Source organism: Cucurbita pepo, chromosome LG17 (assembly GCF_002806865.2).
Source record: "Cucurbita pepo subsp. pepo cultivar mu-cu-16 chromosome LG17, ASM280686v2, whole genome shotgun sequence".
Classification (NCBI taxonomy): domain Eukaryota; kingdom Viridiplantae; phylum Streptophyta; class Magnoliopsida; order Cucurbitales; family Cucurbitaceae; genus Cucurbita; species Cucurbita pepo.
Genome location: NC_036654.1, coordinates 5,605,391 through 5,661,562, shown reverse-complemented (window position 1 = coordinate 5,661,562; position 56,172 = coordinate 5,605,391). Strand labels below are relative to the sequence as shown.

Genomic DNA, 56,172 nt, shown 5'->3' with positions numbered 1-56,172 from the left:
AAAAAAAAAAAAAAAAAAAAAAAAAAAAAAAAAAAAAAAAAAAAAAAAAAAAAAAAAACATCCTCGATTTAATGTTTGGGTTGTCTGAAAGCATCAAGCAATCGGCTTCTTCCGTCGAGAACCTCCGAGAATCTTCCATCCACCTCCTTCACCAATCTCTCCACCGCCTTCTCCAATCTCTCTAATCTCCTCCTCATCTCCTCCGCCGCCTCTCCATCGCCGCCACCGCTGCCAACGACCTCCTTCGCCGCACAGTTCACCTCCTTCACCTCCTCCGGCACACTCCCCATCTTGGAAACTACCGAATCCAACTCTTTAAACGCCGGAACCACCACGCCGGCGGCTAATCTTCTCATCTCCAAATACGCTGTCGAGTCTCCCTCGCAACCAGAAATCACAACCCCACAGACCCAATACCCAATTCCCATCATTGTCGCCAAAGCTCTCTCAATCGCCCATTCCTCGCCGGAGTAACCCTTCTTCCGATCAACCACAATTCCTCTGTTTTCCAATCCCATAAAATTCCTCTTCATAACAATGGGGTTCAGACGGGCAACCGCCATTAACGGCGAGCTCCGAACCAAACTCAGAGCATAAGCAAGGGAAAGCCGCGAATTCCCCAATTGGGATAAAGAAAAACTGACGGAATTAAGAAGATCAAGCAAATTTAAACTATAATTCAAATACCCATCAACCAAATCGGCGCCCCATTTCGCAACAGGGCAGTCTAAATCGACAACCAATTTGGCAAACGCCCGATGGAGAACAGGCAGAGCTTGAAGAAGCTGAAGAAGCCAATGAAAAGACAACGTTGTCGAATCAGAGCTCGACAACAGGAGTTGATTCAGACAAGACGATACCTCAGCATCGAAGGCCTGAAGACAAGAAACAGAGAACGAAGCTCTGTTTCCATGGCGGCTATGGTGATGATTGTAGAACTTGGAACAGTGCTTGTTGAAGGATTGAAGCAAAAGCAGCATTACAAAGGGAGCTGAAAGTTGCAGAAATCAAAAGGGTTTTGTTTTGTTGTGTTGATTCGAGTGTTTAACAATGGCGGGCGGTGGCGTTCTGAGAATTTATAGAAGGTGGGGTGGAGGAAGAAGGAAGCTGCCAGAGAGGAAATCCGCGTGCGCCGTGGCTTTGACTGCTTTGTTTAATTGAATCGTTTTTCTTGTGATTTAAAATATGAATTTAATGCTTACTTTTCAAGTTCGCGTCAGGTTTACGATTTCATTGTGTTTTGGCATTTTCTCTAACGGGTTTTTTCAATGAATGGTTAGGAATCACGACTCTCTACCATGTTATGATATTGTTCACTTCATAAGCTCGGCTAACTTTGTTTTTAGTTTTCTCAAAACGTCTCGTAGTAATATAGATACTGTTCCTTACTTGTAAATTCATGATCTTGTTAGTTAACGTGAGATTATTTCTTTTAATAAAACTCAACATCGATCAATCGAAGCAAAATGATAGTAGTGATACCGAAATGAGATTTGAAAAGGCAATGGAAAGTTTTTCTCGATCCCCATTCCATATAAGACACGTCGAGAAGAATTTCAAACATGGTTTCATTTGGTTGGATTTTCACAGAGGAACGAAAAAATTTCCAGTCATGTGTCGTGGTTGACTAAGTGTTTCGATGCATTGTTAAATATCGTAACGTATTGTTTCCAGAGAAACTATTATCTCACATGGTCGTGCCTTCAAATAGGACAAAACAGAGAACGACCAAAGTCGGAAGAGATTTCTACCAATTAGATATGTTAGACGAACACGACTCTCCACAATGGTATGATATTGTCCACTTTGAGCACAATGGCTTTGCTTTGAACTTTCCAAAAGATCTTAATAGAGAAAGTATTCTTTGTTTATAAACTCATGATCATTTCCTAAATTAACGGATGTGGGACTTTCATCATCCAACTTTCATCATCCAACAGAGAATAGAAAATTTAGCTGTTTTGGGATCTAGAAGGTCGACGAGAAAAAAAAAAAAAAAAAAAAAAACCNAGCTGTGGGATGTTGATTAAGCAACACGTGGAATACCGCAGCTTTTCTTTAATTATCCACTCCAATTTATTATATTTAATTATTTCATAAAACCGCTGACCTTTCTTTAATTGGTCAAATTTGACTTTTAAACGCGGTCAAGGCAACGAACAATTTGGAGGCTGTCCAAGTATTTATTGCTGCGAGGGAAGTTGGAATATAAATTGATAGGAAAAATAAAGTGTTAATATTATAGCTTAAAATATAATTTAATTTTATATTTACAGTATTTAATAAAATTATAATTTTAAAAAATATCCCATAATTAATAAAGATATTATACATAAAATTTAAATTTGTATCTATTTATTTATTTTTGTAAAAATACTTTTTATTATATGAAAAAAATAAAAAATAAATTTTAATGTAATTTTTTTTTATTTATAAAATTTTGGAGTATTTAATTATAACCCACCGACTGAAGAAAAGCTGTGAGCTGAGCCGTTGTATACAACGCGTGTGGACAACGAAAAACAGCTTTCCGTTTGTATTTATCCACTCCTTATTTATTTATTTATTTATTTATTATTATTATTTTTTAATATCTCGTTTGTTTTATTTTAAAAATAAATTTAAAATACTATTTAACATTTTTTATTATTTTATTTTAGTTGGGTTAAATTAATAAAAATATCTCTTAAATTTTTAAAAATTTAAATAATATTAAAAAAAAAGGTCTACAAAATATTCTTAGTATTTCCAGAAACAATTAATATTTTATTTAAAAAATATCTTTAAAATTAAAAAAAATTTAGTTATCGTCTTCCCATTAAAATAATAATAATAAAATTACTCTTAATATTATATCTAGAAAATACCTTTTGATATATTTTATTCTTTTATAAATTTGTGGATGATAAATGTATTTTTAGATTTTATAAAATAAAATTAAAAATATTTTTGAAGTTTTTAAAAGAGTTTAAATATAATAAAATTATGAAAACTTTTTTTTGAAATAGTTACTGAAGAGAGTTTTTAAAATAATTTTCAAAATTTTAAAGGTATCTTAAAAATAAAATATTAATGATTTTCTTTTTTTAAAAAATTAAAATTAACTCATTAATATTTGGATAATATATTATAATAATTAGTTATGAAATATATATTAATATGTAATCAATTAATATTTTTTCTTTATTTGTAGGAGTTGGTTAATAATATATTTTATCTCTAATATATTTTATTTTATTTACAAGATTTAGTTAGTTAATATTTTTCTTTATTTTTAGATATTAGCAGATAATTTGTATCCTAATAAATATTAATGAAGATACCAATTTGATCCCATTTCTATTTCTCATTTTGAACGTAACTTTAAAATAATATTTTAATCTCTCAATTCGATTAGGTCCGTATAAGTACTTCTTCGTCCACAACGTAATCGACAAAATTCGTTCGGGTTTTGTTAGGTCAATTTCTATATATTATTGGAACATACTTCCACTCGACTAGGCCATACCAAATGTCTGCCTTGTTTTAATTTGCAAGTTTTTCAATCAATTATTTTGTACATAATTTATCATAAAAAAATAATAATAATAATAATTAAAGGTAAATAGATTATAGAAGAAAAAGCTTTTTTTTTTTAAAATTCAAAGTGTTTTAATCCTTTGATTTTTAAATATTTTAATTATAATCCATAAATAATAATAAAATATTAAGTTATTAGTTGACATTGAAACAGCACACATACTTTCCACGTGGCATTAAATATAAATATATTTATTTAAATATTTTAAATATTTATATAGGAATTTTGACGTGGACACACTATTGGCCTATCATTGGTTCCCATGATCCTTCCACTTTAATATTCCTTAGAAAATGATAAATTAATCAAATTAATTTATTTTAATTTTATAAAAGTAATTTATTTTCTTTTTTTTTTTCTTAAAAAAATTTGAAAAACAAAATAAAAAAAATTAATTTGAAAATGGATTTTTGATAGACATAAATAATTTCTAATTAATTTATCATTCAATATATTTAAAATATATATTCATTATATTTTACGAGATACCCAACTCACTAATTTACCTTTCGTTTTAATAATAATAATACTACGTAATATTGTAAATTTTTTTGAACCAACCTAAATTTTCACGTTGGTTGGATTCTTGGTACAAGCAATTTAAACCGAGTTCACAACTTAACTTAACCCAACCCAACCAACTCATCCCTTTATTTTCGGGTTTAGTTGGGTTAGATTATTCGGTTGCTTTTTTAATAATGATAGTCACAAATAACAATTTATAACTGACTGTCCTTATTTTTTCATAATAATCTTAAAAGTAGGATGAGTTAGATTCTATTTTCAAAAAATTGAACGGAACCCTTATAATTTAAACTGAATATTCTAAATTGATCGGATTATTGGATCATATGAACTCGTTTAGAATCGGATTATCTAGTCATACTATAATTTAAATTTTTAGAATGAAAGTCATCAAATCATACGGTTCTCATTCTGTCACCATGTTCCAATAATTCCGTGGATTGATCTTGGCAATTTAATATCCATGAAATTGAATCGACCTCACATGGCGCAACATGATTGGCGGTGAGACAACATTTCATCTCATCATCAGTCAACTAATTCATTAATTAATTAATTTCCGGTTCTTCGACTATTTCTATCAAACCCGATGTTCATGGCAGATTTTTCAATCTCTTGATCGATAATCGTCATTTTTAAATCTCAAAAGACCGAGAGATAATCCAGATACTCAACAGTCTGGATCCAGAATCGAAATCTCCGAATCTCCGTCTATTTAACTCCTCTGCAATTCCTGTTTCAACAGATCAGAGTACCAAAAAATCCGCAATGGCATTGAGAAATTCAGAATTCGGCAGTTCAAATCTCCTCTGTTTCTGCTTCTTCTTCTTCGTTTTCTCCTCGTTTTCGATTCAAATCGATGCCAAGAACCAGAAGCAAGCCCTAGACGCGCTCTACAAATCGAAGTTCTTCAAGAACTCAAACGCCGCTGCTTCATCTGAACTTTTCGATCCTAATGCAGTTCTTGATCAAAACGCTGATGATCTGCAAACGGTTGAGATTTACGATCAGACTGGACTGAAGCGGCGAGACAAAATCCAACGCTTACCAGGACAACCGCCGAGAGTTAAGTTATCGCAGTACGGCGGTTACGTGACTGTGGATCAATCCGCCGGCCGTGCTTTCTATTACTACTTCGTTGAATCTCCTCATCACAAGAACGCATTGCCGCTTCTTCTCTGGCTCAATGGAGGTACGTCGGAAAATTCGATTTATGCTTTTTCACTGATCGGAAAATCGTTGAATCCAGATCGATTCATCGATGGCTTCTTGATCGGATTAGTTTTCGTTTGTCGTCTCTGTTTCGATTTCTCTCTCCATCTTATCTCCGATTTTCTCTCTCCAAATAATTGAGAACAGATCGGAAACGATCTCGTTCCGTAAAACAGATTCAAGAACAACTCATTATCATGATTTTGCTTCTTCTTCTCCGCACTAATTAATGTCAGAATTTCGCTTGTTTTTTAATTTTTCTTTTATTATTATTCTTTTTGCATCAACTTTTTAAATAATTTAAAAATAAAAATTCTACAATTAATTGTAACTGTCTCTTATTATATTATCAAATTAAAAAAAATAAAATATTTAAATTAATAAATAAATATCTTATTATTTGTAAAAAATATTGAATGTCACATGTAAGATGAAGTTAAAAAAAAAAAAAAAAAACAGCATGCAACGTGTCATCATATGATTGGTCGTGTAGGTCCTGGATGTTCGTCTCTTGCCTATGGAGCCATGGCTGAATTGGGCCCGTTCCGCGTTCGTAGCGATGGGAAAACCCTCTTCGAAAATAAATTCTCGTGGAATCACGGTATGTATTAATTTTGTGTATATTCTCACAATTTTATTTTATTTTATTTTATTTTTTTATTTTTTTAAATTTAGTTTAACTGACTAATATTGAATGAATTAATGGATTTAGTTGCGAATGTGTTGTTCTTGGAGTCGCCCACGGGAGTGGGATTCTCGTATTCAAATACGACGTCGGATTACAGGACCAATGGAGATAATAACACGGCAAAAGATAATTACGCGTTTCTTGTAAACTGGTTGGAGAGGTTTCCAGAGTACAAGCAACGGAGTTTCTACATTGCTGGTGAGAGTTACGCTGGCCATTACGTCCCTCAGCTGGCTCACACTATTCTTTCACATAATAAGAAAGCGGGCAAGACGATTATCAACCTCAAAGGCATTATCGTAAGTCTCGTTCTAAACTAATTTATATTAATAAGTTTAGGGTTTAATGATTAGATTAATGAAGATTAGTTATAGATTATGCAATTAATTAAAAGAATTGGCGTTGGGTACACGCCCAATCATAAGAAACACACAGAGCGCCAACGAGCACAGTGTCTCATGTCAGTCGTTAGCTACAAAAAGTCCCTCACGAGTGATGGGAGGGCGGGTGGGGGCTGCCCCACGCCGCCCAACTTGCCCACCTTCCATGGCTCCATCCTATCATACTCTTACCTGCTTTCCCTCCTTATCTTAAACTAAATACTTTCCCAAAAAATGAAATTTATATGTCGGGGGTAGAATGGGAAGAATTTATGGACGAACACGATAATTTATCGTTGATTATGATTCCCTTTTGTTTTATTTCAGATTGGAAATGCAGTGATCAATGACTTAACCGATCAAATTGGAATGTACGACTTCTTTGCATCTCACGCATTAATCCACGATAGAACCGCCAACGACATCAAAAACTTCTGTGACTTCTCTCCTGACGCAACAGTACAGAGCAAAAAATGCATTGATGCAATGAACATAGTGGATCTAAACACTGGTGTTGTCGACATCTACAATATCTACTATCCTATATGTCGAAACACCAACTTGACAGATCGACCGAAAAAAGCCACGGTGATGAACTACGACCCTTGTACTGATTACTACACTTTTGCGTACTTGAACCGAGCCGAGGTTCAAGAAGCCATGCACGCCAACGTGACGAAGCTTTCCTACGATTGGGAGCCTTGTAGCGATGTCATAACTGGCTGGTCCGATAGTGCTTCTACCGTCGTTCCACTACTACGAGAGTTCATAAAAAGTGGATTACGAGTGTGGGTTTTCAGGTAATTTCGAAAACATATCTATAATAATTAGTATGAAGAAATAAAACAAAAAACATGATCATTACGATTATGTCTTTGGTAGGGTTTGTTTGGTGGAAAAATGGTAGTAACTAACTATTTACAATATGGCGTGTAGCGGTGACGTAGATGGAAGAGTACCCATTACTTCAACCAAATATTCCATCGACTCCATGAATCTCCACGTCAACCTATCTTGGTATCCATGGTTTACTGCTAACGAGGTACTTTCACACTCTATTTCCCTTCTAAATTTTACCTAAATTTTTATAATTTACGACGAGTATTAAATGAAACCCATCTAAGTTGTCATGAAAACGTTAATTTTTACCGAACAAAAAAGAGGTTAATTAAGAATTGAAACGAGTGAAATGTATAGGTCGGAGGGTATGCAGAAGTGTACGAACGGGAGTTGACATTGGCAACCGTGAGAGGGGCGGGGCATGAAGTGCCAAGCTACCAGCCAAGAAGAGCCCTTGCCCTCATCAAACACTTCCTTCAAGGGACACCTCTCCCTCCTTATCATCCGCCTTCTTCTTAAACAAAATTCCCTTTTTTTTTATTTATTTATTTTTCATCTTAGATTCTTCATTTTATGTGTCACCATTAATTAAATTGGAGTGAACTTTGTAATCTTTCCTTAATTTATTAGTATATTGTTTTTGTTTTAGCTTCGAGAACTCGTAACTATATGTGAATGCAATAAAGTAATGGTCGAAAATCTCTGAATGAACTGGCTCGGTAGAAAGAGCTGGTTGTTGAAGATTGTTTGAGTCCCATGTTAGCTAATTGAATGAAAGATCACGAGTATATAACTATGTGACACTGTTTCTATTGGTTTGAGGTCGGTTTGGAAAACCAAAAGTAGTGGAGAATACCATAATAATGTGAAGGTCTTGTTCCAATTAGTGGTATCAAAGTCGTGTCCTTATCATAATTTAGTTATGTCAATAGAATCTATTAGGAGCGTTCAACAAAAAAATTGTGAGCCTGTAGTCATAGTGAAGATTCGTGGTAGAGCTCTATTGGACTAGTAATGTGCTTTAGAGAAGATAGTACGACACACTATCTCTATTGGGAAGTAACGAAGATTTATGCTCAAATTGGACAAGATCATACCAATTTGGAGGTCACTGTTCCCATCACTGGCTTGATTAGAGGTTGAAGCTCGGGCTTGGCGGAGGAGGTTGATAGGAATGCTTGACGGAGGAGGAAGTAGCCGAAGCTCTGGCAACGATGAGCACAGCAGTTGCTGGAATTAACGACTAGTTCTATTACGTTCGTGTATTACAATTTTATTATCTCAACTTTTAAAATTTGAGATTTAATTAGTTAAATTATTTTTTAATTAACATTCATTTTAGTTATTTTAAATTGATGTGAAAATTGATATTTAATAATTGATTACGTAATTAATTTTAGTGATAAATATTCCATAAAAAAACAAGAATATAGAATAGAAGAATCAAAATGAATTTCATAATTAATTTGATTTATTTTCACTTTTTTAAATAAATCTAAAATTCGTAGATGGGCTATGGGCCTCGTATCCATCAGCAAGATCCAAAGCCCACACAGGTTCTTCAGCATGTAGCCACCGGGCTTCTTCTCCAGACGTTGGCATTTTGCTTCACCAATCCTTTCCCCGTCCGTGAATCAGCTGCCGAACAACACCGGCGATGGCTCCTCCAACGGTCGCCGACCGATCCTCGGCGAGAAGGCGGAGTAATATTGATGCAAAACCAGTTTACTCCCTAAGTCACGACATCTTGTGCATAATCTTTTCGTTCCTCGACCTTTTCGACTTGGTTCGATGCTCAGTTGTTTGTAAATCCTGGTACTCATTTTATCTGTTACCTATGAAGAAAGAAGGGAGTAGAAAGCGTGGTTAATTTGTTTGATTTAGTTGCAGTTTATTTTTCCCGTTAATTTGATATCTCTAACGAAATTTTGAATGTTCTTGAAGGAATAATGCTATTTTTAATTCCGAACTATTGCGAACATTTTGCATGAAGCATCAGAAGCAGGAGATGGAGTCTTCTAGCTCTTTCGAAGTATCAGCTTCTTCGGAGAAACCATTGTTGGAATGTTTAGAGGAAATAGCGATGGAACGACACAAGTTGGCGTTGGAAGAAGGTCGTATAAGAGTTTCTCAATGGATAGGCCATTCAGTGAGGTAACTTTGGCAAGATGGACAGTCATTTCTAGATATTATTTATGAATTATATACTGCCTCTGTTCATTAATCATACTTGTTATGGAGCATCTGAAGTTAGGAGTTTGATTGCTGCATTATCAGTTTAAATCGCTTCCTTACTTTACTGTTTTGTGTTTCCCTGTCTGGATTTATCTATAGCTGATAATTCTTTATCCTCGGACCTGTTACTGTATACAAATCTTTCTAATCAACATACTCTTTGTATTTCCTTTCGGTAAACAATCAAAACACTCTGACAAAGTGTTTGTCGGTTGTTTTGTTGCGTTGTTCTTAATGGAAAAATATTTTGAAATTCTCATTAGCATTTCGTATTACTGTGCAGATTATCGTTTCTTTTGTTTTTGGTTTGCATAATAACTCACGTAACATGGATTTCTATATAGGGCTGAACAATGCCGAATGAAGATGGGTTTGATTCTTACAGGAGTGGGTGATAAAGTATAGCCTCTTACTCTATTATTTGGTAGATTATTTATTTGTCCAGTCCTCCAAAAGAGAGAATAAAAAAGAAGATGAATGAATCATAAACAAAAGTTCGAGTGTGGACGGGTAGAGATAGCCATGTACTTTATATGGAGTACTTCCTACATTACATTCAAGCGTGCATGAGAGATTGGGATGTAATTACTTTGCAATTCTGATATTGGCTTGTTTATGCTCTCATGTTTTGCAATTCCAGGTTATGAGACTTTGGTCGTCGGAGAACTTCAGATGTCTGGAAGAATATTCCATTCCGGAGAAACTGCCTCTAATTGACTTTGATTTTGATGAGAGCAAGGTAATATCAATATATCTCTTATAAGTATGCTGATGTTTTTGCTACTCGTCTAGAAAACTTTTGACAAAGCATGCTATTACTATATGAAAAGGTGAGTAGATGCATTCCTTCCTTTTCATCAGTTACTAAGCACTTTTCTGGGTGGAATTCTGAACCTTATTCTTTCCCAATAGAGAACTGATATTTGCCAAATGAAATCTAATTTCTCAAGCCATTGTCTTGTCCTAGATTGTTGGTTTGGTTGGTAGAAACTTGTGCATATGGAGTCGGAGTGGGAAACGAAGTATATTTCCTTCGCGTGAATGTACGTTTGTGGAGGGTTCATGTATGCGGTAAGTGGCTTTAACTTAACCATGTTAAACTCATTGAAGAAGTTTCACCGAAGTACTGTTAGGCGTTTGCTTCAATTATGAATCTGCATTACATTTTATGAGACAAGTTGAGATCTTTCATTATTATTTTTTCTTTCCTGAAATGCATTTAATTAATCTACTAGTGAACAACGTAATTAAAAAGAGTAGAAGGGAATGTAATCTTCTCTGGAAAACAAAACAAAGGCAGTTGATTTTTTTTTTTTTTTTTGGGTGCCATCTAAGAGGAGAGGCATAAGAAATACCACCATAAATTTCTATTTGTTTTCAAAACTAACTTGTTTAACATCAATTTATTTTAATTACGTTTTAAACATTTTAATTTATCCATATATTTTCGTACTTATATTGATTTTGTCCTGTAATTTAACTTATCAATCCAATAGTCTCTGGTACACCAGTTTGTGTTTATAATATGAAAGAATGATTGTCACTGCAGCCTTGGTCAACAGTCATTTGTAGACTTGAAGCGATTCTTCTCAATTGGTTTTCAATTAATTTGTATAATGAATCTTCCAATCCTGCTTACAGTTACTTTGATCCGGAGGCTGTTGTCGGTTGTGGAGATGGAACAGCTCATGTATTCGACATGTATAGTAGGAGATGCTCTAGAATTGTCAGGTAAACCAGAAGAAATATAAATGACATGACACTTCTCCTTCACCTGTTCTTTGGACTGAGGTTATTGACAGACTAAGTTTCGGCAATGGCCGAACAGACGAGGAACAACCATTAGAAGTTGAGTTGGTGAAAATAACGTCACACAAGTTTGATATTCATTACTTTTTCTTTCACCATGCACACAAACACTCATGCTGACATTTTCACGTTAGAATAAAAAGAGAGATCCATTTTGGTACGAACCAAAGGTTAACGGACAACTAATTTTCAGGATTCTTATTACTTGTTTAGTTATATGTAATTTCCTAAATGGTTGACATATCATGCACTTCTATCTTGACTTTTGCACCAATTTTGTTAATTTTACATTGCAGGATGCTTCCTGGGCCAGTGACATGCTTATGTGTGGGTGATGATCAGCTCATACTTGGGGGTTCCCTTCATGGAAACATTGGAGTATCGGGTCTTCGGTCTGATCAGCGGGTAGCAATGCTTAGATCAAGAAATACCATAGGTCATGCATATGGCAGTCTTACTTTTGCACCTTTCTCTTCTCCTTTTCTCCTCGTTTAAAACTTTTCTCTGTCTCGGACTTCCTGAATCAAATATCACACGTAAATCGTCCTCTGAATTCTACAAGAATAGAAGCAACTCAAGCAGTGTAGTTTAACATCTGAAGTAAACAAACAGTCTCAAGTAGTTTGCATATAGCTAATCTAACCGTCCTTCTCAAAGCACTTAAAAAAAACTCTTTTCAACTAGAGAACATTTATAGATTTCCTTGTGGTTAGTTAGTTCCCTTCGTGTACATATATCGAAAAGTAATTCTTTTCCACTCAGATTTGTGTTAGTGTATATTTTATTACAATTTCTGCTTGCAGGCATAAAGACCATGTGTTACAACGCTTCTTCACATTTAGTCTTTGCGGGATCAACTGCCGGACATGTCTATTGTTGGGACCTCAGGTGAGTAAAAAGTAATTTAGATGTAACTTCAGTAAATTGGTCTGGTCACCGATGGTATCCAACAAAAACAATAAGTTAATGGAAGATAGCTTCAGGCCAAGAAATGAAGAGCTTTAACCAACATTGAATTTCCATTGCTGTTTGAATACTGAAACAAAATGAAATTATTTACTGCTGAAGGGAAGAAAAGTTCTGATTTTACTATTCTTGCTGTCTATGATGTTCTAAATTCAGACCGTGTCATTTATTTATTTACTGCTTTAGTCCCTTTCTTCAAATTATATACTCTCATTGAGCTCTGCACATTTCTTAGGACAATGAAACCTTTATGGGAATCCCGAGTGAGCCCGAATGTCGTATATTCATTACGACACCTCCAAAATGACAGGTCAAGTTTGGCTGTTGGTGGAATAGATGGCATTCTACGTATTTTAGATCAAAATACAGGCACGGTGCGGTCGGGTTGTATTATGGATAGTAGACTGTTATCGACGTATCAGAGCGGGGTTGGAGTCGTGGAAGAAAGGATAGGAAATAGACTGTCAGATGAAACTCCCATCGATGCCATACACAGAAGGAGTAGGCCTCCGATCACAAGCTTAGCCGTTGGGATGAACAAGATAGTCACAACGCACAACGATAAGTTCATTAGATTATGGAAGTTTCGAAACTAGTTTTTCCCCAGCCTGGGATTCATGGTTCTTTGTTTTGCTCTTATTTACTGTACATATTTTCATAACTTCTTTTTTTTTGTGGATGAATTTTCTGGTCAGCAATGTGGAATTATGTAGATAGAACGTTTGATTTCCAGTGAAATTTCTAGGTTACAATCCACTGGATGGGGATAATATTTTGGGTTCTTTTTAATATTAATACTATTTTAGCTCCTAAGATTCTACTTTATATATATATGTATATATTATGTATGTATGTATATATATATGTATGTATGTATGTATATATATGTATGTATGTATATATATATATGTGTGTGTGTGTGTGTATGTATGTTTATATATATGTATGTGTGTATATATATGTATGTTTATATATATGCATGTGTGTATATATATATATATATATATATATATGTATGTTTTAATTAAGTTATTATTATTATTTTTAATTTAGTCTCTATGTATTCTATGTATCTTTTGTGACTAACATATTTTAAGAAAATCCTTTTATCGAATGTAGGATGTGAATTGTGCTTTAATGAGTTCTAATATAAAGAGTTTAATGAGTTCTAATATAATGTAAAGAGATGAGTCTGAATAAGCTTGTCTTTCTTTCATCTCTTTCCTTCCTGTTCTGGTCCAGAATTCGAATAGAAAGAGGAATTCAAAATACCTCTTGTTTTCATCCATCGGCCAATAGACTGAAGACAACCTATCTGCTCAACTCTTAGGTTACGGTTCAGTAGTTCAGGAGCGAAGACCAAGGAAGATTGAGTTCAATCTGGGATCGGTTTCTTTCTTCTTCTTTTCTTACAGCAACAGAGTCAGTGAAAGAAGACGGAGCCGTATGATGCGGAAGTCTCACGTACGGTTCCCTGAGAAGGGAGTGGCTACCTACTGGAGCTTCGACCAACTACCATCGGTCAATTCCGCTTTGGGGCCACCCCTGACTCTACCATTATTATAGGGGTATGGGGTTCGAGACAAAGAAAGATCAAGGCAGCATATCAGTTTTTCCTTTATACTTTACTGGGATCTGTTTTTATGCTATTAGCTATTCTGTTGATTCTTCTCCAAACAGGAACCACCGATTTACAAATCTCATTAACCACTGAATTTAGTGAGCGGCGCCAAATCTTTCTATGGATTGCTTCTTTCGCCTCTTTCGCCGTCAAAGTGCCTATGGTACCAGTTCATATTTGGTTACCCGAAGCTCATGTAGAGGCACCTACGGCAGGATCCGTCATCTTGGCAGGAATTCTTTTAAAATTGGGAACCCACGGGTTTTTAAGATTTTCTATACCCATGTTTCCCGAAGCCACACTTTGTGCCACTCCTTTCATTTAATATATATATATATATATATATATGTATGTTTTAATTAAGTTATTATTATTATTTTTAATTTAGTCTCTATGTATTCTATGTATCTTTTGTGACTAACATATTTTAAGAAAATCCTTTTATCGAATGTAGGATGTGAATTGTGCTTTAATGAGTTCTAATATAAAGAGTTTAATGAGTTCTAATATAATGTAAAGAGATGAGTCTGAATAAGCTTGTCTTTCTTTCATCTCTTTCCTTCCTGTTCTGGTCCAGAATTCGAATAGAAAGAGGAATTCAAAATACCTCTTGTTTTCATCCATCGGCCAATAGACTGAAGACAACCTATCTGCTCAACTCTTAGGTTACGGTTCAGTAGTTCAGGAGCGAAGACCAAGGAAGATTGAGTTCAATCTGGGATCGGTTTCTTTCTTCTTCTTTTCTTACAGCAACAGAGTCAGTGAAAGAAGACGGAGCCGTATGATGCGGAAGTCTCACGTACGGTTCCCTGAGAAGGGAGTGGCTACCTACTGGAGCTTCGACCAACTACCATCGGTCAATTCCGCTTTGGGGCCACTCCTGACTCTACCATTATTATAGGGGTATGGGATTCGAGACAAAGAAAGATCAAGACAGCATATCAGTTTTTCCTTTATACTCTAGTGGGATCTATTTTTATGCTATTAGCTAGTTCAGGATGCAATGTGTAATGTCAAGCAGTCTTGCTTTCTCGGTCTAAAAAGTGTATTGTTGGAATTGGGTTGGAACGCAATGTGTCTCAAGATTTAGGGGTTGCCGTTGTAGTCGAACAAGTGGGATTGTTGGAACTGGGTTTGAACTCCACGTGGCTCGAGATTCAAGGGTTACTGCTGTAGCCAAACATAGGAGATTGTTGGAATTGAGTTGGAATTCTATGTGGCTCGATATTCAAGGGTTGCCATTGTAGCCGAACATGAAGGAAAAATCATTTATACTGATACTAACAATATCATTTTTTTGGGCAATAGATATACTCACAGAACTCATTTAGTAGTTATGTATCAACGTTCTAGTTCATATGTCGAACTAAAAAAAATTATCATATCCCAATTATGAAAATTAACTATTTTTTTTTTTTAATTATGAAGACTAGGTTAAAATAAACGACAATTGGTTAAGTAAATCACAAACCAATGGAGGTTAAAACGGTAATTTAATTCATTTTTACAGACTAAAAGGTGTATGATAAGGCCCAAATTCTCACGACTCAAAGATCAAATACCCGAATCACCCTTCGCTGTTTCCATTTCATTCTCCCAGTTTATACCTCTCCATCGTCGATTTCAATCTCCATTATTCCTCCATCTTCAACCCTAATTCCGCCGAGATCTCCGATTACCAGTCCAGCCATGGTCTGCATACGCAAGGCGGTTGTTGACGACCTTATGGCAATGCAAGCCTGCAACCTATTTTGCCTGCCGGAGAATTACCAGATGAAATACTACTTCTACCATATTCTTTCCTGGCCTCAACTTCTTTACGTCGCCGAAGATTACAACGGCCGGATCGTCGGCTACGTTTTGGCTAAAATGGAGGAAGAAAGCAACGAGTGCCATGGACATATTACCTCACTTGCTGTGTTACGAACGCATCGGAAGCTCGGTTTAGCTACTAAACTCATGAGCGCGGCTCAGAACGCCATGGAACAAGTTTATGGAGCGGAATATGTCTCCCTCCATGTGAGGAAGAGTAATCGGGCTGCTTTTAATTTATATACGGAGACTTTGGGGTATAAGATTCATGATATTGAGGCGAAGTACTACGCGGATGGTGAGGATGCTTATGATATGAGGAAGCAGCTTAAGGGAAAGCAAATTCATGGAACCGGGCACCACCACCACCACCATCATCATCCTCACCATCACCACCATCATGGTCATGGTCATGGACACGGGCATCAGCATGGTGGGGGGTGTTGTTCTGGCGGTGATTCCGGGAGTGTTGCTGAGGTAAAAGCAGAGTCTAAGGGCAATGCATCGAAAGCGGACTCTAAGGCTAATTAGAAAGCTGGAACAGAGGTGGGTTTTTTTTTTTTTTTTTTTTTTTTTTTTTTTTTTNGATAAGTATTGTTCTTAATAAGAAATTGGTAACTCGTCTGTGATTTGATTATCAAATTCTGCGTTGAGGATTATCAGTACTTGTTTGTTTACGTACTTGTCCGATGCAGTTGTTGATTAATACCCTGGCTGAGAAATTCCAATGGCTTTAACTTCACTATTATTTGTTCGTGTCTGTATTCTGCCATTCTGGACATGTGATGTGAGATCGTAGGTAGGTTGGGGAGGAGAACCGAGGAAACCTCTTCATAACAAGCACGTTTTAAAAACTTTGAGGGAAAGCCTGGATGGGAAAGTAAAAAAAGAAAGACAATATCTCCTAGCAGAGGGTTTAGAATTGTTACAAATGGTATTAGAGCTAGACCCCGGGCGATGTGCCAGCGAAGAGGTTAAGCCTCGAAGGGGGTGGATACAAGGCGGTATGCCAGCAAAGACGCTGGATCCCAAGAGATGGATTGGGGGTTCCCACATCGATCGGAGAAGGGAACAAGTGCCAACAAGAATGCTGGCCCCGCGAGAGAGGTGAATTGTGAGATCCCATATCGCTTTAAAAACCTTGAGAGAGCCCAAAAAGGAAAGCTCAAGAAAAATAATATCTACTAACGGCGAACTTAGATGGTTATATGTGATATATTTGAATTCTTACGAGTAATAGAGTCATACTTATCTCTTCATTTGGGGGTTGCCTTCTCCTCTTTACCAGGTACGTATTCCTAATTTCGTTTGGAATTTCATTGTTAAGTGGATTTCGAAGAACAGTTGAGTTCAATCACTGTCAAATAAGATAAGTCCTCGGTTATTTTTCGAAAAAGCTGAAAGAAGATCTGGATGTTTACGTTGTTTGATTCTTAATACCGTGGTAAATGGGGTCATGTTCTATGAAGAAGTATGGAAATGTTGGTTCTGGATGTCAAGTTAATTAGGCCCAACATGGAGTTGGTGCCTGTTCATTGTCATTGAGGTTTTCCCATCAGAATCATATGTTAACAGATACCTTTGGTGCCTGGTGAGTGGCTAGATGGGGTTGGGGGATTGTTCTTTGTGGTCTCTTGTTGCACACCCCTCTAATTTTGTCACTACTTTTGGTGTCCGTGGGTGCTGTTGCTGTTGGATGATAGAAGTCCCACATCGGCTAATTTAGGGAATGATCATGGATTTATAAACAAAGAATACTCTCTCCATTGGAATGAGGCCTTTTGAGGAAGCCCAAAGCAAAGCCACGAGAGCTTATGCTCAAAGTGGACAATATCTTACCATTGTGGAGAGTCGTGTTCGTCAAACATGGTATTAGAACCATGCCCTAAACTTAGTCGTGCTAATAGATTGGTAAATTCTCAAATATCGAACAAAGAACTCCAAAAAGAAAAGGAGTCAAGCCTCCTCGAAGGCAGTCAAAAATGACTAAGACTCCAAAGGAGTCGAGCCTCGATTAAGGGGAGGCACACTTTGTTCGAGGGGAGGTGTTGGATGATGGAAGTCCCACATCGGCTAATTTAGGGAATGATCATGAATTTATAAACAAAGAATACTCTCTCCATTGAAATGAAGCCTTTTGGGGAAGCCCAAAGCAAAGCTACGAGAGCTTATGCTCAAAGTGGAAAATATCTTACCATTGTGGAGAGTCGTGTTTGTCTAACAGGTGCTTGAGGTTGCATGCTATCAGCCAAACCCTTTTATTCTCTCCTAAGAATTCTGTGTGCCATACTATATGGTTTCTGAAACCCACTTTGTTTAAACATTCTTGTATACACGTGAGAGTCATCTTTAAGTATAAGATGACTAAGAAAAGCTTAAAAGAATTGAAAGTCACTATATATAGAAACAAGGTGCACCTTTCTTTTACCGGAACTTCATAGTTAAACATGCTTTTGTTCAATGCAATTGTATGTTGGGTGCCCTCTTGAAAGTTTACTTTAAGATGCATGTGAGTGAGAAAGTATGCTGAAAGGACTTGTGTTAGTATGAGCGAGAAATAAGTAATGTGACCATGTTACATGGAAATGTTGGGGTCATCAAGTGCCGAATCCTGATTTTTTTTCTTTAACATAGGTTCTTCATTCTTTGAAGCGAGAAATAAGTAACGTGACCATGTTACAGGGAAATGTTGGGGTCATCAAGTGCCGAATCCTGATTTTTTTTCTTTAACATAGGTTCTTCATTCTTTGAAGCGAGAAAAAGTAATGTGACCATGTTACAGGGAAATGTTGGGGTCATCAAGTGCCGAATCCTGATTTTTTTCTTTGACATAGGTCGTTACACTTTTATTATTCTTCTTACTTACGTCCTTTTGAATTCTTTGAATATCTGTCTAAAACACTCGAGCAATCCTTTGATGATACAATCCTTTGCGAGTAGAGATTATAATCGTTCAAAACAACCATTTACTTTTAAGACTAAATGTTTGTTGTGGACGGAGATTACTGCAATTCTCAAATGGATAAGATGTTTATTATCTCATTTGAATGCGAAGGTTCGATCAAATTAGGTTGAATTATTGTCTAAACTTATACATTTTTTACCTGAATTAGTTGATGTCGTTACCGTATTTATTTGTCTTTAAAACTATTTTTTTATTCTATTTAAAATAAATTCATGTCTGAAAATTTGTAATTTTAAAAATAAAATTTTATTACAAATGATAAAATGTAATAAACGCTCATTTAAATTGTTTAAAAATTATTATCATTCTCAACTTTTATTTGTGCATTAAAAAAAAAAGAACATAATAATAAGAATTAATCGTATTGACCTATTAAACACACATTTTAAATTTTAAATAACAAATAAAAAAAATAATTTTAAATTTCACGGACTTCAAATTTATTATTAATGTTAATATTTTTATAAGCTCCTAAGACATTCTAATTAAATATAATAATAAATTTAAAAATATTAAAAGTTTAGAAATATCTTTTAAGAAAAATAAATAAATAATAAACCCGCAAATGAGTGCAGTAAGCATCCATTACAATACATTTCATTTCACTCCCACCATTGCCAGAAACCTCTCTTATCCCTTCCATTTCTTTTATATTCATAGCCTGCCAGAGAAACTTCTTCTTCTTCTTCTTCTTCTTCTTCTTTTTCTTCTTCGACTGAGCTTTCTCCCCCGCCATGGCAATGGCCACTTGTTGTCCCACTGTGCACTCCTCCCTTACGATGGCCCACACTTGTTCTGTTTACCCTCAAGACCTTCCTTCCCTTCTCTCCTTCCGACCCATTGCCGCCCCTTCCACCGCCAAGATTTTCCACCCCTTAATTGTCCGTAGCAGGGGAAGGAAGCCAATCAATTGGGTTGACCTTAATTTTAGGAGAGAATCTAGGGATCATTTGGTTGTGCCTGCTTTGGCTGCTTTGGCTGCGGAAATTGAGGTGCCTGAGGCTGTGGAAGAGAATGGAGAAGAGGCAAATACAGCTACTTTAATTGTGCCCAAGATTAAGAAGGGCAAGGCTGCATTGCCTCTTAAAAGGGACAGGGTAAGCTTGAGTTTAATCTCTCTTCTATTTGCCTGTTTTTAACCTTGTTGAATGGCTTTTTGGATGTGGTTTTAGCGTTTGATTAGTGGGTTTTGCTTCATTTTAGGTTTCTTTTTACTTTTGTCACTGNATTGTGAGATCCCAGGGAATGAAGCATTTCTTACAAGGGTGTGGAAACATTTCCCTAGTGGACGCGTTTTAAAACTGTGAGGCTGACGACGATATAATATCTACCAGCAGTGGACTTGGGCTGTTACAAATGGTATCAGAGCCAAACATCAGGCAGTGTGCCAACGTCCTTGCTGCCCCCAAGAGGGTGGATTGTGAGATCCCGCATCGGTCGGAGAAGGGAACGAAGCATTCCTTACAAGGGTGTGGAAACCTTTCCCATGTTCTAAAACCGTGAAGCTGACGACGATACGTAACGGGCCAAAGCAAATAATATCTACTAGCAGTAAGCTTAGACTATTACAAGTTCGTATCATATCTATTTTGATCACGCCTTCATTAGTTGATCAAGAACCATTTGAGGTCGAGTTCTATTTCTTTGTTTTTCTCCTTTGTAGCATCAGCCTTTGCAGCTAGTTATTATCCATATTTTCTTCTTTATCTTCTTTTCTTCAAACTTCTACTNTTTGTAATTTTGGAAACTGTTGCCTGTTAATGGAGCTGGAATTTGTCTTACGACTTTTTTGCTTGTTTTCCTGGCTACTTTCATTGGCTGTCTTCCACAAAATTAGACTGCTTCTCTGGTTTTTTTTTTTTTTTTTTTTTTTTTTTTTTTTTTTTTTTTTTTTTNGGTAGACTTAGGCCGTTACAAATGGTATCAAAGCCAAACACCGGGTGGTGTGCCAACGAGGATGCTGGGCCCCAAGGGGGTGGATTGTGAGATCCCAGGGAATGAAGCATTTCTTACAAGGGTGTGGAAACATTTCCCTAGTGGACGCGTTTTAAAACTGTGAGGCTGACGACGATATAATATCTACCAGCAGTGGACTTGGGCTGTTACAAATGGTATCAGAGCCAAACATCAGGCAGTGTGCCAACGTCCTTGCTGCCCCCAAGAGGGTGGATTGTGAGATCCCGCATCGGTCGGAGAAGGGAACGAAGCATTCCTTACAAGGGTGTGGAAACCTTTCCCATGTTCTAAAACCGTGAAGCTGACGACGATACGTAACGGGCCAAAGCAAATAATATCTACTAGCAGTAAGCTTAGACTATTACAAGTTCGTATCATATCTATTTTGATCACGCCTTCATTAGTTGATCAAGAACCATTTGAGGTCGAGTTCTATTTCTTTGTTTTTCTCCTTTGTAGCATCAGCCTTTGCAGCTAGTTATTATCCATATTTTCTTCTTTATCTTCTTTTCTTCAAACTTCTACTTTGAGCTAAACCATAGATTTAAAGAGAGGTCCATAAACAATATATGGATTACTCTTAGTTCATACTGTTAGCCATGTTCTTAAAATATGCATTTTTCACCTTTGTTCATCACTGCTGCATCAGCTCTTACATGAAATTGTGTTCTTTAAACCTGCAGACCAGATCAAAGAGGTTCCTTGAGATTCAAAAACTGAGGGAAAGCAAAAAAGAGTATGACCTGAAAACAGCAATATCTTTGTTGAAACAAATGTGTAGCACGAAATTTGTGGAAACCGCCGAAGCCCATTTTCGATTAAACATCGATCCGAAATATAACGATCAACAGCTGAGAGCAACAGTAAGTTTAAGTCCAACCCACTACTTGATTCTACTATATCTATGTCCTTCATCATCAATGCTCACTTTTCTTACAGGTTAATCTGCCCAAGGGAACTGGGCAGACAGTCAAGGTAGCTGTTCTTACTCAAGGTAAGTACTAAATTTAACTCGAGCGATATCTTTGTTGGTTAGGATATAACATTCGATGTTAGAAGTAACGTGAGTTTTTTATGAGCTTTGGTTCGATTTCTTTCACTTTTGAAGAACCATTATTTCGTTATCGTGAGACCACTGGGGAAAGGATATTTACATTTGATACAACTAGTTATATGAACCTTAATGGATATTATTGTCTGCATAGTGTTGTTAGGATCGCACAACGACACGCACTCGATCTAGATGAACACAAAAAATAGGAGAGGAAATATAAGGAGTGATACTGGCTAGAGGTTTATATTAATGACTTCAAGTATGTAACGCAAGAGAGACTACAGTACCTTTCTAAAGAACTGACTAAGGGTATATATATATATATATATATATAGCTTTACCCGATATAGCCATCTTAGCTATCTATAGCTAAAGTACTGACTAAGGATATATATATATATATATATATATATATATATATGGTTCAGTTCAATATATATAGCTTTATCCGGTATAACCATCTATAGCTAATACTATTGCTTAAAGGCTACAAATTCAAAAAAAAGTGAAAGATAAGTGAAGTGAAATATCAAGAAGCCCCGACCCGTAACAAATGATAAACTTAGAAACTTAACGAAGAACTAATACATCAAATTGAATCAAGAGAATTGACGTCGAATGTCCATTGAAATTGGAATGGACTTCCAAAAACTCCATCAAATATTGGTATTAAATGCGACATCCTGCATCGTTCATATGCAACTCTTGATCATTAGTTTCGGTTTTCCGTGAATCTTAAAAAATCGAGTTTTCTGACCCAACTAGGAGTTATCTCATTGTTTTTCGGGGTGTTTCTTTTCTTCTTTATGTTTCGTTTTCTTTTTATCACTTGGAATTATCTGATTGCTTTCCGAATTATATAGGCGAAAAATTCGACGAAGCGAAAAATGCAGGAGCAGATTTGGTAGGTGGTGAGGATTTGATAGAACAGATTAAAGGAGGGTTTATGGAATTTGATAAGTTAATTGCCTCACCAGATATGATGCCAAAGGTATGGTTCTTACATCTTGTTCCTATCATACACTAAGCTGGCTTTCCAACACTATACATAATTCTAACAACATTCAGTAGGATTGAAGTATCTGTTCCAGTTTAATTTGAAATTAAGTGCTCATCGGTTGGAGAGGGGAACGAAACATTTCTTATACGGGTGTGAAAATCTCTCCTTAGTAGACGCGTTTAAAAACCTTGAAGGGAAACCCGAAAAGGAAAGCCCAAAGAGGACAATATATGCTAGTGCTTGACTTAGGCGGTTAGAAATGGTATTAGAGCTAGATACCGGGCGGTGTGCCAGTGAGGATACTGGGTCCCCAAGGAGGGTGGATTGTGAGATCCCACATCAGTTGGGAGGGGTATGAACCCTTCCTTATAAGGGTGTGGAAACCTCTCTCTAGCGGACACGTTTTAAAAACCTTGAGGGGAGACCCGAAAAGGAAAGCCCAAAAAGGATAGTCTGCTAATAGTGGGTTTAGTGTTACAAATGGTATCAGAACCAGATATCGGGCGGTGTGCCAACGAGGACGCTAAGCTCCCAAAGGGGGTGGATTGTGAGATCCCACATTGGTTAGAGAGGGGAACGAAGCATTCCTTATATAAGAGTGTAGAAACCTCTCCCTAGCAAACGTCGTTTTAAAAACTTTGAGGGGAAGCCCGAAAAGGAAAGTCCAAAGAAGACAATATCTGCTAGCGGTGAACGTACATTTCTACCTTTCTCATATGCAACTAATAACTATTTAGGCTCCCAAAGGGGGTGGATTGTGAGATCCCCCATCGGTTAGAGGGGAACGAAGTATTCCTTATAAGGGTGTAGAAACCTCTCCCTAGCCGACGTCGTTTTAAAAAACTTCGAGGGGAAGCCCGAAAAGGAAAGTTCAAAGAAGACAATATCTGCTAGCGGTGAACGTACATTTCTACCTTTCTCATATGCAACTAATAACTATTTCTTCAATACCTGTATGGATAATATTCTTGGCGACCTCTTGTACTATCTATGACTTGACTTCTAAGCTAAGATACGTTGCGTTGCGTGCATTCATGTCAAAGATTTGTCAAAGATTAAAAGAAAATGAATAGAATTGATTCTCTCTTGGCCTCGTGCTGATAGCCAACTGATACGTTTACGAACGATTTTGGTGTTCACTTCAGAATTGGTGCGGATTTTGAGATATTTTAGTCAGCTCGAGCAACTTTAAATGAACCATTGATTTGATATAGTCCTATCCTTTCTGTTTGTTTTAGGTTGCTAGTCTAGGGAAGCTTCTAGGACCTCGAGGACTGATGCCAAATCCGAAAGCTGGCACGGTCACAACCAATATACCTCAGGTACGTGTTCGATCTATCTACATTAGTATACCTTACAAATCGACAATGAAATCGTACTGTGTGCGTTCATCCACGAGATATTGAATGATGTAGCCTTGTCCTGTTCCAGGCTATAGCGGAATTCAAGCAGGGAAAAGTCGAATACAGAGCGGATAAAACCGGGATTGTTCACTTACCTTTTGGAAAGGCAGACTTTTCCGAAGACGACCTCCTCGTGAACTTGCTTGCTGCAATAGTATGTTCTTTCCTCATCTCGAGTTCTCAAGAACTTCATTTATTTCTAAAACTCGATTTTCTTCGCCTTATTGATACGGTTTGCTTTAATCTATAATAGAAATCAGTAGAAGTAAACAAGCCAACAGGTGCTAAAGGAGTATACTGGAAGAGCGCACACATATGCTCGTCGATGGGGCCTTCGATTCGGTTGAACACAAGGGAAATGCTCGATTACAAGATTCCGTCATCAAATGCTTGAAGAATTTTACTCTTACACCTGTAAATGTGTTCATCAATTTGTTTAATCCCGACCCTCTCGGATGCGACTTTCGGTCGTCTTCAGTGGCTGAACATTGTTGAGATGGTAAGAAAGTTGGTATGGCGTTCTGAAGAAAGAAGAGAGGTTGTATGATTCATGTTGGGTTGAAGAGTTAACTTGGAAACTGCATACTCATTTTGTTTATGAACTGATACAAAGTAGCCCACTTTTGTTGTGATTATCAGTATCAATCTTTTCATGTCATCTGATGATTATTGTTTATTTCAAGAAAGGTCTCCTTGAACGGTGAGATTCCACCTCGGTTGGGGACGAGAATAAAACATTCTTTTTAAGGATGTGGAAACATTTTCCTAACCGACGCGTTTTAAAAACTTTGAAAGAAAGCCTGAAGGAAAATGTCCAAAAAGAACAATATTTGCTAATGGTGGGCTTGAGCCGTTACAAATGGTATTAGAGTTAGACATCGGGCGATATCCCAGCGAGGAGGCTGAGCCCTGAAGGGGGTAGACACGAGGCGGTGTGTCGGCAAGGAAGTTGAGCCTTGTAGAGGGTGGATTAGGGGATCCCACATCAATTGGAGAAAGGAACGAGTGCCAATGAGGACGCTGAGACTTAAAAGGGGAGGAGGGAGGGGGTTGGATTGTGAGATCTCACGTCGGTTGGGGAGGAGAAAGAAGCATTCCTCGTTGGGCCTCGAAGGGGAGTGGATGGTGAGATCCCACATCGGTTGGAGAGGAGAACGAAACATTATTTATAAGAGTTTGGAAACCTCTCCTTAGCAGACGCGTTTTATTTTAAAATCCTTGAGGGAACCCGTTTTATTTTAAAATCCTTGAGGGAACCCCTAAAGGGAAAGGTCAAAGAATACAATATTTGCTAGCGGTGGGTTTGGGTTGTTACATTAACTGTCTTGGGTCTGCCCATCTCATCGACCGGTTCGTGTAGAAGAAGTTAGACCCCCGAATTTTGGAATCTCCCATTATAGCTACTATGTCAGATTAACCCGAAATCCAAGTTCTACTTGAATCAACCACTTTTCAATTCAATTAGGTGATATCGTATAAGGGGAAAGATTGATTCTTATGAACTGAGCTCAAAGTATCTATTTTACTATCCTGTAAATTCTATTTGTTTAAAGTCTATTTACTGAGAAAAAGAAAAGAGAGGTGATCGAGTAAAGTCGAATTAACCCATACGTAACAACCAATGTCCAAAAAGGTTGTCGAGATCTAACTAGTAGCTATCAATTTTTTTTAAAAAGAAATTTAACCATAATTTTATATTTTAACCATGTAATAAAATAAATTAATTTGTATATATTTTACTTAAATTGAAACCAGATAAAAAATAATAAAAATAACCTTGGTGCGACCCAATGATACCTCCGTTGACCGTTTTCTGGTTATTCTTTTTAACGGTGAGCACTGAGCTGAGCTGAGCAGAGCCTTCCATGGTTTGATCCCCACTCTCTAACAACACCATCGAAGCATGTCGAAGTTCAACTCCTTGATTTTGGTTTTGATTCTCTTCGTATTTCCGCTTGCTCTATCGGAACAAGAAGCAATTAAAGCAATAATCCATCGTTTGGATTCCAAAACTTCATCTCCTTCGATTCAGGAAGCTGCGGCGAAGGGTCTTCTCCGGCGATTGCTTCCGACTCATGTGGATAGCTTCAAGTTTCAGATTGTTTCTAGGGTACCAAGATTGGGAACTTTCCGCCCCCCTTGTGTTTTCTTCAGTTCAATTTCAGTTTTTATATCCCGATCGCATTTTTAGAGAAATCTCAAGTGATAATGTGAAATGTGCCACAATCTTTGAGCCCTAATTATGCTTTTCATTCTAATTTTGTATTCTGTAATCAGCACGTTAAGCATTCTCCAAATTTCCGGGAAAAATGAACTCTAATCGTGTTTTCTGATTCTCTATTTATCATCAGGACGTTTGTGGTGGAGGAAGCTGCTTCTTGATCAGTAATTTCAAGCCCTCAAGCAGTAATGGCGCAGAGATATTGTATGTTTCCTTTCATATTGATGAAGTATAAGGAAAAGAATAAGTGTCGTTAAGAATCACTACTCTCCACAATGGCTTTGCTTTGGGCTTTCCCAAAAGGCCTCATACCAATGGAGATGTATTCCTTACTTATAAACCCATGATCATTCACTATAGACCCTCCCCCAAGGCCTATGGAGCTCTCGAACAGCCTCCCTTTAATCGAGGCTCGACTCTTTCTCTAGAGTTTTCGAACAAAGTACACCATTTGTTCGACACTTGAGTCACTTTTGACTACATCTTCGAGACTCACAACTTCTTTGTTCGACATTTGAGGATTCTATTGACATGGCTAAGTTAAAGGCATGACTCTGATACCATGTTAGGAATCACGAACCTCCACAATGGTATGATATTGTTCACTTTGAGCATAAGTTCTCATGGCTTTGCTTTTGGTTTCCCCAAAAGGCCTCATACCAATAGAGATGTATTCCTTACTTATAAACCCATGTTCATTCCCTAAATTAGCCCATGTGAGACTCCCTCCCAACAATCCTCAACAAGTGTTTCGTTGGCCTTTCCACCAACAAATGGTTAAGACGCTTTAACTTAATTTTGATCACTTTCCCTTCTATTCATTAATGTAATGCTTAGCTATGTTCGTTTATAGAATGGTTGACTCTTCCAATCACCACTCCTAGAGGGATATGTTAGTATAAGTGTCAGAGTTTCGATATAATTAAATTTACTATAACCTATCAGCTCAAGCTTTTGGGTTTAATGGTGATTTAAGAACTATATTTTACTTATTTTAGTTTTTTTTGGCAATCTTCTCAAGGATTCGAGGCACCACCGCGGTTGAAATTACGTCTGGTCTTTACTGGTACTTAAAATATTGGTGTGGTGCTCATGTTTCCTGGGACAAGACTGGTGGAGTTCAATTAGCTTCTATTCCTAAACCAGGATCTCTGCCTCTTTTAGAGGGTAACGGAGTTGTGGTTAAGCGGCCCGTGCCATGGAACTATTACCAAAATGTTGTTACTTCAAGCTGTAAGTGCTGATTTCTTATTTGTGATTTGATTCGACCTCTGCGTTAAGAGTTATGAATGTCAAGTTCTAGCATGCAAAGGGTTTTTACTTTAAATTATATAGAATATGCTAAATAAAGTTCATTTTTGGTGAATGTGAGGGGGGGAAAGTAGATTGAGGAAGATGATTACCATATCAAGAAGGGATAGAAAACTGAATCAAGGACTTTCTGGATATCAATCCATGAAATCAATATCATGCTCATCACAATTCTTTAATCTTCTTGGTTTTTCTTCTCTTTAAATGATAAGTATTTACATTTATGCTTATTGAACTAGAGATCAGTTAGATAACACATCTTTTTCTTTTCGAGTATTATCCGATATTTCAATCCACTTTTCAGATTCCTATGTGTGGTGGGATTGGGAAAGATGGGAGAAAGAGATAGACTGGATGGCCCTCCATGGAATTAACCTTCCTTTGGCATTCACTGGGCAAGAATCAATTTGGAGAAGTGTTTTCAGGGTGAGCAATTACCAAGACCTTATTTTATTTTAGGAACCAAATCTGCACCTTCTTGAGATTCAAATTTAATTTTTAGAGTTGAGATTCCAACTAGGTTGGGACTAGAGAATAGAACGACTCGAAATAGGATGAACTTTTGGAGACAGGCACTGTTGAGTAAGAGGGATTCGAACCCTCCGTTCAAAACTCGTACAACGGATTAGCAATCCGACGCTTTAGTCTACTCAGGCATCTCCTCCCAAATTGAAAAAGGATAATTACTATGATACATAGTATAAAAAATAGAAAATGATTGTTTTGAAACGTTTATTTACTCTTGTAAGGATCTGGTTCAGATGGATTGAAGAGTTCTTGTTATTTTTTTCTTGGATGTTAATGTCCTTCCATTTTGCAAAGGCATTTGTCACAAGTCTCCCCATTTTTGGTGGAGTTTTCTATTTCACCGCTCGAAATTGTGCATATTATTTGTAGGAAGAAATAAAGGTCATGTTCAAGGACTCCGTTCCAAACTAAGAGTCTGCCTCTGTGAATAATCTCGAGTTTTTCTCTCTCTCTTTTCTCTTTCTAAATGGTGTTCATAGGGTCGCTGTCAATTAGTATTATCATATTTTCACTTTCACCTGAGTGACACTACTTTTTTCTTTTTTTACTTGTAGGATTTTAACCTCACTGTCAAAGATTTGGACAATTTCTTTGGTGGACCTGCTTTCCTTGCCTGGGCTCGCATGGGAAATCTACATGGGTGGGTGAAATTAATTGTTCTTGATTTTTTTGCCTAAACTTCTTGAACTATAGAACATAAAAATTTACCCAGAAGTCATATATTCAATCTCAACATGTTATTTACAATTTATGCATGTATGCTACATAGAAATATATGAGCACTTATAGAATGCACATCCATGTATTGGTGGGTTGCTTTACTAAGTATTGGCATTCTTAAGCACTTATTAATAAGAAAAGCTCTCAACTGGTGGAAGATAAAGGTATGGGCATTAAGATTTAGTTATTTGTGCCTTCTTTGTGGCCCTCAATCACGAAATAATTGTTATAACTTATAATATTCGTTTTTACTTTTCGTATCGTTACTTGTTAATTGAAATGTTTCTTAAGACTTGAGTGTAAATCAATTACAGAAACACTTCCAACTTACATGATGCATTCTAAGATGGCTACTGAAGATAATCCGGCTTTCCTTGATGTTCTCATCTTTTCTTTGTTCCATTCATATACACTGACATCTATCTTACCAAAGGTGGGGTGGGCCTTTATCACAAAGTTGGTTGGATCAACAATTAGCTTTACAGAAACATATACTTTCCAGAATGCGAGAGTTGGGGATGACTCCAGGTTTGCTAATTCTAGTTATTAGATTAAGTTATAAAGATAACTTAATGGTTATGAAAGTGTGATATCCAACATCGGTTGGGGAGGAGAACGAAACACCCTTTATAAGGGCGTGGAAACCTCTCCCTAGCAAACACATTTTAAAAACCTTGAAGGAAAGCCCAACGAGGACAATATCTGCTAGCGGTGTGCTTGGGCATGGTATCAGAGCCAAACACCGGGCGATGTCCCAACGAGGAGGCTGTACCCCGAAGGGGCTAGACACAAGGCGGTGTGCTAGTAAGGGCGTTGGGCCTCAGAGGGGGGTGGATTTGGTGGGGTCTCACATCGATTGGAGAAAGGAATGAGTGCCAGTGAGGACGCTGGGCCCTGAAGGAGGGTGGATTCTGATATCCCACATCGGTTGGGGACGAGAACGAAACACCCTTTATAAGGGTGTGGAAACCTCTCCCTAGCAGACGCGTTTTAAAAACCTTGAGGGGAAGCCCGAAAGGGAAAGCCCAAAGAGGACAATATCTGCTAGCAGTGGGCTTGAGCTGTTACAGAAAGTGACGATAATTAATCATGTCATTTTGTTTGTAAACTTGATTATTTAACAGAGGCTTTTCTTTCTTTTCTTTTCAGTTCTACCATCATTCTCTGGAAATGTTCCAGCAGCTTTGGCAAAAAGATTTCCCTCAGCAGACATAACTAGATTAGGAAATTGGTATCCCATTTTTGTTTCCCTTTATATGGGATATGATAATTCTTAATTTTTTTTTCTTATGATAAGTTTCCCATTACTAAATATAATTTCTACGAACTAAAGCTTTCCATTTTGTTTTCCCCTGTTAGGAATTCAATTAATGCTGATCCTAGTACATGCTGTACATACCTTCTTAATCCTTCTGATCCTCTGTTTGTCAAGATTGGGGAGGCTTTTATCAGACAACAAATTAAAGGTGCACTTCCATCCGTTGGCTTTGACTTAAAAGCTCTTCTCGAATTTGCTATGACGTAAAATTAGCTTATCGGCCAAGTCGTTGCTCTTCTCATGCTTTAATATTGGTATCTCATCATGCACGCTTATCACCATGTCGAAAGAACAACAGTCTGATTTTCAGTTAACAATTAGAAAGTAAAGGATTGTTTTTCAAAATCGTTGTTGAAAATTGAGATCGAATGAATGGTAAAAGTTAATAGTATTGTGTTCATCAAAGCTGCTATTCACAAAGTCATGCTTTTTTAAGTGATAACGATTCCCTTTTATAATAGGTTATTTGCGTTTACACATCAAAAGAAAACACAATAAAATTACAAAAAAGATTCTAAATGCAGTTAGCAAGGACATTATTTTTAGAACTATTGTTCAAAATAATAGAATCTACCCCATATCAACATACTTTACATCGGGAGCCTGTCTGCGTTGCATAAACGGATGCATTCTTTTAAGACGGGTATAATTTGTTGTGTATGATCATATGATGCATGTCAACTAGCTACCTATCAATTTCAGCTTTAAGTATGTTAAAATATTTTTATAGATTAATAGTATGCTGTTGTCATGCTATTGGAAATATAGATTGTTCACAAAAGATATCTCTTCAAGTTACACATTACTTTTGACATTGAACTATTATGCTTTTGTTTTTCACATTTTCTGTATTTTCTGCAGAGTATGGGGATGTAACAGACATTTACAACTGGTAACAATTATTTGTAGTACTGAATATTATCTTTATCACGTTTTTTCTTGATGTATATTGTTTTCCTGTTGATGGATAAGCACTTTCCCTGTGCATTAAGTCACTGTATATTATATGGATCGATGTGTTGGAACATCACTTTTTGTAAGGTTTTCTTAGTCAGTATTAACCTTTCTCAATGCTTAGTTTTCATTTGTGTCTTATAGGAAAATATTCCAATTCCCAAAGGAACACAGTTTAAATGGATCAGAATGCCCTTTATGAGTTATTGCACCAACTCATGGGGAATTTGGAAGCATATGAAATTGCATCCAGGTAGTTGTGAGATCCCACATCGGTTGGAGAGGGGAACGAAACAATTCTTATAAGGGTGTGGAAACCTCTCCCTAGTAGACGCATTTTAAAACCTTGAGGGGAAGCCTAGAAGGGAAAGCCCAAAGAAGTCAATATCTGCTAATGGTGGGCTTGGGCTATTGCAGTAGTAGAGAGAGAAAAAAAAATTTGAATCTAAAACAGAATTCACACAATGGCTGTCCATAGTTCATTTTGCATTATTATTCATTCCAGCAAAGAACTAAATGTGTCCCTTGTTTCCAAATGAGGACCCTTAGGCTTGTTGTTTTGGAACATGTTAAAAAACACTAGAATTTAAGTGCATGAAACAAGTTTAATCTCTAACAGATCATTGCAATAACTAGATTTAGAGAAATTCCTTCACTTCCCTTATTTATCATATCTTGCTGCCATGGAGAACTGAATGATATATATCCTGTTCATTGTAGTGATACATTCAATGAAAATACTCCACCTACCAATGACACTTCATATATTTCATCACTTGGAGCTTCTGTCTATAAAGCCATGGTGAAAGCTGATAAGGATGCTGTGTGGCTTATGCAAGTATGCTCCTCATGTTACAATAGATAGTTTTGTGTCCTTAATTAATTGACTAGTCATAGCCGCAATTCACTATCTAAACAAGTTTTTTTACAACAGTTTTGTTTTTGGTTTCATGTTAAACTTTTTTGTTTATAGAGTAAAATTTTATTTCTTATAATCCTTTGGTTTCTCGAACTTCATTTTGGAATTTCGCTCGAACTTGAAAGGCTATTTTAAAAAGTTAGAAATGTAGGAAAATAAATGTCTAGTGAGTAAGTTTGATTCTGAACAACATAGAGCTAAAAACAAGATCATCATCAAACTAGGCATAAATGTTTGTTTTTCTTCAACTATAACGAAACCATATCGAAGGTTAACTTGGTAACCACACTGTTTATGGAGTTCAGCAGATTCAAAATTGTAGAATAGAAAGACGGGTTCATTCAAGTTTCGGGGGTGTTTATGCAAATCAAATGTTTTACAAATTTTAGTTTGATGAGTGTTTTTTCTTTCTATATTTGTATTAAATTGATTGTTCTATCTGTGTGCAGGGATGGCTCTTCTATTCAGACTCTACTTTTTGGAAACCTGAACAAATGAAAGTATGTACGCACACAAGCCACATAGAATTTCTTAACAGTCATTGTTACTGGTAAAGGATGTATTTGATCTAAAGAGTCCCACCCAATGTCCTCATCTCTTGTTTAAAGTTGTACTGGTTTGTAGTTATGTGGGATAGTTGGAGGTTGTTAGAGGGAATTGTTTAGGGTAGGGGAACAGGAATGAGGCTGGGAAATATATGGGTGTATCGAAAGAGATACAGTTCTTGCTTTGGAATGTACATTGGTACCTCTCGAATTGTCCTAAGAGTAACTGTTCTTGAGCATGGATCTAGACTTCGGAAGTCTAATGGAAATGAAGGGTGTTTCGGTATCCGTGAATTGGAAGAGAACGTTGGCCAGAAAACGAACTTATAGAAGTTCTAAAAGTAGGCTGAATCAAAGAAAAGAAATCAGAACCCATCTGCTTGCAATATGGGTTGATGGGGGTGGATGATGTCAAATCCAAGTGGGTCTAACAAAAAATCATTTATCTATGGTCTATTTGTGAGATCCACATCAGTTGGGGAGGAGAACGAAACATTCTTTATAAGGGTGTAGAAACCTCTCCCTAGCAGACGCATTTTAAAAACTTTGAGGGGAAGCTCGAAAGGGAAAGCCCGAATAGGACAATATCTGCTAGCTGTGGACTTGAGCTGTTACAAATGGTATTAGAGCCAGACACTGGGTGGTGTGCTAGTGAGGACGCTAAGCTCCGAAAGGGGTGGACACTGGGCGGTGTACCAGCGAGGATGCTTGGCCCCGAAAGGGGGTGGATTGTGAGATCCCACATTGATTGGGGAGAGGAACAAGTACCAGCGAGGATGCTGGACTTCGAAGAGGGGTGGATTGTGAGAACCCACATCGGTTGGGGAGGAGAACGAAACATTCTTGATAAGGGTGTGGAAACCTCCCCTAGCAGACACGTTTTAAAAACCTTGAGGGGAAGCCCAAAAGAAAAATCCAAAGAGGACAATATCTGCTAATAGTGGACTTAGGCTTGGGATGTTACACCATTACTGGTTTCACCATTGTCTTTTTTCTATGACTGTTGTGTAATCAACGGTCAAACTATCAAATGCTAGCAACATATGCTGAATGTAAATATTTAATTAATGTAAAAGTGGCTCTTTTTCTAGCCTTTTGGTTGTCTCATAATACCATTTATTAGCCATCTTTTATGGGATCTGCAGGCACTACTTCATTCAGTCCCATTTGGGAAAATGATTGTTCTTGATCTTTTTGCGGACGTCAAGCCTATTTGGAAAACATCATCTCAATTTTATGGCACACCCTATGTATGGTCAGTAACCCATTTCTTACCATTTTCAAAGAAGCATCGGAACTTCTCAACAATGTCCTTTCGATGTTTTTATTTCACAAGTTTATTAAAACCTAGTTTGATTTCAGGTGTATGTTGCATAACTTTGGTGGAAATATAGAAATGTATGGTGTATTGGATGCAATCTCTTCCGGTCCGGTCGATGCCCTTGCAAGTGAAAACTCAACAATGGTATGTTTCATTCTGTATTGTATAATTTACTAAGGTCTTATGTACGTGATGCATTTTGCACATGAACTCCTTGTTAGGAAGCACGGAGCTCTACAATTGTATGATATTGTCTACTTTGAGCATAAATTCTCGTGATTTTACTTTTGGTTTTCCCAAAAGGCCTCATACCAATAGAGATAGTATTCCTTACAAACTCATGATCATCCTCTTAATTAGCCAATGTGGAACTCCCCCTAACAATCTTCTCCTCGAACAAAATACACCATAGAGCCTCCCCTGAGGCTTATAAAGCCCTCGAACAATCTCCCTTTAATTGAGGCTCGACTCCTTTCTTGGAGCCCTCGAACAAAGTACNAGTCAATATCTGCTAATGGTGGGCTTGGGCTATTGCAGTAGTAGAGAGAGAAAAAAAAATTTGAATCTAAAACAGAATTCACACAATGGCTGTCCATAGTTCATTTTGCATTATTATTCATTCCAGCAAAGAACTAAATGTGTCCCTTGTTTCCAAATGAGGACCCTTAGGCTTGTTGTTTTGGAACATGTTAAAAAACACTAGAATTTAAGTGCATGAAACAAGTTTAATCTCTAACAGATCATTGCAATAACTAGATTTAGAGAAATTCCTTCACTTCCCTTATTTATCATATCTTGCTGCCATGGAGAACTGAATGATATATATCCTGTTCATTGTAGTGATACATTCAATGAAAATACTCCACCTACCAATGACACTTCATATATTTCATCACTTGGAGCTTCTGTCTATAAAGCCATGGTGAAAGCTGATAAGGATGCTGTGTGGCTTATGCAAGTATGCTCCTCATGTTACAATAGATAGTTTTGTGTCCTTAATTAATTGACTAGTCATAGCCGCAATTCACTATCTAAACAAGTTTTTTTACAACAGTTTTGTTTTTGGTTTCATGTTAAACTTTTTTGTTTATAGAGTAAAATTTTATTTCTTATAATCCTTTGGTTTCTCGAACTTCATTTTGGAATTTCGCTCGAACTTGAAAGGCTATTTTAAAAAGTTAGAAATGTAGGAAAATAAATGTCTAGTGAGTAAGTTTGATTCTGAACAACATAGAGCTAAAAACAAGATCATCATCAAACTAGGCATAAATGTTTGTTTTTCTTCAACTATAACGAAACCATATCGAAGGTTAACTTGGTAACCACACTGTTTATGGAGTTCAGCAGATTCAAAATTGTAGAATAGAAAGACGGGTTCATTCAAGTTTCGGGGGTGTTTATGCAAATCAAATGTTTTACAAATTTTAGTTTGATGAGTGTTTTTTCTTTCTATATTTGTATTAAATTGATTGTTCTATCTGTGTGCAGGGATGGCTCTTCTATTCAGACTCTACTTTTTGGAAACCTGAACAAATGAAAGTATGTACGCACACAAGCCACATAGAATTTCTTAACAGTCATTGTTACTGGTAAAGGATGTATTTGATCTAAAGAGTCCCACCCAATGTCCTCATCTCTTGTTTAAAGTTGTACTGGTTTGTAGTTATGTGGGATAGTTGGAGGTTGTTAGAGGGAATTGTTTAGGGTAGGGGAACAGGAATGAGGCTGGGAAATATATGGGTGTATCGAAAGAGATACAGTTCTTGCTTTGGAATGTACATTGGTACCTCTCGAATTGTCCTAAGAGTAACTGTTCTTGAGCATGGATCTAGACTTCGGAAGTCTAATGGAAATGAAGGGTGTTTCGGTATCCGTGAATTGGAAGAGAACGTTGGCCAGAAAACGAACTTATAGAAGTTCTAAAAGTAGGCTGAATCAAAGAAAAGAAATCAGAACCCATCTGCTTGCAATATGGGTTGATGGGGGTGGATGATGTCAAATCCAAGTGGGTCTAACAAAAAATCATTTATCTATGGTCTATTTGTGAGATCCACATCAGTTGGGGAGGAGAACGAAACATTCTTTATAAGGGTGTAGAAACCTCTCCCTAGCAGACGCATTTTAAAAACTTTGAGGGGAAGCTCGAAAGGGAAAGCCCGAATAGGACAATATCTGCTAGCTGTGGACTTGAGCTGTTACAAATGGTATTAGAGCCAGACACTGGGTGGTGTGCTAGTGAGGACGCTAAGCTCCGAAAGGGGTGGACACTGGGCGGTGTACCAGCGAGGATGCTTGGCCCCGAAAGGGGGTGGATTGTGAGATCCCACATTGATTGGGGAGAGGAACAAGTACCAGCGAGGATGCTGGACTTCGAAGAGGGGTGGATTGTGAGAACCCACATCGGTTGGGGAGGAGAACGAAACATTCTTGATAAGGGTGTGGAAACCTCCCCTAGCAGACACGTTTTAAAAACCTTGAGGGGAAGCCCAAAAGAAAAATCCAAAGAGGACAATATCTGCTAATAGTGGACTTAGGCTTGGGATGTTACACCATTACTGGTTTCACCATTGTCTTTTTTCTATGACTGTTGTGTAATCAACGGTCAAACTATCAAATGCTAGCAACATATGCTGAATGTAAATATTTAATTAATGTAAAAGTGGCTCTTTTTCTAGCCTTTTGGTTGTCTCATAATACCATTTATTAGCCATCTTTTATGGGATCTGCAGGCACTACTTCATTCAGTCCCATTTGGGAAAATGATTGTTCTTGATCTTTTTGCGGACGTCAAGCCTATTTGGAAAACATCATCTCAATTTTATGGCACACCCTATGTATGGTCAGTAACCCATTTCTTACCATTTTCAAAGAAGCATCGGAACTTCTCAACAATGTCCTTTCGATGTTTTTATTTCACAAGTTTATTAAAACCTAGTTTGATTTCAGGTGTATGTTGCATAACTTTGGTGGAAATATAGAAATGTATGGTGTATTGGATGCAATCTCTTCCGGTCCGGTCGATGCCCTTGCAAGTGAAAACTCAACAATGGTATGTTTCATTCTGTATTGTATAATTTACTAAGGTCTTATGTACGTGATGCATTTTGCACATGAACTCCTTGTTAGGAAGCACGGAGCTCTACAATTGTATGATATTGTCTACTTTGAGCATAAATTCTCGTGATTTTACTTTTGGTTTTCCCAAAAGGCCTCATACCAATAGAGATAGTATTCCTTACAAACTCATGATCATCCTCTTAATTAGCCAATGTGGAACTCCCCCTAACAATCTTCTCCTCGAACAAAATACACCATAGAGCCTCCCCTGAGGCTTATAAAGCCCTCGAACAATCTCCCTTTAATTGAGGCTCGACTCCTTTCTTGGAGCCCTCGAACAAAGTACACCCTTTGTTCGACACTTGAGTCACTTTTTTAGCACTTTCGAGGCTCACAACTTCTTTGCTCGACATTTGGGGATTCTATTGACATTACTAAGTTAAGGATATGACTCTGATACCATGTTAGGAATCACGGACCTCCACAATGGTATGATATTGTCCATTTTGAGCATAAATTCTCATGGTTTTACTTTTGGTTTTCTTAAAAGGCCTCATACCATTGGAGGTCGTATTCCTTACTTATAAATCCATGATCATCCTTTTAATTAGCCAATATCGGACTTCCTCCCAACAATCCTCAACACTCATATGAGCATGCAGCTAGCTAATATTTCTTAGAGAACAGAAGATATGTTTGTTCGCTGTATATTTTGTCGACCATAGTTCTATATTTCTTCGTTTCATCCCATTCATGCATGTGAAAGTAGAGTGTAAAGATTGGAACTCTTGATATTTGATCCTCTTACACATGGTGTTTCCTTCCCTATGGTAGGTTGGCGTTGGCATGTGCATGGAAGGAATAGAGCATAATTCGGTCGTTTATGAATTGATGTCTGAAATGGCATTTCGCAGCAAAAAAGTTGAAGTCCAGGTAGTTTTGATCTAAATGCCTTTTAATAGTTCATCAATGAATGGTTTTTGTTTCCTTTAAAAAAGAAATACATAGTTGAGGCAATATCGTGATTCACACCATTATGAGATCCCACGTCTATTAGAGAGGGGAGCAAAGTATTCCTTATAAGAGCGTGGAAACATCTCCCTAACAGACGTGTTTTAAAACTTTGAGGGGAAACTCGGAAAGGAAAAGCCCAAAAAAGACAATATTTGCTAGAGGTGGACTTGGACTGTTATAATGTTGCAACCTGCATAATAACTTATTAGATGTTGGCTTTTTTAGTAGTTTGTCAATCCTTCTCTCCATAGATCAGAGAATCTGAAGGAACCATAGAGATTTACACGGTTCAGAGTCGTGTATGTTTTAACCACCCGGAGATAAAAGTACGAAGAACCACAATATCTTGGTTTGAAAGAAACTTCATGCTATTTTAATGTGAAGAGGGGAACAAAGCATTTCTTATAAGGGTGTGGAAACCTCTCCCTAACAGACGCGTTTTAAAACCATGAGACTGACAGCGATATGTAACACGGACAATATCTGCTAGTGGTGGAATTGGGCTGTTACAAATGGTATCAGAGCCAGGTTCAGGGCGGTGTGCCAGCGAGGACGTTGGACCCTCTAGGGGGGTAGATTGTTAGGTCCCACATCGGTTGGAAAGGAGAACGAAGCATTCCTTATAAGGGTGTGGAAACCTCTCCCTAGCAGACCCATTTTAAAATCGTGAGACTAACGGCGATATGTAATGCAGACAATATCTGCTAGCGGTGGAATTAAGCTGTTACAAATGGTATCAGAGCCAGGTTCAGGGCGGCGTGCCAGTGAGGACGCGGAACCCCCTAGGGGGTGGATTGTTAGGTCCCACATTGGTTGGAGAGGAGAACGAAGCATTCCTTATAAGGGTGNTTTTGAGCATAAATTCTCATGGTTTTACTTTTGGTTTTCTTAAAAGGCCTCATACCATTGGAGGTCGTATTCCTTACTTATAAATCCATGATCATCCTTTTAATTAGCCAATATCGGACTTCCTCCCAACAATCCTCAACACTCATATGAGCATGCAGCTAGCTAATATTTCTTAGAGAACAGAAGATATGTTTGTTCGCTGTATATTTTGTCGACCATAGTTCTATATTTCTTCGTTTCATCCCATTCATGCATGTGAAAGTAGAGTGTAAAGATTGGAACTCTTGATATTTGATCCTCTTACACATGGTGTTTCCTTCCCTATGGTAGGTTGGCGTTGGCATGTGCATGGAAGGAATAGAGCATAATTCGGTCGTTTATGAATTGATGTCTGAAATGGCATTTCGCAGCAAAAAAGTTGAAGTCCAGGTAGTTTTGATCTAAATGCCTTTTAATAGTTCATCAATGAATGGTTTTTGTTTCCTTTAAAAAAGAAATACATAGTTGAGGCAATATCGTGATTCACACCATTATGAGATCCCACGTCTATTAGAGAGGGGAGCAAAGTATTCCTTATAAGAGCGTGGAAACATCTCCCTAACAGACGTGTTTTAAAACTTTGAGGGGAAACTCGGAAAGGAAAAGCCCAAAAAAGACAATATTTGCTAGAGGTGGACTTGGACTGTTATAATGTTGCAACCTGCATAATAACTTATTAGATGTTGGCTTTTTTAGTAGTTTGTCAATCCTTCTCTCCATAGATCAGAGAATCTGAAGGAACCATAGAGATTTACACGGTTCAGAGTCGTGTATGTTTTAACCACCCGGAGATAAAAGTACGAAGAACCACAATATCTTGGTTTGAAAGAAACTTCATGCTATTTTAATGTGAAGAGGGGAACAAAGCATTTCTTATAAGGGTGTGGAAACCTCTCCCTAACAGACGCGTTTTAAAACCATGAGACTGACAGCGATATGTAACACGGACAATATCTGCTAGTGGTGGAATTGGGCTGTTACAAATGGTATCAGAGCCAGGTTCAGGGCGGTGTGCCAGCGAGGACGTTGGACCCTCTAGGGGGGTAGATTGTTAGGTCCCACATCGGTTGGAAAGGAGAACGAAGCATTCCTTATAAGGGTGTGGAAACCTCTCCCTAGCAGACCCATTTTAAAATCGTGAGACTAACGGCGATATGTAATGCAGACAATATCTGCTAGCGGTGGAATTAAGCTGTTACAAATGGTATCAGAGCCAGGTTCAGGGCGGCGTGCCAGTGAGGACGCGGAACCCCCTAGGGGGTGGATTGTTAGGTCCCACATTGGTTGGAGAGGAGAACGAAGCATTCCTTATAAGGGTGTGGAAACCTCTCTCTAGTATACGCGTTTTAAAACCCCGAGGCAGATGGCGATACGTAACGGGCCAAAGCGGACAATATCTGTTAGCAGTGAGCTTAGGCTGTTGCATTTGAACATTGGCTATAGTGAGTCCACGTACTTTGATAGCTTTTACATATTCTCTTGGAACTGATATTATCTTCTTTGTTCTCATTCTCTCTCTGTCACAATTCTTATTCTTCTCCTGTAATATCCANAACTTTGAGGGGAAACTCGGAAAGGAAAAGCCCAAAAAAGACAATATTTGCTAGAGGTGGACTTGGACTGTTATAATGTTGCAACCTGCATAATAACTTATTAGATGTTGGCTTTTTTAGTAGTTTGTCAATCCTTCTCTCCATAGATCAGAGAATCTGAAGGAACCATAGAGATTTACACGGTTCAGAGTCGTGTATGTTTTAACCACCCGGAGATAAAAGTACGAAGAACCACAATATCTTGGTTTGAAAGAAACTTCATGCTATTTTAATGTGAAGAGGGGAACAAAGCATTTCTTATAAGGGTGTGGAAACCTCTCCCTAACAGACGCGTTTTAAAACCATGAGACTGACAGCGATATGTAACACGGACAATATCTGCTAGTGGTGGAATTGGGCTGTTACAAATGGTATCAGAGCCAGGTTCAGGGCGGTGTGCCAGCGAGGACGTTGGACCCTCTAGGGGGGTAGATTGTTAGGTCCCACATCGGTTGGAAAGGAGAACGAAGCATTCCTTATAAGGGTGTGGAAACCTCTCCCTAGCAGACCCATTTTAAAATCGTGAGACTAACGGCGATATGTAATGCAGACAATATCTGCTAGCGGTGGAATTAAGCTGTTACAAATGGTATCAGAGCCAGGTTCAGGGCGGCGTGCCAGTGAGGACGCGGAACCCCCTAGGGGGTGGATTGTTAGGTCCCACATTGGTTGGAGAGGAGAACGAAGCATTCCTTATAAGGGTGTGGAAACCTCTCTCTAGTATACGCGTTTTAAAACCCCGAGGCAGATGGCGATACGTAACGGGCCAAAGCGGACAATATCTGTTAGCAGTGAGCTTAGGCTGTTGCATTTGAACATTGGCTATAGTGAGTCCACGTACTTTGATAGCTTTTACATATTCTCTTGGAACTGATATTATCTTCTTTGTTCTCATTCTCTCTCTGTCACAATTCTTATTCTTCTCCTGTAATATCCACTGCTGACACAATTGAGTGTTCTTGCATACAATGGATTTATGTAAACTTCCATGAAATAATTCTATGATGATCATGTAAGGGCCATAATGAAATCTTGTAATCATCTGTAGGATTGGTTGAAGACCTACTCCCGTTGTCGTTATGGCAAAGCAGATCGTTACGTCGAGGCAGCTTGGAACGTTCTTTATCATACAATTTACAATTGCACTGATGGCATTGCGGTATGTAAAGTTGAGGCATAATGTTCAGAAAAGAAATTTATATTGTTTAACCATAAAAATAACCTTGAAAGTTCTAAAAAAAAGCCTTTAGAAGTGCTTCAAGTAGAAGCAGTTTTTTCTAAAGTCATCTCAAACTAGTTACGTGTAGATTCGACTATTTTTCGAAATCGTGAAAATTGGTTGTTTTGCCTAAAAAGCTCTGTTGAAATTGTGAAACTTTGGAGACTGTTCTTATTTCTAATTCAAGAGAATCATTTAGTTAACACAAGATGAAATGCACACTTCTCTTGTCTTTTTATTTTTACTGGATTTGTTGCATTTAATGTTTGTCTTGAAGACTTGATATGGGTGAGCTATGTGTCAAAGTCATGCTCGTTCAAGGCGTGTTGTTTATGGCTGCATGCCCATGTCACGCCAAACCCTTTATTTGATATCATGTTGTATGGTCTTACTATTGTATTTTTCGTTTATATGACTGTTTGGCGAAATCACGTCTAGGTCTGCTATACCTGAATCGCCTCAAAATGTATCATAGGGGGATGCGACTAGTCATTAATTCTCTCTATGACTGTTCGGCGAAATCACGTCTAGGCTTGCCTGACCTGAATCGCCTCAAAATGTATTATAGTGATGTGATGTCCCACATTGGTTGGGGAGGAGAACAAATCACCCTTTATAAGGGTGTGGAAACCTTCCCCTAGCAGACGCGTTTTAAAGCCTTGAGGGGAAGCCCAAAGAGGACAATATCTGCTAGCGGTGGATCTGGGTCGTTACAAATGGTATCAGAGCTAGACATTAGACGATGTGTCAGCCTTCTCGTTGTTCCCCAAAGGTGGGTAGACACGAGGCGGTGTGCCAGTAAGGACGCTGGCCTTAAAGGGGGGTAGATTTGGTGGCGGTTCCACATCGATTGGAGAAAGGGCCAGCGAGGACGCTGGGCCCCGAATGGGGGTGGATTGTGATGTCCCACATTGATTGGGGAGGAGAACAAATCACCCTTTATAAGGGTGTGGAAGCCTTCCCCTAGCAAACGCGTTTTTAAAGTCTCGAGGGAAAGCCTGAAAGGAAAAGCCCAAAGAGGACAATATCTGCTAGCGGTGGATCTGGGTCGTTACAAGTGGGATGCTACTAATTGTCAGTTCTCCCCACCCAGAGTTATATGCTATATAAGTCGTTGTGTTTCCTTTATCACTTATAGCCTATAACATTGCTTTCAAAACCTTCTTTCAATATTGCTTTTAAACTCTCTTTCAAAAATCCCTCCGCCCCCGTTTTCTAAAACCTTCTTCTCAAAATGGGGCCAGAGGCTTGAGCATACGTTGCCCGGCCGCAGGCAACACGAATTCGGATTGACTTAACTCACTCGATGTTGGGAGTGAGTTCTGCACAATCACAAAGTCCGCTACCAAGAAAAGTGCGACTGTAACACCATGCCCAACTGCAATATGGATTCTTTTAAACTAATATGTGTGCTTCTACCATGTTTTCTATCAAGTTAACTCCGTCTTGCCTGATTTCACTGATCCATTCCTTTGAACTTGTTGTTTTCCAGGACCATAACAATGATTTCATAGTCAAACTTCCAGATTGGGATCCATCTTCAAGCTTTGATCAGAAAATGCCACATCTATGGTATTCCACTCAGGAGGTTATCAATGCCTTGCAGCTACTCCTTAAAGCCGGTGATAATCTCCGCAACAGCGCTACATATAGGTAAAACGACACGTTTTCCATATGCATATGGTCGAGTCGTAAGGATGTCTGATAAGATCCAATGCAACATGTTCATAGAGAAGCTAACAATGAAGCTTTATTGAATATCATTGAACAGATATGACTTGGTTGACTTAACGCGGCAAGTGCTAGGGAAGCTGGCAAATGAAGAATATTTGAAAGCTATATCTTCTTTTCAGCGCAAGAATGTGGCGGCTCTGAATCATCACAGCAAGAGATTTGTTCAATTAATAAGAGATATTGACAGATTGCTTGCTTCTGATTCAAATTTTCTGCTTGGAACATGGCTTGAAAGTGCAAAGAAGCTTGCCACAAATCCATCTGAGATGAAGCAGGTCAGGAATAACCCCTTTCTAATGGCATGATACTTGAACCATATTGCTACCTTTTTTGGTCAAGTAAAGAAAGCTTCAAATTTTCTCTTCTTGATTCAGTATGAATGGAATGCAAGAACTCAAGTGACTATGTGGTATGATAACACTGAGGTCAATCAGAGCAAGCTTCATGATTATGGTAATATTATTAACTTTAATACTGTGAGATCCTACGTCGGTGGGAGAGGGGAACGTAGCATTGTTTATAGGGGTGTGGATACCTTTCCCTAGTATATGTGTTTTAAAATCTTGAGGGGAAGTCCTTGAAGGGAAAACCCAAAGAGGATAATATCTGCTAGCGGTGGGTTTGGGTTGTTACACATGGTATCAGAGCCAGTCACCGAGCGGTGTGCCAACGAGGACGTTGGGCTCCAAGGGGGGTGGATTGTGAGATCCCACGTCGGTTGGAGAGGGGAACGAAGCATTCCTTATAAAGGTGTGGAAACCTCTCTCTAGCAAATGCGTTTTAAAACCTTGAGGCGTAATCGTTGAAGGGAAAACCCAAAGAGGACAATATCTGTTAGCGGTGGGTTTGGGCTGTTACAAACAGTATTAGAGCCAGTCACCAGGCGGTGTGCCAACGAGGTCGCTGGACTCCAAGGGGGGTAAATTGTGAGATCCCACATCGGTTGGAGAGGGGAACGAAGCATTCCTTATAAAGGTGTGAAAACCTCTCTCTAGCAAATGCGTTTTAAAACCTTGAGGCGTAATCGTTGAAGGGAAAACCCAAAGAGGACAATATCTGTTAGCGGTGGGTTTGGGCTGTTACAAACAGTATTAGAGCCAGTCACCAGGCGGTGTGCCAACGAGGTCGCTGGACTCCAAGGGGGGTAAATTGTGAGATCCCACATCGGTTGGAGAGGGGAACGAAGCATTCCTTATAAAGGTGTGAAAACCTCTCTCTAGCAGATGCGTTTTAAAATCTTGAGGCGTAATCCTTGAAGGGAAAACCCGAAGAGGACAATATCTGTTAGCGGTGGGTTTGGGCTGTTACAAATGGTATCAGAGCCAGTCACTAGGCGGTGTGCCAGTGAGGACGTTGGGCCCCAAGGGGGTGGATTGTGAGATCCCACATTGGTTGGAGAGAGGAACGAAACATTCCTTATAAAGGTGTAGAAACCTCTTCCTAGCAGACGCGTTTTAAAGCCTTGAGGGGAAGCCCTTGAAGGAAAAGCCCAAAGAGGACAATATCTACGAGCGGTGGGTTTGGGCTGTTACAAATGGTATCAGATCCAGTCACTAGGCGGTGTGCCAGTAGGGACGTTGGGCCACAAGGGTAGTGGATTGTGAGATCTCACATCGGTTGGAGAGAGGAATGAAGCATTCCTTGTAAAGGTGTGGAAACGTCTCCCTAACAGACGCGTTTTAAAACCATAAGAGGAAGCCCTTGAAGGGAAAGCCCAAAGAGTACAATATCTGCTAGCGGCGGGTTTGGCCGGTTACAAATACTATTATATATCATGCTCTCTCTTTGAAATGAACATATTGTTGTGCTCTTTATCAGCAAATAAGTACTGGAGTGGGCTTGTTGAAGGCTACTATCTTCCAAGAGCTCTGACATACTTTTATTACGTATCAAAAAGCCTGAGAAAAAACGAGAGCTTCCATTTGGAAGAGTGGAGAAGAGAATGGATTCTGTTCTCAAACAAATGGCAAGCTGCTTCAGAAACATACCCAGTTAAAGCTGAAGGGAATTCAATTGCTATTTCTAGAGCCTTCTATGAAAAGTACTTTGGTTGAGACAATTTCTCTATGTTCTTCCAGAACAAACATGGTATGACCATTTCAGTTCTTTGTCTTTTCCTTCTTCCGATGTTAAAAGGTTTTTCTTGGTCTCTGTCAGTTGTTTCTGTGTTGCAATGAGATCCCTTATGAACTCTAAATGTTCTGTCTCTGTGCCAAAGAATTTCTTTGCTTTATTGGACTCCCTTTGGGTGCCTTCGTTTTTCTCAATGAAAGCTCGTTTTCTCGTTAAGAAAGATAGTATTGCTCGTCGTTTAAGCAACTATTCTCTGCAAATTTAGAGCAAATCCATCTCCACAGCTACTCCGTAATCGATCATGTAGTCGCCAACGAGCATCTAGATCCTTGAACTCTCCGACATATTGCTGAGGTACGTAAAACACTTCTAAGTTGCGAAATGCGAGATTTGAATTATTTTTTCGTCAAGTTTATAGCTATTTAGTTCTTGCACTTTCGATTGTTATAAAAATGTATCTAATAATTTAGTCCTTGAAATTTAAAATCCTTCACATTTTAGTCTCGGTTGAAATGAGTCATATAAATATTTGAATTTTCAACCTCTAGAGAAATCGTAGATATCAATCACCGTTGAGTTGTATTCATATTGTTGCTACTTTCATGAATTATTAATCGTAGAACTAATATCGTTTAAGAATGATACTGTGATGTCCCACATTGGTTGGGGAGGAGAACAAACCACCATTTATAAGGGTGTGGAAACCTTCCCCTAGTAGACGCGTTTTAAAGCCTTGAGGGGAAGCCCGAAAGGGGAAGCCCGAAAGGGAAAGCCCAAAGAAGATAATATCTGCTAGCGGTGGATCTGGGGCGTTACAGATACTAAAGAATTATAAAGAACAGCTATGAGTAAACAACAATGGTGATTGGAGATACCTGAAAAGTGAGAGTTCTTTCTTGTATTAAAAGATAGGTAACAGTAAAGCCTTCAATAACTAGAAAAGTGGGCACACCTTGGTTTCTATGAAGATCATCCATCATATCTTCAGCTTTATTTCTTTAACTATCTCCTGCTTCATTTCATGCATTCTTCTTCATGTACGGTATTGGAGTCCCGAATCGAATTTGGATTCGAACTCATCTTAACCGTGTTGTCTTTGTCGTACAAACGAGATCCATGTTCCTCTGTATGTCGTCCATGTAGTCATAAAATTGCTTCCGGGATGCCGTGGTTGCTGTTAAGGTACAATTGTGTTGGAAGATCACATTTGTGAAGGCCTGAGGCTGCTTCGGTTTGGGTCGAAGTTAATGATCCTGTTAGAGCTAGCAATGGCTCTAACAAGAACGATTGACCGTCGCTTTTTCTTTCATCTTCTTTCCTGATTTCTTCCAACAAGGCATTGCTTGTGTCTATGCCTATTCCATTGGTCAATGAAAGAGAATCTCATCAGAAAAACATGTATTTGAAGTATGTAAAGTCTCCAATGAAACCATATTAGTTAGTAGATGTTTTGAAACCTGCAAGATATCCACCATGTACATAGCCATTAAATCTTTCGCTTGTGTGTTCTCCGGTGAAGAAGATACGTCCAATGGGCTCCTGGAAACGACACGCCCGCAAAAGCGAATTGGTTAAAATGAAATATCTATGATATCAAAACAATCTAAAACTTTTAAGAATTATAAGAGATCAACACTGGATGATATTAACCTACTAACCAAGTAACACTAGCAAAACTAACTAACAACGAAAACAAACTCAAACCGAAGTTTCACAACTCGTGAACACAACACTAGGATGCTGTCACATTTCAGTTCAGTTCATTTTATGCTCTATAATAGCCCAAGTCCACCGCTAACCGATATTGTCATCTTTGGGCTTTCCCTTCTGGGCTTCCTCTCAAGGTTTTAAAACGTGTCTGCTAGAGAGATGTTTCCACACCCTTATAAAGAATGTTTCATTCCCCTCTCCAACCAATGTGGGATCTCACAATCCACCCCCCTCCCCTTTCGAGGTCCAACGTTCTCGCTGGCACTTGTTCCCCTCTCTAATCGGTGTGAGATCTCACAATCCACCCTCCTTCGAGGCTCAACGTCCTCACTAGCACACCGCTCTATGTCTGGCTCTGATACCAATTGTAACAGCCCAAGCCCACCGCTAACAGATATTGTCCTCTTTGGGTTTTCCCCTTCTGCCTTTCCCCTCAAGGTTTTAAAACACGTTTGCTAGAGAGAGGTTTCTACCCCTATATAAAGAAAGCTTAGTTTCCCTCTCCAACCGATGTGGGATCTCACATGCTCTTTTGACGAATTACGTTAGTTATGTGCTTGACTTAGTTCGATGGTATAAAGATTATTTGGTATTCACATGCCTCTAGAGAGAGTTTCTACTTTCAAAGTGATTCCCGATCGATCAATTGTGCAATCAGTTAGAAATGAAAACTTGCAGAAAGAGTTGGCAGTAAACCTTAATGTTTTGAATAACTTGGCAATCAGAGGTGATGGGGTAGTTACTGTAGCTACCACGCTGGAACCTGTTACTCCACCAGCGAGGAACAAGTATGTCAATAGCATCTGGAATGTCATGTCCGAACATATCCCTAAGCACTTCCATGGATTCCCTCAATGTCTCCTCATCAGATTGAGCTTCGATACGTTTCGATTCTCCATTCGTTATTGTCACTACAAGGATATTGGACCCAGGATAGGCATTCTCCATGTTCTGATATCAGCATAGGTCAGTTAGACAGTAGTATGTGTGATTATTGATCCATAGCAGTCATAGATAGAAGATAAAAAATGCCATAACGTTGTCAGAAGCAGATATGCAGATATGTAGAATACGAGTATCAAATGCCATAATGTTCATAGAGAAGATTTTGACAGCGATGATAGCTGACAAATACATCAACAAAGCAATGGAAAAGAAAATCAACCATAAAAGAGAGTGCCAAAGGATTATCTTCGAAGAACTTAAAGCACTGTAAAGAAAATGTTGCATCCTAGTACGGGTCAATGAATTCAAAGATTGTAGGTCCTTAAAGCATAGTATACAAAGTGGAAAACATATTAATGAAGCTACAATTACCCATTAAAAGATAATCATAATAATCAACCGTTCTAAGAATTCTAACTTAATAGTTTATTTACTAAATTGTTTTGAGTTAATAAGCTTTAGCCTTTTTTTTTTTTAGATAAGATCGAACTATCAACATTTGAAATGGTACTAGGTTTTTTATCACTCGAACTATGCTCGGACTAGCATCGTGATTAATAGAACACTATTTGACTAATATAAAATAGGGTGCATGTGACCCATGTGCACACCTGAGGCATGATTCATTATGAAAGTACATCCAAGCTCCAATCGTGTAATAAGTCAATAGCGATAAAGAGTAAACTAATATAAGAACCTAACATATGAAAAAATATTTGATGCATAGCACAGCACAGGTCATACGGCTACTACTTGGTCAACCTAAGACCTGGCTGGCTAGCCTGTGGCTTATATGGGCAAGTAAGTATATAATTCTTCTAGCTACGAAGCTTTGTTTATTCACCCATTATTTATGGATGAGTGGAAATGATGAGATCAGTATTAGCTGGAAGAGACAACAACAGAAAAGTTATTGAAAGAAGAAAAGTATTAACGAACCTGCCAAAACGTGTAGTAGCCCCTGGTTTCATGGGCATAAATAAAGAATTCTTTTCCGGGGCCGCACGGCCAGAACTTAAATGGAAACTTGAGGAAAATCTTTGTATATACCATCACGTCACATTTCTCTATGGCCTCTGTTTTCCAACTCTGTTTCATTAATTTAAAACCACCCTGTTTAGTTGAATAGTAGTAAACCCAGCGGCTATATAAAAATAAAAGATCACAAGGAGTATCAGTACACAGAAACAGAGAGCGGTGTGGGAATATGTTACCACCTCAGAGATATTTATTGTGTTATGAATATTAAGGGTCAAGATTCATCCCCATCGAGCTTAGAAGACGGGGAAATTGGTCTCTATATAGAGGTTCACAAATCAAGGGGCAATAGATACGACACGTCGTCATAAATTGTAGGGGACAAAAGTCAGAGAGAGAGAGATTAATAAATAATGGAAGGAAACGTACGGGTAAAGGTGGAGTGAAAGAAATTAGGTGGCTTTGGAGAACACCAATGCTGACAGACAAAACCACATAATTGGCTTCATAGATGCATCCATCCTCCGTTATTACAGTAACGCCGGTTCTCGAGTGTTGTATTTCCTGAACAACCTGCAAAAAATTATGCATAAATTTCGTCATGGACATGAACAGAAAAACAGATAAGGATATGACACAGCAGTCAACTCCATCTAGAACTCATAGCCGATTTAACCACTCATCACAACCCATAGCTGCTGACTACTCGTTTTAGCTAGAAATGAATTTGGTGATCGGTTACACACTCCAGTATTGATACAATAACAATAATAAAAGTCTATCTAACATGAAAATAAGTAAAACGGTTATGCATATTAGACGAACATGACTCTCCAGAATGGTATGATATTGTCCACTTTGAATATAAGTTCTCATGGCTTTGCTTTTGGCTTCCTAAAAAGGCTCATACCAATGGAGATAGTATTCCTCGATTATAAACCCATGATCATTTCCTAAATTAGCGACTTTCATCATCCAACACCTCCTCTCGAACAAAGTATGCCTCTTCTTAATCGAGGCTCGACTCCTTTGGAGTCTTAGTCATTTTTTACTATGCCTTCGAGGAGTGTTGACTCCTTTTCTTTTGGAGTCCTTTGTTCGATATTTGAGGATTTACCCATCTATTGGCACGATTAAGTTTAGGGTATGACTCTGATACCATGTTAGACGAACACGACTCTCCACAATGATATAACATCACTTTCATCATCCAAGAATGTAGCCATAGACAACACGCCTATAATTAAAACATCGAAGTCGATGCTATGCAGATCATATGGGCTACAGGCGGCTGTCACTAATTTCAACCAGATATTATATTGCAAAAGCTCACAAATCCCAAGACAGACTTTTCTCATCAGCCAGGTTTCCCGTGCGGATCATAAGGTCTTGTCAGCCGCTAAAAGAATTAAAGCAAAACAAGTTGACCACTACCTACGCTAACACACACATAACATAAACTGGGAAATGAAATGACAACAATAATCACATAAATATGAATGGAAATGGGTTTCGGAAACGTCATTATCTGCAAACTCCCAAAAGTGGGTCAATCATCAATCTCAACAACAATTAAGAATAGCACATGCAAACAAAACAGATACCCCGGGATTTCTATCCTGAATTCTTTTTCTGTTTCGTCATATGATTAGGTAATCAAAACCAGAACAGACAAAATTTTCATTTAAAACACATGAATTATCTCTAACGCAAAGTTTTTGAGGTGTATACACTATCAATTTGTTTCAAAATTATTTCAACAATTAGTATAAAATTAACCATAAATTTTCAAACATTTTATTAATACTCATAATAAATAATACAAAGAAATTATTTTACTAACATTCAAATAAATTAATTTAATAAAATTTATAAAATTTAGGCATTGAAGAAATGTAATTACTCATTTTTTGCTCACCTTGTTGAGCTTGAGACGAGTGTCCAAGATTTTCCCCTCTGAGGTCAAAAGAAAATCCTCGGCCATTTTGTAGAGCAAACATTCATACCCTCTTTCATCTGCTACCAAAAATTCCCTCTCTCCAAAATCCAAGAACGTCGGTATAGGCTCAACCTCTGCACATAAACACAATCAGTTCCCAATTCAACATTCTCATCAACAAAATTAGGGCACCAAAACGACCTGCCATCTCGAAATCGTGGAGCGTAAAGTCTATGGCGAGTTCCATCGGAGTCTTCGGCGTGCTGAAAACAAAAGAAGGAAGAGATCACATAAAATTTGTGTTCTGAGAATACTAACGCCATAATTATCTCTCTTTTTTTAGATGCTCATCAAACCAACAATAAACTTGTAGAAGAAGTTACCAAGGCGGCTCCGATACAATGGAGACATCAGCGGCATCCGCCGCCTGGTTCCTCAGCTTCTGAATCGCAGAGTCCACCGCCTTCTTGTACGAATCAGCCGCTACTCCACTCGGAAAAATTTTCCCACTGCGAACTCGTTGATTCAGTAACCTAAATTCTCGCTTCAAATTGACGGGAAACAAAAAAGAGAGACACAAAAAGGAACAAAAAATTGACAGATGCAGGTTCAAAATCCGTCTCTCAACCAACATTACATTGTTCAATAGCACTCAAATAATGTCCCTAAAATAGAAAATCAGACCGAAAATGCGGAGGATTAAAAGAAATCCGAAACACAAAGATCGGGGGAGTTGATTCGAACCTCCGATCGTAGATATTGTAGCGAGTAGTGCTGTAATCAGAGAAGCATGTACGGAGACTGGATTTGAGAGCAAGTTCCCAAATCGGATTCTGCTCTTTACCGCCGACTCCAACAATCCACCCCGCTCCAAGCTCCACCGATACACCTCCGAAATTCTCCTTACATACTCTTCCTCCAATACGCTTGGAAGCCTCTAAAATCACCACGTCGTCTATTCCGTTCTCCACCAGCACCTTCGCCGCCGACAGACCTTCCGATCAAAAAATCAACCAAATGAGAACAAAAACAGAGCATCGCAGAAACAGAGTGTGAAATCAATAATGATATACGAAGGTAAAGCATTATTAAAGGACTTTGAAGTAGAGTGACTCACCGGAAGCACCGGCGCCGATGACTATGACAGAGGATCGAGAAGGGGAATCCATGAAAGGAAGAAAGGAAGAAATTGAAAGAATTCTAGAGAGAGAGAGGGAAATTGAAGGTCAGGGACTGTGGTAATGAATGCTGAAGAAATAGCGGGAGTCGGTTTATATAGTTTTTTTTTTCATATTTCCCAACTTCTACTCCATTCCTAAAATTTAGAGAGAGAAATAAACAATTTATTAAAATAATGTTTCTAAAAATTAAATAAATAAAATTTTCATACCATAAAAATCATTAATAAACTTTTTTTTTTTTAAATCAATCTAAAAAATAAAAATAATATAATATAAGAGGAATGCAAAGTCCGACCCTTTCTTTTAGAATATTCATATAATCTGATAACACGATCAACTCAAACTACCTAACTCACACCATAAATATTAGGTTTTGTTAGATGTTTTCCGACTCGGTTGATTTTTTAAGGATAAAAAATTCGAGTCAGTTCGTGGAGTAATATTTTTTTTGGTCGGGCAACTCGAAAATAGAGTTACAATCCAACCCAACTCTACCTTACATTTAAAATTACTATAAAAATTTAAGAATATTTGAGAGTTGTAACTGATGTTAGTAATGTGCTGTGACTTATAAATGTTTGATATTTAAATTTACGAGATTTTAGTTATTAATGTTACATGTATTGTGGATAATTAAAAGAAAATTAAATAATAAAAAATAATTCGAAAATAGTGGATTGGATTGTGAACTCTATTCGAGTTTACTCAACTCACCAACTCAACTGGCTCGAAATTTTTCGAATTATAATTAGAATTAAAATAAAACCAAACATTGTTACTACTTACTTAATTGACCTCACACATAAGGTCATTACTCCAATTATTTATGTTCTTTGAGGGGCAAAATCGGAATTTGATCGGGTCAAATAACTAATAATTTATAAACATTAATTTAATGATGCTTGTACTTGTATGATTGTACCCTGCAGTCTTTTTTTTTTTTTTTTTTTTTTTTTTTTTTTTTTTTTTTTNTTTTAATTATTAAAAAAAAATTAATTTTAAATATTTGTTAGTTGCTTGATATGCATGATAAATGCACGTGGAATTTTGTTTTTTATGCTTTGTACTCAATAATTTTGTTTTTAGTATTTGTTTTTTTAAATAAAATTATACAAAATTTTAAGGATAAATGCAAAATTTTAAAACTATTTTTTTCCAAGACTAATTGGATAAAATAGTATAGGTAAATTATTTATCATATAATAAAAATATATTTAAAAATTAGCATCATAAATTTATTATTTTACATTTATTTTTTTAATTACTTAAATAAACTTAAATTTGAAAACACTTGGAAAGTTGTATTTGAATTTCATCATTTATTATTGTCTTAAAAATATTCCAAAGAAATTGGTATTTTCTGATATTATTATTATTATTATTATTTATTTATTTATTTATTTATTTATTTTAGGCTTCTCCAACAATGAATATATTTGAACTTTTTTTCTTTTTATTTTTCTTGAAATTTATTAGGATTTTAGAGACTAAAAATTTATTATAATTGTTTTAAGAATTTTTTGGTGTAAAAAAGAAGAAAGAATCTTTTTAGGTTGACGAAAATGGTTATTAGGAATATATTTTTAAAAAGAAAAACTTGAAAAGAGAATATTCCTTCGGTTTTTTTTCGTCTTTTACTCGTAATCTCATAATATTTATATTTTAATTATATACCGATTATTAAAAGTGTTTATATGACCTGATAATGTTATATTTTCTTTCCGCTTTGGTTGAAATGAATTTTTAAAAATTTGAAAATCGGTTCGTTTTGTGAATTGATATTTTTTGGTCGGGTCAACTCGACCAACCCGAAAATAAAGTTACAATCTATTCCTACTCTATCTTACTTTTTAAAAAAATTAAGAATATTTAACGTTTTGTAAGTAATTTTAATGATGGATTGTGACTCGTAAATGTTTTATATGTAAAATTTATGAGATTGTAGTTATTAATGTAATATGTATAGTCAATAACACCGAGACAATATAACTCAACCCAATCTATAAATAGAGGGTTTGGTTGGGTTGGGTTGTAAACTCTATTCGAGTGGCTCGGGTCACCAACCCAATCATCTTACAATTTTAGGGTAGTCCAAAAGATTTTTTCGATCCAACTCAACGTGTGGCTCAAATAATAGTTTTATAAGAATGGTTTACAATCGTACTCTTGCAATAGCGAGATAGTAATTGTGCGACACTTGTTCTAACCAAGTGAACAAGTCATCTATGAGAAATTCGGATGTTGCGAATAACGTTGGCGTATATTGAGGCCTCGAGTCACGTTGCGAAAAAAGGTTTTGAAAACGTGCACGAGAAAGTATATTTGAAAACGATTTGAAGAATTGAAAAAAAAAACGTTATAGGAACCATAAATAAATTAAGAAATACGACGACTTAAATAGCATAATAAGTTAGAAAAAGGGTAATATTGGTAAAAGGAGGAAAGAAATGGAAAGGGATATGTATTATGTGGAAAAGTGAAGAATTATAAATTATAAATTAAAAAATGGCAATTTATTGGATAAGGGCAGAGGTTAACGTAACCGTGTGGTCAACGTCAGAAAGTGAAAGGCGTGGAATGGGAGTGGGGACCACACCCCACGTGTCGAAAAATACGGCAATGTGTATGCGGTAGATAAATCCAAAATCCAGAAGGATGGTGTTGTAATTCAAGCTGTGACGATGCTAATTTTGACAGCTGGGTAACCGGCAGCCAAAAGAAACAGCCAAGGTCCACGCTACTTCCGTTGTTCCTGCTTCCAATCTTTTGTTTCTTACTTATTTTTATTCATTAATTTATTACTCCTCATGTTTGGGGGGTTTTTTTTTTCTTAATTTAAAATTATTATATAAAAAAAAAAATCCTCGAGTAACGATTCAAATCTCATCTTATAAGGTCTAGAACTTGAAATCTAGATTCAGCATTTGATAATCCCAACGTTACTGTACATCACTTGCAACATGACCATGTTAGAGATGTCAACAGGGTAATGGTACATGATATAATTCTCGTCCCCAAACATGACCACGTTAGTCTTTTTAAGATATTCCCAATATTATAAGTGTCAACAGGGCAGAGGTACATAACATAATTCCCGTCTCTAATCTCGTTTAGTTAATGGGATAATGACTACGTTAGTCTTTTTAAGATGTTCCCGACATTAGAGATGTCAACAGGACAGAGATAGGGAACATAATTTCCGTCCCCAATTCTGATTAATTAATGGGAATAAATCTCTCTCGACTCTAAAATTTAGGATTTTGGTGATAAATGAACAAGTATTGGAAAATGAAATTTGGAAGTTTATAGGAAAGGAAGCAAAATTGAGTCGATCAATCTCATGGATTTGGATCAATTTCTCTCCTTTATTGTCTTATGGTCATTTTTTTTAATGGAATATTTGAAATTTTGAGTCAGTTGGATTGGTGACTGGAACAACTTGAACAATTATTATTTAAAAAATTCATGTTTATCTCGTTATTTTAATAATTAAAATCTCATAAAATTCAAATATCAAACATTCACAAGTCACAACAGATCGATAACAATGTCAAATATTCTTAATTTTCATAATAATCTTAAAAATTAGGTTGGGTTAAATTTAGTTATAATCCTATTTTCGAAATAATTGAGTTGACCTCACAAAAAAATGTTAACCCGCAAACCAATCATTCAACCCAACCCAAATTAAAAAAAAAAAAAAAAAAAAAAAAATTAACCCAACCAAATGTTTTATAATTTGGGTTGCGTAGTTTGAGTTTGGTCAGTGTTTATAGGTTGGATTGGGTAATATGAGTTGATCAGATTATTGGGTCAGAAAACAAAAAAAAAATGTTGATATTTTAGGAAATTATTTTAGTTTTATATTTTAATTATTTAAAAACATTTTTTAAACCCTTCAAAATTTCAAATTCACACTCAATCATTAACTTTCATTTTACTTCATATAGAAAACTTAT

At 37.4% G+C, this 56,172-nt stretch overlaps 7 protein-coding genes across 10 annotated transcripts; 5 read left to right on the top strand and 2 right to left on the bottom strand.

Annotated features, from left to right (window-relative positions):
* Window positions 1–68: 68 nt before the first annotated feature.
* LOC111778795 (protein BPS1, chloroplastic-like) lies at window positions 69–980 on the bottom strand. Its single transcript, XM_023658770.1, has one exon. The coding sequence runs from the start codon at window positions 978–980 to the stop codon at window positions 69–71; it is 912 nt and encodes a 303-aa protein (XP_023514538.1).
* Window positions 981–4,540: 3,560 nt separating this feature from the next.
* Window positions 4,541–7,883, top strand: LOC111778256 (serine carboxypeptidase-like 40). Its single transcript, XM_023657965.1, has 6 exons — window positions 4,541–5,297; window positions 5,811–5,918; window positions 6,030–6,304; window positions 6,713–7,185; window positions 7,322–7,427; window positions 7,583–7,883. The coding sequence occupies exons 1-6, from the start codon at window positions 4,874–4,876 to the stop codon at window positions 7,742–7,744; spliced, it is 1,548 nt and encodes a 515-aa protein (XP_023513733.1). The 5' UTR covers window positions 4,541–4,873; the 3' UTR covers window positions 7,745–7,883.
* A 928-nt stretch (window positions 7,884–8,811) lies between these two features.
* On the top strand, window positions 8,812–13,048 carry LOC111778255 (F-box/WD-40 repeat-containing protein At3g52030). 2 transcript variants are annotated; one of them, XM_023657963.1, is made up of 9 exons: window positions 8,812–9,040; window positions 9,170–9,379; window positions 9,805–9,859; window positions 10,101–10,199; window positions 10,428–10,531; window positions 11,102–11,191; window positions 11,566–11,705; window positions 12,073–12,157; window positions 12,471–13,048. In XM_023657963.1, exons 1-9 carry the CDS (start codon window positions 8,883–8,885, stop codon window positions 12,829–12,831), a joined length of 1,302 nt encoding a protein of 433 aa, XP_023513731.1. In that variant the 5' UTR covers window positions 8,812–8,882; the 3' UTR covers window positions 12,832–13,048. The 2 variants fall into 2 exon arrangements, with proteins under 2 accessions (XP_023513731.1, XP_023513732.1); XM_023657964.1 differs by having other exon boundaries at window positions 8,956–9,040; window positions 9,219–9,379.
* Window positions 13,049–15,403: 2,355 nt separating this feature from the next.
* Window positions 15,404–18,320, top strand: LOC111778223 (N-terminal acetyltransferase A complex catalytic subunit NAA10-like). Of its 2 annotated transcripts, none has more exons than XM_023657920.1 (2): window positions 15,404–16,214; window positions 18,303–18,320. In XM_023657920.1, exon 1 carries the CDS (start codon window positions 15,546–15,548, stop codon window positions 16,197–16,199), a length of 654 nt encoding a protein of 217 aa, XP_023513688.1. In that variant the 5' UTR covers window positions 15,404–15,545; the 3' UTR covers window positions 16,200–16,214; window positions 18,303–18,320. The 2 variants fall into 2 exon arrangements, with proteins under 2 accessions (XP_023513688.1, XP_023513687.1); XM_023657919.1 differs by lacking the exon at window positions 18,303–18,320 and adding an exon at window positions 16,364–16,416.
* Window positions 18,321–19,207: 887 nt separating this feature from the next.
* On the top strand, window positions 19,208–24,706 carry LOC111779292 (50S ribosomal protein L1, chloroplastic-like). The gene is made up of 7 exons (XM_023659413.1): window positions 19,208–19,730; window positions 21,273–21,452; window positions 21,529–21,583; window positions 22,507–22,634; window positions 23,882–23,965; window positions 24,075–24,200; window positions 24,300–24,706. Exons 1-7 carry the CDS (start codon window positions 19,368–19,370, stop codon window positions 24,438–24,440), a joined length of 1,077 nt encoding a protein of 358 aa, XP_023515181.1. The 5' UTR covers window positions 19,208–19,367; the 3' UTR covers window positions 24,441–24,706.
* Window positions 24,707–25,837: 1,131 nt separating this feature from the next.
* Window positions 25,838–45,625, top strand: LOC111778548 (alpha-N-acetylglucosaminidase). Its single transcript, XM_023658444.1, has 19 exons — window positions 25,838–26,156; window positions 26,398–26,471; window positions 27,289–27,500; window positions 27,883–28,004; window positions 28,661–28,746; window positions 29,260–29,354; window positions 29,976–30,057; window positions 30,186–30,292; window positions 31,006–31,036; window positions 31,819–31,936; window positions 32,467–32,517; window positions 33,708–33,817; window positions 33,925–34,027; window positions 37,775–37,873; window positions 41,483–41,593; window positions 43,146–43,306; window positions 43,425–43,662; window positions 43,762–43,840; window positions 45,206–45,625. Exons 1-19 carry the CDS (start codon window positions 25,950–25,952, stop codon window positions 45,439–45,441), a joined length of 2,322 nt encoding a protein of 773 aa, XP_023514212.1. The 5' UTR covers window positions 25,838–25,949; the 3' UTR covers window positions 45,442–45,625.
* Window positions 45,626–46,209: 584 nt separating this feature from the next.
* On the bottom strand, window positions 46,210–52,258 carry LOC111778547 (polyamine oxidase 1-like). 2 transcript variants are annotated; one of them, XR_002812567.1, is made up of 11 exons: window positions 52,150–52,258; window positions 51,777–52,026; window positions 51,416–51,541; window positions 51,234–51,295; window positions 51,012–51,166; window positions 49,523–49,666; window positions 49,055–49,204; window positions 47,867–48,121; window positions 46,918–46,999; window positions 46,413–46,815; window positions 46,210–46,335 (listed from the first exon to the last, which is right to left on the bottom strand). XR_002812567.1 is itself a non-coding variant. In XM_023658442.1 (10 exons), the coding sequence occupies exons 1-10, from the start codon at window positions 52,199–52,201 to the stop codon at window positions 46,604–46,606; spliced, it is 1,488 nt and encodes a 495-aa protein (XP_023514210.1). In that variant the 5' UTR covers window positions 52,202–52,258; the 3' UTR covers window positions 46,306–46,603. The 2 variants fall into 2 exon arrangements, 1 of the variants encoding a protein (XP_023514210.1); XM_023658442.1 differs by having other exon boundaries at window positions 46,306–46,815.
* Window positions 52,259–56,172: the final 3,914 nt, after the last annotated feature.

Bases quoted from the DNA above. Each gene is read 5' to 3' on its own strand.
- LOC111778548 (XM_023658444.1), top strand. From the start codon at position 25,950: ATGTCGAAGTTCAACTCCTTGATTTTGGTTTTGATTCTCTTCGTATTT. The intron at 26,157-26,397 runs GTACCAAGATTG...ATTTATCATCAG, and splicing joins AGTTTCAGATTGTTTCTAGG to GACGTTTGTGGTGGAGGAAG. The intron at 29,355-29,975 runs GTTTGCTAATTC...TTTTCTTTTCAG, and splicing joins AGAGTTGGGGATGACTCCAG to TTCTACCATCATTCTCTGGA.
- LOC111778256 (XM_023657965.1), top strand. From the start codon at position 4,874: ATGGCATTGAGAAATTCAGAATTCGGCAGTTCAAATCTCCTCTGTTTC. The intron at 5,919-6,029 runs GTATGTATTAAT...TAATGGATTTAG, and splicing joins TAAATTCTCGTGGAATCACG to TTGCGAATGTGTTGTTCTTG. The intron at 7,186-7,321 runs GTAATTTCGAAA...TATGGCGTGTAG, and splicing joins TTACGAGTGTGGGTTTTCAG to CGGTGACGTAGATGGAAGAG.
- LOC111778795 (XM_023658770.1), bottom strand. From the start codon at position 980: ATGCTGCTTTTGCTTCAATCCTTCAACAAGCACTGTTCCAAGTTCTAC.
- LOC111778547 (XM_023658442.1), bottom strand. From the start codon at position 52,201: ATGGATTCCCCTTCTCGATCCTCTGTCATAGTCATCGGCGCCGGTGCT. The intron at 51,542-51,776 runs GTTCGAATCAAC...ACGAGTTCGCAG, and splicing joins TACAATATCTACGATCGGAG to TGGGAAAATTTTTCCGAGTG. The intron at 51,167-51,233 runs GTCGTTTTGGTG...GTTTATGTGCAG, and splicing joins CCACGATTTCGAGATGGCAG to AGGTTGAGCCTATACCGACG.
- LOC111779292 (XM_023659413.1), top strand. From the start codon at position 19,368: ATGGCAATGGCCACTTGTTGTCCCACTGTGCACTCCTCCCTTACGATG. The intron at 22,635-23,881 runs GTATGGTTCTTA...TGTTTGTTTTAG, and splicing joins CACCAGATATGATGCCAAAG to GTTGCTAGTCTAGGGAAGCT. The intron at 24,201-24,299 runs GTATGTTCTTTC...AATCTATAATAG, and splicing joins TGAACTTGCTTGCTGCAATA to AAATCAGTAGAAGTAAACAA.
- LOC111778223 (XM_023657920.1), top strand. From the start codon at position 15,546: ATGGTCTGCATACGCAAGGCGGTTGTTGACGACCTTATGGCAATGCAA.
- LOC111778255 (XM_023657963.1), top strand. From the start codon at position 8,883: ATGGCTCCTCCAACGGTCGCCGACCGATCCTCGGCGAGAAGGCGGAGT. The intron at 9,041-9,169 runs GTACTCATTTTA...ATGTTCTTGAAG, and splicing joins TCAGTTGTTTGTAAATCCTG to GAATAATGCTATTTTTAATT. The intron at 9,380-9,804 runs GTAACTTTGGCA...ATTTCTATATAG, and splicing joins TGGATAGGCCATTCAGTGAG to GGCTGAACAATGCCGAATGA.